The sequence below is a fragment of the Drosophila mojavensis genome, unplaced genomic scaffold (genome assembly GCF_018153725.1).
Source record: "Drosophila mojavensis isolate 15081-1352.22 unplaced genomic scaffold, ASM1815372v1 contig_49, whole genome shotgun sequence".
Taxonomy (NCBI): Eukaryota; Metazoa; Arthropoda; class Insecta; order Diptera; family Drosophilidae; genus Drosophila; species Drosophila mojavensis.
In genome coordinates this window covers 7,822-76,938 of record NW_025318872.1, presented here as the reverse complement: position 1 = coordinate 76,938, position 69,117 = coordinate 7,822, and the positions used below count along the sequence as shown (strand labels likewise).

Below are 69,117 nucleotides of genomic sequence, written 5' to 3'. Positions count from 1 at the left end.
AAGCTGCAACCTGATAACAGCAAATGGGAAATGTTTTAAAAAAAGCAGAGGAAAACGCAAAGGAGAAATAAAGCAGGAACAATATCAGATTGTAAGGAAATCAAAATATTGAAAGCTTTCCATAAAGCTGAACAAAACACTGCATTTTTTACAAAGGTGATAATAAAATACTCAATCAAAAATCGAAATGCCAAATTGCATCTCTTTGTGCAATCGCATTGGACCACGACAAGCTGTCGACGCTTAGTTTCATTCAAAAGAAAGTATAGAGTGCTAAAATTCTGCAACAAAGCCATCCAGCTTTTGTCAGAATTGATTCGTTTGAAGAGCTTTGATTTGAGACTTGCTTGAAGCATTGATTGCAATATGATCATACTGTGGGATCTCTATGCTAATGCCAAGATTATCCATATGACTCAAAATGGTTGTTTATTGTTTCATCTGACCATATTAACAGTTTCAAGTCATATGGACCATTATGGCACTGGCTTTAAGCTCCCACAGTCCAATCTGTTGACTGTAACAGTACAGTAAGGCAAACTGGTCAAGCGCGGTGGCTGCTCACTTTTGGTTTAAGGGAGAATAAACAAAGATTGTGCTAGAACTCTTGGCATAGTACCTGATCACTTTACAACCAAATTTGGGAGAAATAGGTGAACATATGGGTTTTACTACTGAAAAATGCAGAACAATGACTCAAGGAACACGTCTAATTTGGTCAAAAAGTGGATAATATGGCAAGGATTCAAGTTCCTGAAGTGTCCTGAATACTCTTCAGACATGAATATCATTGAAAATATATGGAGTCATGTGAAATCGCAGCTTGCGAATTATGGGTGGCTAAAAGTGGAATGAAAGAGCCGTGGGAGAGGAACAAGGACATTTGGCTAAAATGGTCCTAAAATGGTGCGAGGGTATACAAAATTGATGGAAAATGGCATTAATGAACTAAAAAAATCAAAAGGGCTATGTATTCATTATTAAAAAATTATTAATAAATATATCTGTTGAAAAATGACCAGGATGCAAGAATGTAACATTTGACTTTCTTTACATTTATATTTCTTATAATTATTCCAGCCAACCGAATGATTTCAAATTTTCAGGCAAGACAGCTAAATATCATACTAACAAAATAAAATTAAGATCTTAAACATCCATAGAGTAGAAGCAAAAATACAGACTCTTGAAATTGCAACATTGAATTCGTGTTACAGTTTTGCTCGTCACTGTATGTTATAATTGTTCTCTAAAGCCGTCCATAAAAAAAAAACTGCATAATAAAAGCTGAAATCCATATAACTAATCACTTTAGAGCTATTATAGCCGATTCCACTCCCCCCCACACACAAGAGGCCAAACAACGCTTTTAGAGCGATCTCCATATGAGACGAATTGAACCTGAATGTGCTGAAGAGGCCGTCAGCCAGTGTTTGGCCATTTGAGCAGCTCGGAGTGGCGAGTGTCATGTGTGGTACTCGAGCGCAAAAACCCATCAAATCATAATTGAGCTGCAAAGTGTCCATCAATGGGGTGGCCAGCGCTAAAATCGAGCTGACAGGAAACATAAATCAAAGAATTTTGCAAATTGCAGCGAAATCGGAATTTTCGACTACAATTTTGGTTCAACACATTTTTATTTATTTAGTACATTGTCAAGAGCAAAGAAAATGCGAAAAAAAACTGTAGACAGTTCTTTAAGCTAATAAATGTTATAGCAGTAAATCCATGTACCAAAAAAACCAAAGAGATAGAAAACCACGGGCCGAGCACGTAAGGACAAATTGCGTACAGCAAAAGGAACTGAGGAACTGATGTAAGTGTGTGCAGTAAGAGATAGAGAACGAGAGCAAGAGAGCGAGCAAAGGAAAAAGAATGGAAAGCAAATTGGTATCCTGTCAGTTAATCTGATTCTTTGTGCAGAGAAGTCACACTGTTGCCATTTGGTGCCCACATCTAAATTGAAATTTAATAAGCACACGTCTCCGGGACATCAGAGGGCTGGTGGCTGGCGGTTAGGGGGTGGAGAGAGAGGAGGCACTTACAATGGCAACGTAATATTGCTACGACAAACCAGTTGGGCAGCGTCAATTCGTAATGAGTTTAATGGCCCCCAGAGAATAATGCAATAAACTACACAAAATTGCATTTTAATGGCTGCAAATGTTTTGTAATTGCAATTATGTCACACGGCTTCCCCTTTATATAAAGTTGCACATTGAAAATTATAAAATGTACATGTGTATAATTCATGTTTACCGTTGCGTATTTTAATTTCAAACAATCATTATAATCAGACCGATGTTATTCTATTTTAAAACGATACTCAAAACGTTATTCACATTATTAATGTACAAGTCTTTTTATATTTGGAAAACTATTCAATTGCTAAAAATTGCTTTTAGTTAATTCGTGGATGGGAATAAATACAATGTCATCATGTACATTTATTAAATATGTCTAGTTAAAGTAGTAAAACGATTAAGCAAAATTATCATTTATTATGAAATATATTTAATTTTTATTATATTTATTTTATTTATATAAAATTTGTTTTTTTTTTTTTTTTTTTTTGAAATGTTTAAAATTTAATTATAAGAAATTTATATAAAATATTACATTCATAAAAAAATTTGAAAATGATTTTAAAACCTATTGACCGTTGAATAAAGCATATCCTTAGGGATCGGAGTGGCTATACGTATCTACAGTTATATTTGTGTAATACAATAGGACATGACCAAAACATAAAAACAAAATCTGTTTGCACAGCTTATAGTAAATGCCAATTGCTTACTTCCTGTTATTCACTTCACTTAAATTGTTTTCAAATTATATTTACATATTTGATAGCATAAAAGCATGATAATTGATTTCGACGCCCCGAAACTGTGAAGTGGCTCTAATGTATTCACCTCACGCAGCTGGCGCGTTAACAGATTTGACGTGTTCTTCTAGGCGGAATAAAGGAAAAGCACAAAGTTATCTGAATATGTTGGCGTGAGAGTGGACTTTGTCAACTTAGAGACTTTTATATATTTGTGGAGAATAAATCCTTATGAATAAATAAAGCGCAGCGAAAATGCTTAGCAACTTTTTATTTTGGCAAGAAGCTGTAAAAATGCCACAAAATAGCTGCGGCGGCATGACATGAATATGATTATGATGCCCAAGATGATGATGATGATGATCAAAATTTCCATTTCCACTCACTGGTGTTTAGCCGACCTTTTGGGACTTCCCACGCAAATTGGCCGACGAATTTTTTTGATCGCTGCAAAGTGAATCCAACGGAAGTTCAACGCACCCATGAAGAGAATTTCGTAAACTTCTGTTCTAGAAATGCTAATTTCATAATTACGTTTTATTATAATTCATAACGTTTTTCTCTACGTTCATTGTTTTTGCAGACTCGACTGCGGAACAGGCGCCGCGAAGACAAACAAAAACTTTTACAGACCTCTCAACTTTTTAATGTCCTTGGGCCAAACGTTTAAAGAAAACAACAAAAAGAAAAAAAGAAAAAAAAACATTTTCTGATTGTCTTTTGTTCGCATTGAGAAAATAATTCCTTTTCAGACATTTATTCTTTTTCTTTACATTCAGCCGGATTGCCCCAATTTTGTGGTTGACACAATGGAAGTGTTAATAAAATAACTGTACAATGGCGCAATGTGAACAAAATGCCGCAAGTGAATGAAAGCTGAACAAGGAGAAAAAAAAGTGCTAAAAAGCTTAATTTAAATTGATATGGATATGAACAAAGCTTTATTAAATTCGATAACTCTATGCAAGCGCGTTTTTAAGTTATCGATAACAATTTAAATAACATTCATTTGAATACAGGTAAGGTTTTATTTCTAAATCACACATTAAATCAAATTGAAACTGTTCAAAACACTCTCAATATTACAGTCATATGATGCTGTTATGTCTCTATGTCTCTATGACACTGTTAGTGATAGCTGAATATAAGCACCTTAGTGAAGTTATCGATAGCATCATGTTTCGCATTTATAATATTATATAGATAACTATATGTCAATATCAAATAATAGAATATCATTTTTATATTGAGCTATTCTTTTTTAGATAAATATATAAGCCGCTGTTTAAGTTATCGATAGGCCCGGATAGTTCAAGTTGTAGCAATAACTACTTAGGATTGTTCAGAAATTACATTTTTATTGAAATGCCTTATCCCACAAATCTTATTATGTCACCTAGAATAATGAGCCAAAATAATTCAAAATTATCTTTGCTAGTTAAGCTTGGCTAATTAATCTTACCATTTTATGCATATTTGATGTTTTTTTAGGGACACTTTATAGTGCAGCTATAAAGAAATGCATAATTTTCAGCTAGTCAAACGGCAGGTTGTTGAAAAGAATTCATCAGGATTCAATTACCAGATGCGCTGCCCTCGAATAAAAAGAGTGCAACATTGTGCTTCCTGCAACATGGTGCACACATACGAATTCGAATTTGCACCGGTTACAAGGCTGTCAGGGGGAAGTCGGCTTTACGACCTTTGCGGGGCATCCTTAAGCTGCTCTCTCATTTCTTGACTTTCCATTTAGTGTGACAGTAGACGCCATCTCCCTGCTCTACTTAGTAATCCGGAACTTTGTCATGCTTCAGCTTTTAGCATGTCCCTCCCTGTGGCACGTGACAGTGCGGTTGGGTCAGCTTTTATACGTTTTTTTTTTTTTTTTTTTGGCTCTGTGAAAGCCAAAGCTGCCACAGGAATGTGCTATTTTTTCGGTCAGCACCAAATAGTTGAAGGCAGCTAATGCTCTCTACTTTGTAAGCGTCAATTAAAAGGCTTGTTCTACCTGGGCAGTTTAAAAGAGCTATGTGAGCAGTGAAAAAGCTATGGAGAAAAGCAGTTAAAATATTTTCAATGAAATTCTATAAATAATATTACTGCAAATATTTTTAGTTTTCCTTTTATATTCTATAGAAAATTTCTTTACCTTGTCTAGGTTCGACATATCGAACTTTCAATTTATGTATATCTTGAAGCTGAATGCTTTCTGATCAGACTGAGAAGACGTGCACAAACAATGTCCCCAAGCTAGACTGTATTCCGCCAATGTTTCTATTTGTATTATTCCTTTCATTCTTTAGGTTATTTGCACGCCAAGCATTCCTCCTTTCCTTTTCTTTTTTTTTTCTTTTTTTGCGAAGTTTCTGTGCTTGACAGCTGTTGCCAGATTTATGTGTTGTTATTGCGACAGCAGCAATGCCAAATGGCTAACTCGACTGCTCGAGCAGTTGCACACTTTGCGCCTCGGTGTATTTCATAAAATAGTTTCCATTTTTTTTTTTTTTTTTCACACACAGTCAACTTTCATTGTGCCACCATGAAAATGGAACAGCTGATGAGAATTGTTCAGGCAAATGTAGTTTTTGTTGTCGTAGAACTCAATTGCATTCAGTATTGGGCGAATAGTTTGCTACTTTTGTAGGCGGAAATGATGTCAGAGGAAGTGACGTTAACGGAAATCCCCCGTTGACCTTAGAGAACTGAGCTAATTAGTGATGAGCGGAAACAGAGAAGCTCAAAATGAAATATATTAAATAATAAAACGTGATTAAACTTCTTTATAAATTAAGTGCACAAAGCGACTCAAAGGCTGAAGTATAAAAGTCATATAAATTACAGTTTGCATTTAACAAAAACACAAAAAATAAAAATAAAAATAAACTGAGGGATGAACACACGGCAACCGTTCCAATATAAAATTCTCTTTCAATGTTTTCAGCTGAATAATAATTTTTCCAGTTAATCCTGTCGAGAATAAACTGCCAAGAAAATGCCGTCATCATTAAGTAGTCATAAGAGAGCAAAAAAATAAAAGGATCACCTCAGGCGACGGCCTCGTTACAAAGTAGCGAAAGAAGCTTATTTCATTTCCTCTTTGCTCACACACACACACACAGACACACCTTAATACACACACGTACACAAATTAAAAATGCATTAAAAACAAATTGCTGACTGGCCTATAAACAGTTGCAATGCGATAAATGCCATTAAGTAGTCTGACGAAAAATTACTGCCAAGAATTTAAAGCTCATTGAGATGTGAGCAATAAATAACTAGTTGAAAGGGGTAGCTCAGCTGAAGAGTAGACGAATTATAACTAAGACCATCTTAAGCAGAATATAGTATCGAGTTTACTCGATGAATATTAAGAGCATATTATCATATAATCATGTATATCAGCTCTTAACTGCTTTAAGCCCTTTCTTGAATCGTTGTTTGCCAATTTATAACAGACTTTTCAGCTTCAGTCTCCACGTCAGTTATGCTGACTTGAGCAACTGAAATTCGTTTTAACTCTGTTTCAAATATCTTAAGCTTCATCTCCATTTGCATGCGTCTGTAAGACGTTATCCGAGTGACATGTGAAATTTCAAAGGATTAAAAGCATACGCACACACACACTCACTCATACACACACACTTTTACAAATGACTGCAAATGCAAAAGGGAAAGCAATGCATATATATGCTTTTGCAAAGTGTTTAATAAATTATAGTCGACTACAACAACAACAAATGCAGCATTTTTCGCTTGCAGCATCTATTTGTCCATGTTCTGGTCCCACATGACGTATGAGCGATTCAGAAGCTGAGCAAATGCGTGCCATAGAAAGTTACGGCAAAAAATTGATAGCAATTTATTTTGCTCGAGCGAGAAGATAAAAAACTTGAGCGAAAGTTTCAACTCGTTTCGGTTAACAGTTAAAAGTTAAGGCAATCAAAATTGAATCAGGCAGCTATATCAACTTGCAGCAGCCAGAGTTTCGACCAAAAGAACGTTTAAATTACACAATGCTAATTCATATATTGTACATCAAAATGAATGAAACATTAATTAAATTTCCACAAGAATCGATAAAAATATATAAAATTTAAGCGAGCACTTGAAAGTTTTGCCTTACCGTCCGTTGGAAGTTTCATTGAGACAATTCCCCAACCTTGGTCCCATGGCCAAAATTGCTTGAGTATGATGTGTGTGTGTGTGTGCGTGTTGAATGCTTTTGACCCAAAGCCAAAGTTAGAAAACTCGACAAGAATTTCAAATTGATTACTATAATTTGCTGTGGCAACTTTTGTGGCCCAGACATTTTCGGCATTTAAATAAAGATTTGCAAGCCAAACACGCCCAAAGCGTTAGCTAAAAAAAAAAAGAAAAAAAAAATGTTTTAAATAAAAAAACAGGCCAGCTAAACTTTTCAGCTAAGCATCAGCTAGACTAGAATTATTTAAAATATATATGAGAAAGTTGACTTGAAGTCAGAGGATGCAGTTTTCAAAGCACTGTCTAAGATACAAAATGGAAAATGGAGAATGAAGAATATTCTATGATGTAATTCAAGGAAATCTAATTGCGATTATTGTGATTATAATGATAATGATTATGACTATAACTTTTTTGCTTTTTTGAGGCATTAAAAATGCTCTCGAATTTCTTTGGGAATGTTATGGAAATTAGGGTTTGTGTCTTATATGTGTTGGTAATTCATTACGTAATCACGTAAGCGTCAGTTTATTTACAGTGATGTAAGCTAACGTAAGCTACATATTGCGTAAAGCCATTGTCGTTGTCCGTCAGGTCTACATAATTACTTAAACGTCTGTTTATAACGCCTGTTATAGACTGAACTTGATAAATAATGAAATTTAGGTATTGTAATATGTATGTAATGCATAATTCAAATATATATCCCAGCTTTAATATTGCTTAACATATTTATAAAATATTACGTATACGTAAGTGCGAATGCATCAGTTTTCCTTTCAGGGATCTGGTATAAAATTGAATTAAAGTTAACTTTTAGTTAAGCTCAATGCCAACTAGTTGATACTAAAACACATAAGCTCTAATACAAATATTAGTCTCCCAAAAAATAAAACAAAAATAGATAATTAAACTTCCCAAACTAGAGGGAAACATTAGTCAGGCTAACTAGCAGCAGGCTGGGACGCAGACATGGCTGACAGTTCTACTGCACTGATTTGAATATTATTGCAACATTTTTATAATAACATAAATTATTTGGCGAATTATTCAGTAGCTAATGTTTTTGGAATTTGACAATTTTTGACACCAGAAATGAGTGAAGATAAATCCACAATGTTGAGCTTTTTAAACAAATGCGGATAAACTCTGCATTTCATTAGTAAATTGTATTTAGCAATGGCTTTATTAGGTTTGTTTGCAATTATTATGTTTGTTTGGTTGGGAAGTGTTGGCCAGTGTTTACATTGATGCAAAATAACAAGCTAAATATACATATATATGCAACACTTTAACTATGATGGAACTTATCACTATCAAGGGAGAGAAAAGAAACCTAACAGCAGTTTGACTAGACTACACATACCTAGAGCATAGTCAAAGGAGAGTCATTGCAAAGGGATAGAACATTTATGGCCAGAGCTGGCATTCCTGACAAATGAGCAGCCTCATCAGCGCTGGCAAACATCAAAGGCTGTGTAAGCTGAGCTGAACGGCATTGGCACTGGCCGGAAGGGTCATTATTAGCATCAGCAATAGACCTCGACTGCGATATGCTGGTTGGCTTTCTAATGTTCACTTCAGGCATGGCCAGCATTTCCGGTATTTGAAGTCAGTCAGGCCAGAGAGCAGCTGCCTTCAGCGTGGCTCGCGGTTGGCAAGAGCTGAGCGGAAGCTGCACCAGCAAACCAGTTCAACTAAGCCCAATGATTGGCTTGTTATTCCATTTTTTGCGGATATTTTGCCGTTTGCCTTGACTGAACACATACAAAAAAAATTCAAATTCTGAAACTCCTTTTACCAACTCTATTTAAACAGCTTAAAATTAACATTTCTCTCTCTGTCCCTGTGCCTTTGCATACATTTAATATAATTTATATTCATAGGAAAATTTGTATTGCTTTACATTTTAATTAACCGCAGAGTGGCAAAATAAATGACAAAATATCGGATGCTGTCTGCGTCTCTGACAGCTGCAAATGATTTTTCATGACACAAAATAATGAAAATAAATAAAGTTTGTTCATTTTTTTTTTATGTAATTTAATATTAATATATATTTAATTGGCAATTGTTTGTTTGTAATTATTTCAATTTATTGAAAGCTTTAAACTGTTTATTCCGAGAGCCGAATTAACAGTAATTGCATTGATTAGTTGAAATCATGCGTTTAATTAATGATCATCAAATATATTTTTATTGGCAATCGTAGAGCAGTAATATATTATTGGTAAATTAATGTTTACTGAAATATATGTATATATATACCTTAATATACTTTCAACTGAGAATCAAAAAACTCATTGAAATATTTACACAATTTCGACAACAAACAATTAAAACTAAACATATTACAAATTATTAGTAAATAGATTTTCGATCTCTATAACAATTTAATTAGTCCTCACACATGTCTTACTCTTAAGCAAGTTGAGCACTCTAACACTTGATTAAACATTTTATAGCTTGAGAAAACTCCAGTTTAGTTCTCATAGAAAATTATCAAATTAATTTGTAGTTGTTGGCCATATCCATGTGGAGTACGCAAATGCGATAGAATCAATAGGCCATTGGGAGCAAACACAAAACACAAGCTGAATGTAATTGGACAGGGCTTATGGACTGCATAACGGATTTTCATTTAACCAATTTCTAGATAGACGCACACATGTATGCACTTACGCAAATGCTCATTAGTCGGCAGGTAGTAGTAGTTGCAGCCGAACAAATGAACATGGACCAATTATTAAATTATAATACAGCCCGTTCAAGCAGCAGCAGTGCGCTGGGGCTGAAACATCTCAAAGTTTGGCCGGCCGAATAATTAAGTTAGAGCACAGAGAGGGCAGGGAATGGAATAATATACATAAACACAGACATGTCCTGCAGGCCAAGCACAGGCAATGGAAATCCAACCATTCAACAATCTAAAATCCATGCTTACCCTGGGCCCACTCCTATCGCGCTCCTACAGCTCACAAATGGATTTTTGGCTGGCTTCCGGTAAAAAATCAGCGGCATATCCTGTGTGGCAAGTGCACTAAATGTTGCCCCGTTAACAGTCCCTTGACACGCATGTCGACATGCGAAATAGCGAAACTGTTTCTATTTGAATATTCAACTCCCCATAATCCCCTCCCCCCCTATACGGCTTAAGCCTGTCACGCGCTATAACTGACACTAACATATAATTGGTAAGCATATCCTCGGCAAATTCAATTTATATTACTTTCCACACACTGAAACTGTTAGATAGTGAATACATTTCCGCTATTCTGCTTATCCATTACCTGTCCAAATTGTCAAGGTGTTGAATATGCTATTATAAATAAGGATTTGTTTAGCCGGAGTTGAAAGAGTTCTGACAGCTGAGATGAAAGCAAGTTGAGAGCTTGATTATAATATAGAATAAGAATTTAAATATAAGAGATTTGATATTTAAGAATTATTAATATACTATAATTAGCACATATTTCTGGTTATATTTAAAAAAAAAAAAAAAATTTAGGCTTTGTTTTCTTTAATTTAACAATTTTTTTTTTTTTTTAAGTTTATTTCGAATTTTATTTTGATATATTTATACCCATTTATATATAGTATATTTTATTCCTCGCAAGTACTCTGTCATATTATAAAAAAAACACAAGATCAAAGATTTGATATATATTTTAATTCATATTCGTTTGTCTGGAACATTGTTCAGATCTTGTCACAACTCTTTAATACACATATTCTCTGCGTGCTCGCATGCGTTTCGGCAAATAAAACAAGGTAAATTTTAATTGAACTATCGAGAAGTGTCTGAAACTCATCGATAATTTCGTACTTTCAATTTGTAATGGACGAAGTATACACCTAGTCGCGACTCAATGCCAGCTGCACCAATGGCAGTACCTTAATGGACGATAAATCTGCCAAAATAGCCTCGATGCTATCAAGTGAAGACACCTGCATGATGCTATCCTTGCGAAAGCTCAATATAATTATGGCAAACAGCGGCAGAATCTCTAAGCTATCAAACCCAAGTATCTGCGGGGGAGAACAATCAGATGAACAATCGAATGGACGATGGCTTAGGCAAAGGCTTACCAAGTCCCACAAAACTAGCAATTGATCCGGTGGCAAGTGACCCGAGAAGCCACGCATAAGCCATTTGAATACAACTCGGAGTCTAAGAAGAGAAAATGCTGAAGTTACAAATAGATTTCAGTGCCATATCAGTGCCATACTTACGGCTGTATCTGAAGTTCACGAAAGTGCGACCACAGCTGAGGCTCGTAGGTCTGCAGCAGCTTCTCGAACAGCAGGCACAGGCTGACGATGCCCTGCGGATGCGTATTGATCGTGGTCAGTCGATGGCAGTACCGTATGTAGAAGGCACGAAATGTATAGTACAGGCTCACGGGCGAATCGAACAGATAGCAAAAGGGTGCGGCAAACATGCAGATGCCATGGAACGGCACCACGCCCGACGGCGGACCCTCGTAGGTCTTGCCCTTCACCGGGAATGTTTCATACTCCACACAGTTGGCGATCTCCGTGTCACGCGAGAAGCACAATAGCACCTGATACAGTACGTCCTCGAATACGAAATACTGGTCATCATTGGACGCCGTCAGCTGTATGTCCTTGAAGACGAGCTTGTCGACAATGTGATCGGTGGTCCAAACGCTGTTTCGCAGCTTCTGCCAGTTCTCAATATCCTGTTGGGATGAGCATGAGTTCGTTAAGTTAAGGATTGAGGAGAGAAGAGGGATAAAGAAATCCTTCACCAACGTCTAACTAAAAATTAGTGTGCCTCTATTATATGCGCAACGCCTATTTAAGTGCTTCAAATATCTATAAACTTAATCCTTTAGCTGCCCTCAAAATTAGATTAAGGCTAACTGAAATTTAATAATATACTTATGCCGCCTGCGCATGCGAATAATTGGGCTAATAAATTGTTATGAAAATTAAAATGAACTCACAAAATCGTGCAGCTTGCTGTCGAGCACAGCCGCCCAAAGGGCTCCGCGATAGGGAGCCGGCGTGGCGCCCTTCTTCAGGTACTGCTGGCACATGGGAGCAAGCTTGCTGTCCAGGATGCGCTGGCACTGAACCGCCAGATCGTGCACGCCGTAAGGATCGTTGCGCAACAGATCCGCATAGTGCGTGCGCAGCTCAAACAGATTCTTCACAGGCAGCGCAATATGTGAGAACTCCCATTGGGGAATTTGACTAAAAATAAACAAGAATATAATAAAGTGCAATACATTGATCTACTCTTAATTTTAAGCACTTACTCGTTGTTTTCGTTGGGTCGCGAGGGTCCCTTGAGCGATAGCAAGACCTCCAACAAATCCTTGGGCGCATAGACCGGACGATAGTTGGCCAGATCTATCGAATCACATATTAGCTATAGCTTAACCGATATGTATTATATATATCGCCTACCCATATTGTAGTTGCTCAGCTCATTCCATTTGGCAATGAAATCCTCACGATCTGCGCTAATGCGCGGCTGGCCATGCAGCGGCACTTTCAGTTCTCCACACATGGCGTTTAGACTCTTTCGCACACGGCGATCCCACAGGACGCCAGCACGCTTCAGGTAGCTCAACGGATCGCTCTGTGACGATTTCTAAGTAAAACGAGAAGAAATACTTAAGGTAAAGGTGCTCTAACTCTCTCAGCTCTCTCGCACTCACCGGCGTCAGTCTCGCATCTGGTACTTCGATCTTCTTTAGGCGACTGCGCACCAAATTGAATATCATATTGCGTATTTCTGTCTCCAGGCCCGCCGCCTTGATGGCGTCCTCCAGCGTGTTGCGCATATCGTTCTTATCGACGCTGGGACTGGCAACCAGACGCTGCAGTTCATTGTAGATGGGCTCATAACACTTGGTATTCTTGATGGCAGCAATTAGTTTAGCTGTCATATGGTGTATACTACTATCCTGCAGCTCCTCCATATCTGCTACTCGACGCTCTCGTCCGCTTAGACTCTATGTGTGAATGTGCGCTTGCTGCCGTTCCTATAAAGCCGAAAACATTGGCGCATCGAACAGTCGCTTGATTTCTATCGATCAAACTTCCGTCGCCTGTTTTGATTTCCATTTATGTGTACGTGCACGTGTATATGTATTTATGTATGTGTATTTATACACGAATACACATACCTCAACTTGTAGGCGAAACAAAGCCTTTCAAATGCTTCCTAGTTACGGAATGCAACCACTTGTTTGGCAGCTTCGCTTCCTCGCAACGGACACACCCCGAAGCCTGACGGCCCTCTGCAACCACAGAGCCATTGGCAACGTCAATTGCAAACGTTTAATTAAACTGTTCGAAAACCCAATTTTCGCTGACACCTCAATTATTAATCAACAAATCTTGACAAATTTCTCAAATTACACTTTTTACATTTATTATGTAACTCTACATATTTAATTAATATATTATACTAATTTCAGAATTTTATTGAAACTCAATTTTAATTTAACAAATATTTTTTTTAAGTTTTTTTTTTTTTTTTTTTTTTTTTGATAAAAAAAAAATAAATAAATAAAATAAAAATATGTAATATCATCTAAGAAACAATAAAAATTGTTTTAAATAAAGTTTGATAAATTAATTAAATCATGAAAAAAATTATTATTTTTTATTTTTTTTATTTTTAATTTATTTTATTTTAACTAGCCCAATAGCTAATTTGAGTACAGATTCTTTTTTATTTTTTATTTTTTCTAAAAAATATAATTGAATATTTTTTTTTTTTTTTAAAAAAATTTATATTGTTTGTAGTCTTAATTAAAAGGCCCTAATTTTCTAAATAAAACTAACCTAAAACTTGTTTTACAAACAAGACAAATTTTTATTCATCTTTGAAAAGAACACACAGTAAAGATCGCTATGCGAAACTAAGAGCTAAAATAGTCTGTGCTACGCTGATCCCACACCGAAGAGCGATATCTATTATTTTGATAATTATTGTCTATGTATGTTGTTGGTTGCCATGGTTGCCACGCCCACAGCGTGTAATTGGAATAAGGGCTCAAGTGTTGTTCATAAGTTCCTTTATTCCATTGCCTTGATGTTGGGAATGTTCGCGTATTCCATTTTCATGCTTAAACACGGCTTAGTAAAAACGTAAGTTCATAGACATGGAGTATATATGATTGTAAGAGCATATGCACATATCAGCTTACTCCAATCCTGCTATCCATGTATAATGCAAAAAACTCTCCTTAAAGTTGAAAATCGAGACGATTGGGAGCAATAATTATAATAAGTGCAAAATGAAAAGGAAAATATCACATTTGCATATCTTTGAATGGTGCTAAATATTACATATATACTATCTAAGGTCAAAGCAATCAAAAATAAACTTAGGCACAAAAACTAAATAAATAAAATCAACAAAACTTTATTGATTAAAATCACGTTTTAAGCAATACATTCTTTGGTCATCCTTAGACACAGGAGCGTGCAGCAATCCTCGGCATAACGACAAGAAGCTCCCCCTCTCTTACAGTGTTGTTTCATGTTAGCGGATCGAAAAGACTATAAGATCTGTTAAATTATTATTATTGTTATTTTATATTTGATATGAATTAACTCTACCTTTGTCACATTTTTCATTGGAGGTACTACGATATTTTTCAATGTGTTATATCTCCAGACAAAATGATCAAATTGCGCTTTGTTTCTTTTCTCACTCAGAGCACAGTACAGTCCGAAGACAATTACGAACATAATTATTGAAACTTTCATTTTGAGTTGTAATTTTTCACTGAATAGAAAGCTTGTTCTGTTGAGCTTATATAGGTGGCTAGAGACTTCTGATAAAACATATGTGAGAAAATTAAAGTGTCTTAATGAACGACTTTTTATAGCGCATTTAGTTAATGTCAATGTAAAAAATTTGTTTAAAGCCTAACGACTTTTTATTTAATATATTTAAGATAAAACAGATTTCGCTGAAGAGCAATTGAAATAGGTTTTTTTTTTACCATCTTGAAGCAACGGTACAGCTTTCTATAAAAGGGCCAGAAATTGTTGATCTCTAGTTAGTATAAGAAACAATTTCAATGGACAAACAATGAAATCTTTCAAAATTATTCTATTTGCTGTGCTGGGTCTGATGCTGTTTGTAGACGCAAGGCGCTTCAGGTCGACCACATACAAAATGCTTCCATGGAAACCAATAACAACACCCAAACCCATAGTGATGAATCTTTCAAAGGACTTGTCAAGAGTAAAAGAGAACTGCAAATTGTTTTGTTATTATCTTATCTAACACCGTAATATCTCTCCTAATTACTGATTCGCAGGCTCAACGCATAGAGCTGAGCGATCATTGCAAAGCCAGCGGCATGGAATGCCGAATCGCCGAGGAATGTTGCAATTTAAAGTGCGCGATTGCGAATCATAAGTGTATCGAGTTGTTAAACCCCGATGATATATTGGCTCCGAACATATATGGTATATGAGTATTGTACTTGATATATTTATGAGAATATTTTTATATATTAAGATAAAGCTGAGCTTCATATATAATATAAATCATGTAGAGTAATCAGAAATATAAATAAATATAAAATAAAATGATTCGCTATCTTACGTTCTATATTTAATTCGATTATACGGAGCAGCAAACGATTCAAGTGATCGCCTGGTGTGAGCTGAATAAAAACAAAAAAAATAATTATTCTGATGAGTCTTCTATTTTAGACAATAGTTCTAGTGCAATTGTATATTGAGACATGGGATTAGCAGACAAAGTATAATATGTATCATGATTAGGTAATGTATTTTAATTTTACAAAATCTATAAAAAAAAAAAATAATATACGACAAATATTAAATTAAATTTTATTATTTATAAAATATATTATTAAGATAAAAATGATATAAATATATATTATATAATTACATATATGTATATTTATTTTAATATGGAATTTATATTCTTTTATATGAAATGAAATTCTAAATTCTTTATTAAAATAAATTATATATAATTTAACTAATCATAAAATAAATGTAACTAATAATATAAATATATGTTAGCACAGTTATAAATCATATATAATTTTATACACATTTATTATAATATGGAATTTAGATACATATATTTTTTTATTTAATATAAATATAAATTATATATAATTTAACTAATATTTGTTCAATTAGGGCCAGAAGTGAGTACACCTCTTGTAACGCTTCACACATTGCTGAGTGCAACACTCCTCAGCGTATAGACACCTTTGGTGCACCTTCTTGCAACTGGCCTGCATGCTCTCCTTTTGAGCCTAGAAAAAATTGAGGTTAGCCAATACAGTTAATTAAATATTTAATAGACAATAACTTTACCAGGCTTAGATTGTTAGAGGGTTCCATAATGAGGTGCTGCAATGTCTTAAGCTTATTCGTCGGAGTCTTTACCAACGGCTCAGTGAAGTTTGCATTTTGTAGAAAAATCCAACAGTAGAATATGCCTAGAAATCGATGCATTTCATCAATTGCCAGTTCTCTGATTGAGTGCAATCGACAATTAATGAAAGCTTTTATAGTCGACAGGCAGAGCATGCAATAGCTCTGTGTTTCAAAACACATGTGGGAAGAAGCAGTTGCTTCGCTATCGCTTCATTATGTATTCAAGTGGCTCTACTTTAGTAATAAGATATTTTACTTATATTATGAATGCCAATCTGCAAATTTGACTGCTAAATAATCAGTCAGGACCGAAAGACCGCAAGATTATAAAATAAATGTTAACGATGAGCCATGATATATATTTTATATAATTTATACATCTATCTGCAACCTTCTCTAGTTTTATTGTCTTTTTTCTGTTTTAAATAATAAAAAATTGGGAGTACCTTAATTTGTAATATTATATTTTTATATTTTTATATAATATTTATTTTTTATAAAAGATTTATTTTAAATAATTTCATACTTTAATACTTTTTGTATTATAATTATTATTTTTTCTAAATTCACATAAGGATGATCTTGAAATCTACATCCTGTATAGCCGGGAAGATAAATTTAATGTGATATTTATGAACTTCAGTTTTTTAAATTTAAATATTAAGGCGTATCGTCGACTTGATCAAGAACATATACTTAATGGGGTCTGCCTCCTTCTGCCTGTTATACCCTGAATTCCCATTTTCAATGGGTTCAGCGTATAAAAACCCAACTCTTTCGTGCAGATCCAAAAACCAATATTGTCAGCTAGATATCTTTCCTGTGTTTCTTGTCCCTTTCTCTTATATGTATTACAATCAACTGAGTTATTTCAACAGCATTCATAATTTAATAATTCATAGTTTTCCTATAACTGCCAGCTTTGATATACGCCAATTGGTGTTGATACAGAGAATTAAAAACTCAATAAATTAACTTAAATTATATTTACTATTACTTAGTAGCCACTTTAAGCGTTATCATCATTAGCAGTTGTTTAGTAAGTACAAATGTCCACGTTTTTGCCAAGCGGACAACCAAATTGAATCAGCATCCACTAAGAGGAGAACACACATAAATTTGCAGCAACACTGTGTGTAAATTGTGCATTATTTATTTGTTTGTGGCTGTTGCCAGCTGGCGAATTTATGTGCTGCACTTGTTACTCATACGACACGTTGTACGCTGAACGTTGGCCATGTGCGTAGTGCAAGACAAATCGATTTCACTGCGCTGTGACATTTGGGTTTTCTCCTCTTTTATTCAGCGTTAATTTATTGAGCACTTATTTATGCCCAAGATGGAAGAAAGACCAGAATAACTGGGAATTAAATTAAGTTGAATGGAAAGATATTTGAAACTTAGTTAAATATAATATTAAATTAATTTAAAAAAATTCAAAATAAAATCAAAAATATTAAGATTAAAATCTTTAAAAAATATATTATATATAATATTATTAATATATATTAAGATTACATCTCTTATTTTATTAACTAAATAAAATTCAAATTATCTTGTTCCGTATATATGTTATCTATAATTATATTTCAATATATCTTATATCATATATTATTTATATATGTATGTTTATCATAATATAACAAAATAAATATGATATAAGTCAGAGCTTGTTGCTTGGTGTGGCTGCAGCAAGTTGAATGCAACATGCTTGAATCAGCTGCTAGCCAAGAACTTTTATCATATGTTGATTTAAGATCTATCATTCTGCTAAAGCCAAGCTTCAATATACTCGGAATGCAAGCTTTCAATATTATATATTCGACACTTAAATAATTACATTATGTAGGTTTTCACATTCAATTTTATTTATAAAAAAGGAAGCATAATCATATACTCTTAGTTTCAATACTCCATTTACTTAGTTATATTGAATACATATTTTAATTCACCCAGAAACCCCTAGTTATATATACTGCATGCATACATACATTACGTATATACATACTTGTATGTCCATTAATTTCCAAATTCCAAAAATTGAAAATTATGTTTGTATAAATCTATTTTTTTTTTTTTTTTTTTTCTTCACAATAATCCTCATCAACATTTTTTACCAATCATATTTTCTGATCTTGTTCAACTACTAATTTATCTGCTCAATCGTATATAATGTCAAGTTTCATAGGCTTCTGCAGCTTTAAAAGCAAGAAAAAGTCACATGCAAACAGATTTTCTCAATTCTCTAATCCTTTGAACATATCTCGTATAATGATTAAACACAGCTACGTTTAAGAACAGACTCCAATGGAAATCTTTTGCCCTGTATTTTCCACAGAGTCCCCAGCAAAGGAACGAGACTTGTTGCCTATGCCCACATAGTTGCAAAGTTACAAGGATATGTAATTAAGGGCCTGACAAGCAGCTTCATTAACAATTCTCTCTCTATCTGCAGCAGCAACAAATGCCTTCATATCCTTTTTGGCTAGTGTAGGGAATCTAAAGGAGTTGTGCCATTCGAACACATGCCCGAGCTGGTCAGCACGTTTGAGTTACAGTTACAGCTGCAGGTAAGCCTATAGCCACGTCCTAGCTGGCTAACATGTCCTGTGCATGTCCTGTGGCCAGCCATGCAGAAGCCAGTCATGCAAGCTAAGCATGCCACAAGAATCCTTAGACTTCGTGGATTGAATTAAACTCACCAAGCATTTTAAATATGCAGATCAAAGTATCCTGTGTGCCGCAGTGGCAACTCGTGTGTGTCCTCTGTCCAGGCGAACCAGACAACTGCTCACAAATAAGTAATGCGAATCGAATCAGTTAAGCGTGTGTTAAACGAGGCTTAGCATTTCAATTGGAAACTATTTACATTATCTATTCATTTTAAATCATTGCAAATTATTTACAATTGCAATTTATTTGCATTATCTTCATTTGTTTTGACAACTTAACTATTTGGTATACTAAAGAAAAGATTTAAAATTTTGTATATATACTCTTAAGGCAGACAACTAGATATATATATTTCAAATAATCAAATTCTATTTTAATTTAGTTATTAATTCAACCATATTCTTTATTTATGGCATTGTTCTTCTTCTACAATTTCTCTGGAACTTATTGACTTTCAAGAGTTTTAAATCTTAAGCTTAACTCTCAACTTTATCCATTTCACTTTTTAGTTAACAAAATTATGGCCACTTCCTTGCCTTGTACGTAGTTTGCCTATAAAATTTCAGTCGATTTAATTTCATTTAATTTACATATTTCTATAGCTGACACTCACACACACTTTGTCCTCACATTGTTGTTTGTCTCTCAAAGGATGTAGCAAGGGTGTGTGTGACGTGGCATGGAATGTTTTAAAGGCTGAAGAAACTGTCTATCCGCATGAAAGAATTGTGTTGATTTTCAGCAATAAATACCCTTCACGAATGGGCTCTAGTAGGTAGCATAAATAGGCAGTTGGCGAATATTAATTATAATATATAATTGCTGCTAGGTTTAGTCGAAGTTTTGAATTCAATATTTAAAATTTTCTAAAGTAATTTAATAATTAACTTCAACACTCTTCAAAATAAGCTTATTATCAAATTATCGACTATTATCGATATTTAAAATTGGGATGAGTTATCGAAAAAATGTCATAGACTATTACTACGTAAGGTATACCTTTAAAATATGACGTTCATAGGAAAGTTCATTGACAGACGGACAGATCAAGAAGACTAAAGCGAGGAGGTACGTCTCCTTCTGCCTGTTTTTTATTATTTTTGTATGATTGTGTAACTTTTTAAAAGTTATTATATATTATAATATGTAAAGTCACTGAAATATATGATTTTTTTTATAAAATTTCAAAGTGGAAAATTTTTTGTTTTTATCTATTTTTATAAATATTATATATTTTTATTACAATTTCCACTATAATTTTTTATTTATTTATTTTATTGTTTTTTTTTTTATATTTTATATATTTTTTTTTTTAATTTTATTTATTTTTTTTTTTTTATATGATATTTACTGATATAGCAATTTCATGCATTTAATTGCCTTGTTCAACTAAATTAAATCGAAACGATATTGAAATTTACGATAGTTTGCCAAGTTTGCTTTTTAACAACAGCTCATGGTTAAAACATTTTATTGCATTTGTTATAAATTCAAATTTTCTGTTCGTCTGCTACAATAAAAAGTGGTCGATGTCTGTATTCAATGTAGATTTTTTATTCGATTTTAGTTTTTATTTGTGGTGTTTTTTTTTTTTCTTGTTCTTTCTATTCTCTCTCTTCCAAAATAAATGCACAAAATTCCCAGCACATATTGATAATATATATCTGATAGTGCAATATAAGTCGACTGAACCTCTTTATGGAGATATACCCTTTAACTAAATCTAAGCTATAGCAAAAAACATGACATACATTTCTTAAACATATACATTTCAATCCCAACGAACTTTAAAGAACAAATCTAAACACTCAATTTCTCACTTTAAGACATGCAACGCCGAACAACCTGTAATTGATTGTGGCTTATCGCAGGATACTAAATACAAATCTTAACTCGACAGAGAGTCAAATGTGACATCATGAAAATTCGTTGCGAGGACTTAGCACAAATTACAGACATAAAAGTCGCACCCAAAGATTATCGTAAACTTTTACAGCAACCCAAAAAATGAGAAGAAGAAAAAAGGAAGCAACAAGAAAAGGCACAAACAGAGCACAAATGAAACGAAATAAAGATTATTTTCGATTTGTGGTTAACACACAGAGAGTAAGAGAGCGCGATAGAGAGAGAGAGAGAGAGAGAGACGCACATGTGCCCAAGTACCCTGGGCTATGCATTCATGTATTTACCATTGATTAGAGTTAAGCAAATTGCAAGTGACATGTCAACAATGGGATTGCATGGGAGCACATGAACATTTATGGGGCGGTTCTCTGCGATGAGCAGGCACAGAAAAAGAAGGCTGCATTATGTATGTACATACATATGCATATATATATATTAACGAAAGAGTCATCATTAACAGGAACAATGCCTAACATCCTCTCGGTTCGGTTAGCCTCAACGATTGCCAGTTGGCATTACAAGCACTTCCGGTTTCAAGGCAAGGAATCACAAGCCTTCTCAAATGCCTTTCAGCTGTTGAGCAACAAGAACAACATGAAAGTTGTAAAAGCAACAAATTGCAATTGCAACTAGTTATGAAACATGTATGCCTAGCGGATATATAAGCACTGAGTGTTTAATATTTAGACATTTACTCAATATTATCAATCACTCAATAATCAGACTCGAATTTTGCCACTCGCTAAAGAAAAAATTAAATATTAAAATAACGCTAAGTTTGGTGTTTTTTCGGTTTCTATATAATTTTGGTTAATTATGTTAAATATACTGTTGATATATGTATGTATGTTGATATATGTATGTATACCTCATCGAAAAGTTAATTATTCAATCTATAATTTAGCATTTACACTTTTTTATTTTTAATTAATATTATATGTTTTATAGGAGTTTGAAGCTCAAAAATAAAAAACCGAATAATAATGCTACTCACTGTACGTATCGACGTATTTATATCTTATTACTATCTTATTAGTAGCTTTTGATTTGCCTGGTTAATTTAGTACCTGTTATGCTTTCAACCCTCATCTCAGCATCTTGAAATCCCAATTTGCCTGCAAGTGAGAATTACTTAACAAGTTTCTATTTGTTTGCCACGCCTAGCCTAAAGCTAAACAGCAGCACATATACATACATATACATTTTAAAGAGAACTTTTGTAGAGCTACATATATTGTTACGCGCTTCTGGTTGGCGACGTCAAAAGTAAACTACGCTCTCCGTGTGCACAAAGAGCTGATTGCACCATGCACTCTATAGGCATTCTCCTGCTCCAGCTGGAGCTGCGCTGGCTGTGCTGCATCCTTTGGCACTGTTTTTTGTCATGTGCACTTTCCGTGCAAAATATATCAAGCTGCAGATGGAGCTGACAGCTTCAAGAAGAATTAAACTACTTTGCTCGTTTCCAGCTCACAAAACAAACGTTCATCATGCTTGTTCGTAAGATAAAAGGAAGTATATGGGTGTATATCTATTTGTTAGGGACTCTTATACTTGGTAATTATAACGAATGCTACTGTATATACAGATGTGAGAAATCTGTATATAATACTAGAAAGTTCAAAGAATTATAGATTTTAAACTTATATATATACATATGTATATATATATATATATATATATATGTTCATATATATGCATATATATAAAGTTATAAATACAGTAGAGTCCAACGTTCAAGGGACCGTCTTCTTACATGGAAGATTATATAAGTTTGCTCATATAAGTTTATCTGGGCAACAGAATTTTCCTATATATAGTCGGATTCTACTGTAGTTTTTTTGTCGTCTTCTATATATTAATCATAGAATTTGTCAGTTATCTCTGACTTTAATACTTTTAAAGCTAATACAATCAAGTTTCATTTGTTAAATAAAAATTAGTTTGTTAAGAAAGAGTGAAACCAAGCGCTTTTATAAATAGAGTATTTTTACTTAAGTTATTCATTCGGCTATTCGATCTGCTCTACATTTCGCAGTTATACCAATTTAACTCTACAAATTTAACTTTAGTCCACACACATCATGCACACATTCACACATACAAACCTTCACACACGCCCACTCATACACACGCACGCCCCTCGCCGCACTTTTTCTGGCCTCTTGAAGACGCCGCCAACCGCGACGCATTCACAAAAAGTTGCCACACAGAAAAACAAACACTGCAAAAACCGAAGACAGCCAGTGAAAAATGTGAAAATGAAGGCGGAAAGTACCAAAAGAAAAAAGAAGAAAAAGAACAATAAAAGGCAGAAAAAGTGGAATGAAGATGAACAGAGCGAGGAAAACAGAATTCGCACACGCAAAAGGATTCCACACTTCACTCTGGCCTAACCAAAGTAACTTATGCGCTTCGCCAACTTTTCAAGTTTGCTGCATATGAGAGGAGTTATGCGGCTGCCCGACGCTAGATGGCGCCTGTGGGCACATTCAGTGCAAGGACAATGACAGAGCAAAGGAAATTTGCTCTAAAGGGAGGAATGACAGGGAATGGAAAAATGCAAGAAGCCAGCTCAAATCGGAAAAACAAATTTGTGCAAACGGAAAAGCCAAAAATTAGACCACAATAATAAAGAGAATAATAGTGTGCCCAAAGCGAAAACAAAATTAAATGTTAATCATTCAGCAATTGCCGATAGTTTAATTAAATTCCTCTAATTTAAATGCGAAAAGTTAGAATTGAATATTTACTCTAGTTGAGACTGCTCGTTTGAGAGATTCCCTGAACCCTATGAAGCGCTGATATTCCAATAATTATTCGCTGACGAACAGCGCTAGATAAACTCAGCTTGTCGCCCTGATCATATGTACATGCTTTATAATATATATATGTATGTATGTATATACCTAATGGGCTCTGCCACGCCTCCTGCTGGGCCAGACAGGCGACAGCGCGAAGAGCGTCAAGTGCCACAGTTTGTGGCACACTATATGCGGCAAGAGTGGCTCACATTGTTGACCAAACGAGCGCGTTGCAACGTTCTAATGGGCTGCCAGTGGAGCTTGAACATGTCCGCATGTCTGCCTTATTCAAATGCAACAAGTGCAGCAAAAGTTGCTGTCATCTCGTTGCATAAATATGACGTATATTTACTGAAAACAAATTTCTATTAAATTTGACTGTGGACAGAAAGAAGGCGTAACTTTAGCAATTCATGTAATTTTTTAAATTAAATTAAAGTTGAAAAACTAAAATTGTTTAATTTAAATTCAATAATTTTCAATTCAAATTTTTTTTTTTTTTTTTTTTTTTATTTAAGTTTCAGGTAAAGCTCATTCGATTTCGTTTATAACTTTTTTTGTAACAAAATTTCAAATCATTTTGTTGTCCAGTGTAATCTAAACGAACTTCCTGACAGCTATGTTTCCTGATTTTTGCAAATTTCGCAATATGAAACTTAAAATCGTTTCTTTGCTGCCCCATCAATTTTAACAATTCAATCGAATTTGTTGTTTACAAAGAGGCCGAGGCCATCTAGCGTGCTAAAAATAAATAATCGAGCAAAGTGTAGTCTAGCACATATACAAACATACATTTACATATATATATATATATATATATATATATATATATGCGTATTGCATAATGTGCCGGACCAGCAGCCATGGATGAATAAATGTCAAACATTTTGCTACGCATCATTGCCACTTTCCGCCCAATTTTCCGGATATGAGAGTGTTTACGTGCGGTGTACGCACGAGTTCCTTTTTTAATCAAGTGGACAGGCGATTTATGTGTGATGTTTATGTGTGCTCTGCCTACAGCTGGCAACAGATCAACGACAGTTTGCCAAACAATTCAAATTCAATTCAAACATCAAAAATATATACGCAAAAGTTAGAGTACTTAATATAATAATAAATGTGATAAATAAGAGGTTAAGCAAAAAATAAAGCACTTGATTTGATAGATTGGAATAATTCATATCATTCTTGAAACCAAAATAATTAATTGGGCATACAAATTTAGTTTATTAAATAAATAGATGTAAGAGTGAATAAAGTTCAAAACCAAAAATTACAATTATTTGCAATCTTTGAGTAAAGCTTAAGCATGCTAAATTGAACTTTATATTTGAAAACATTTATTTATGTTTGTAGTTAACGTTCGTTTATTAAATATATATATGTATATATTTTCAAAACGCCATATGTTTACATATATAATTGCATATTTCTGGACAATTAGGCATAAATACATACAAACTACAATAAACTGCTTGGCATACAATGCATACAAATATAATACAGACATTTATGTTTGTTTTCGGTATACAACATTTCATTGATATTTTTATTATAAAAACACATCGAAAATATTACACGTACAAAACAACTTTTCGTTTCCTTTTGTTTTCTCTTTTATATATTTGAATATGTTTCATCGCCAATAGTAGACGTACAATTAGATGTATGTATATTTTTGTTTAAATATTTATGTATATATATATATTGATTATAAAAAAAGATATTGTAAATCATATACACATATAAAAATCTACAATAAGGCAATTCGCTTATACGTTTCGGCCAGGGAAATACAATTTATTTTTGCTTTACTTATTTCTGTTTCATCCATGCATCTTGTTTCTTTCGTTTCGTTTGTTTACATGTTTGTTTCATAAATAACGTTTAAAGCTTTTTAAATTAGGATTCTCTTACGAATAAGTACATGGAATGTGCGTTACTAACTATTCTATAGACAATTAGTTCGAATCTAAAACTAAATCATTTCGCTTTTTACATCATTTGTTGATGTTGTTGCATAAAATTCGTTTAAAAATTAGAAAATTAAACGTAATCCACTACATGCAATACTCTGTTTTAAATGCACTTTTTAAAGTTTACATTAGATATAAATGTCCGTTTGTTACATCAAATATGATAATGATTTAATATGCATTGTGTTTTACTTTTGTATAAGACTTAGTTCGACAGCAACATGAAATTTTGGCAAAAAATAAAAAGCATTTTATAGTTCTGCGGCATTCATAATTTTGACAGGAGTGTACACAATTCGACTGTCTATGGCGCCACTTTGCTTCCACCCGCATGCATCATGACCAGAGAGCCAACCATTGCAACCAGCGTGCGATCCAGCCAAGTAACCGGATTTGGATATAGAAAGCCACCCTCATAGAATCCAAGGTGACCACCATGTGCTACCTCTACGTATGCTGACTTTTGACGAGTTGCTGTATAGAAAAAAAAATTATTGCAGTTAGTATACAAATATAAATTATTATTATTATTATAAAAGTAAATAAAATACAAATTTATTTAAAATAAAAAAAAAATGGATTCAAATCTCTCGCAGCCGGTAGGATTCGAACCTACGCTCCCAGAGGGAATCTGATTTCTAGTCAGACGCCTTAACCGCTCGGCCACGGCTGCTTCTGTCTGAAGTATTGCAATGTGACTATTTGTATCACTGTTAAAGCATTTGTGTTGTATTAACATTTTCATCAAATAACGTACTGTTACGGTAACAGAAAACCGGTATAACGTTACGATAAAAGATTATGTCACCTAACATAAATGTTAACTTCTGATTCGACCAATTCAAATATGTTTCTGATGAAAATTAAAAATTAATTGTGAATTTAGTTTCACTTACTAGCATACTCCTTAATTGGATGCAATAAATCAACCGGCACCAGGGGATCATCTTTGGCATTTATATAAATCATTGGTTTCTCAATGTTGTCAAAATAGAAAAGAGAGGAGCTCCACTTGTATAATTCCTGTGTCGATGCAAAATTGTAGACGCGTCGTGTATATGCCTCATCTAGTTCCGGCAATGTTGCAGCCGCTATAATATCTCGTTCGTTGAGATTATGACGTGCCTTCACCTCATCCGACAACAGCACATGACGATGTCGCAAAATGATGCTCTTCACATTCTCAGTCATGATATACAAGTAGAAACGACGGAAGTTTTGCCAGTTCAGCAGCCACTTGGTACCCCTTGAGATAACAACAAAATTCAAATTAGTAAACGATTCAAGACCATGAAGTAGAAAATCGTTTGCTCACTCGACAGCATTGTAGCCCTGGCAAATGGAAATGCCGCCAATGACACTATTGGGTTTTTCCTTTTGCATTTCACCCATGTACTTGGTGACCAGATTGCCGCCCAGGCTGAAGCCAACGGCAACAATGCGGCTATGCTGGTACTTCTGATGCAGATGCTCTACCATGGCAGCGAAATCGTCTGTGTGGCCATAGGTAAAGATGCGTGTAGAGGTCACCTGCACGGTGCGCAGGGCGCCAATGTGATTCATAACGGCACAGCGATAACCGTTGCACTGGGCCAGGTGCACAAAGGTGCGAATATAAACCGATTCGGAACTATTCGCTATTCCCGGACAAATAGCCACTGTAATATCATCTAAAATGGGAGAGATAGAGATTTAATCATTGTCGCCCATAGCAGCTAAATTGAACTGCCTACCTTCCTGCTCCTTTAGTGGCTGATACAGATCATAAGTTAAGGTGGATCCATCCTGGAGCGAGAGATAAACGCGCTCACCCAGAGGCCACGGGCAACGTACACGGCCGACAATGCTATGCAATACGGTCTGAACATGACCGCTGAATCCCCATAGACGTGGTGGAACATAGCTGCAAATTGTATAATAATTGCATGATATAAAAAAATATTTAAGATAAACAGCTGTTAATTCATTTCAAATATAAATATGACTAACTTAACAGCAACAAACTGTTGCACTTTAACAGCAGTAATAATGTTAAGAGCGGCACTACGCAAACAGCTGCGTGTGAGCGCATAAAGTTGACTGCTTGTTCCCCAGCACTCACAAGCATCGGTGGTTCAGTGGTAGAATGCTCGCCTGCCACGCGGGCGGCCCGGGTTCGATTCCCGGCCGATGCAAACCACTTTTTTCAATTATTTTTTAACTTTTTCTATTTTTTTTTTGTATATATGTACATAAGTAACTATCTTGACAGTAGCCGAAAATTAAATGACAAATAGCACATATGTATAAACATAGTTAATGCAATAAAAGACAACAATCATTTAGCAGAAGCACACCAATGCGAAAATGTGTCAAACGGGCGTACAAAGCAGCTGTTAGAATTAATTGAACTCAATTGAGCTGCAAAATCAGCGCCATTGCTGTCAGGCGTTCAAAAAACGTGCACCACTGCTCTGTGTCACTCTCTCCTATTGTCAGTTGTCTGGTTTTAAACGCTTTCCCCTTTTCAATTACTATCAATAAAAAGTTGTTGCGCTTAGGTTTGGGTCAAATTATTGAAGGATATATTCACAAATTTGGAGGTAATTTGCTGTCTGTATGTGAATTCCTAATCTGTAAATTATATACATATTAACAAAGCTTATAGTATAATTACTTGATCAATTGTTATTAAATATTAAAGTATTTTAATGGGGACAGACTGTCTGGGGTATAATAAAACGTTGAACTAACAAAACAGCTGCCAAAATTCCCAGCTAACTCAAGCTTAACATTTTTATACAATTTTTTTCTTTTATTACTAAAATGAGCGATGAGCAAAATATTACGAAGGCAAGCGAATGACAACAGCGAAAACTATACAGATAAATACATACATACACATGTACATGTATGAAGTTGTATATAAATGTAGCTCTATTTATATACATGCATAAATGCATATGTGTATGTGTGTACGCATATGACTCATTCATAAATTTTGCACCCCTTTTTCAAGCAAAAAAAAAAAACAGAATGAGCTTTCAAAACAAAAACAAAAGCTATGTAACCTCGGCGCGTGTGGAAGCAGTATTTGGCGCAGAGAAGAAAAGAAAGATAAAGACTAAGAGAGAGAGGGCGATTGCAAATGCTGTTGCTGAGGATAATGATAAGTGGCTAACCGTTCGCGTTCAATACGCTTACGTAATCTTTGTTGTCAAACAACAGTGGAAGACCGACTGGGCAATGCGCCAAAACCAAATCACAAACAGGTAGCCAAACAATATCGCCAGCCGGCAAAAGAGAGTGGAAAAGTTTTGCCGGTTTCATTGATACCCCATAGATATGTCACTAGATATGGGGTATATAATTATCGTATATATGTCACATATATAACAGGAACATATACATCAATATACTGTCATATGCATCTGTATATGTGCCCATCGAACAAATTAGCACTCAATCGAAGTTTATATGTTGTTTGCTGTTCTATTCTAGAAACTAGCTACAGGGCATTAGCTGGCATATCATTAATTTGTATGCCCCTTTTACCTTGTTGTCTTCACATATCTTTATGTATGAATGTGTGAACATTTATGTGTAGATACACACATATGCATGCGTGTATGGCTGTTTGTGTGTATTCCTATTATTTATTTACTTAGAGGTTAGGGAGAGTATGAAATTAAAACAAACTTATAATAGAGTAAAGCACTGGCTATAGTAGAGGCCCCCGGCTTGGTATTGCTTTTATTCCCGAGCGTCCCACACCCAATAAATTGAAAGTCTATTGAAAGCTACTTACTAGGCGAAGATGTTGCTAGGCGATATTCGCTTCGCTTAAAACTGAACTGCGTAATTATGTTTTACTCTTTGCACCGTTCGCTTATCGCCGTTTGACCAAAGGCAGACAGAATGGAAAAATGAAGAAGACGCAGAGCTGCTTAAAATTCTCTAATCTGAATCGAAAGTCAAAAGAAGGCGCACATATACATACATATGTATGAATGTATGTATGTCTGTATGAATACAGAGAGAACATTTTCCAGGATCGATACTGTTGCGAAAAAAATATTAGTACACTGTTAATAACATTTATGCGTACAATTATATTATTATAATACAATAGATTGTGATTATATCAATTTATTGAATGGTACTTTATAGCGACAATGTTTAAATACCTCATATCTACAATATAATTATTGTGTAGTTTTAGTAAACCTATACACATGTCAAATATGCATTTCATATAGCTTTATTATTATTATAGTTAGCTCAGCACTCACCTATGACTAAAACCACAAAAGGTACTTTTTGTAAAAATTCATATACACAGATACATATGTATATACATATATGAAATATATAAAAACTATTGTTGTTTACTTTGATATAGATATGATAGCCATGTGTCGATAAGTAAGAATTGTTAAAATGAAAAATTTACCTATGGCAATTTAACGGTTCTAAATATATACTATCTCTTTATGCACTTGAATGAAAATTATGCGAACAAGCAAGATTAATCAACCATTTAATTTAATTGACTCATTATTGCATATTTGATAATCACAGAAACAAAACAAACACGAAAATAAAAGTTTGATGTGAATAGAGGCTAATGATTCATTCGCCGGGGCAGCTGCTGTCGATTACTTGAACTTTATGCATGTGACGCGGTAATCTATATGCATATATGTAAAATGCACATTAAGGTTTTGCTTGCAAGTGATTTAAATTGCTGCAATTATGCAGTTACAAATTGCTAGCGGAAAGTGAATGACACCTGCTTATAACTGAACATCAATGCTAATGAGACTAAGTCATTAAACATCATCTCATTCTAATTTAATTGAATATTTCAGAGAATTTAAGAACAATATAGGACTTAACAAACCTATTATTTAATAATATTACTAACTCGAAATATAAATAACAAATCTAAGTAAATTAAAAATTCAAATTCGAAACACAACAGATTCGTAGGTGAATTTCATAAATTACTGAATATTGCGTAAATTAAAGAGAAAAGCAAAAAGAGTATGTCATGGGACAATTAAAGATTGTACTAATTCAATTTTCGCTACTTCATTTTTGCACTACAATCTCGAATTTTGATTTCTAGCAAATTCCACTTGATTGCGCGCTGTTAACTAACATTTTACCGTGGCTGTAGCATAGATGCCACATACATTTAAATCAGCTGAGCTGAAGCGCAAGGCGCGGCGCAAAACACGCAAACACAGCATACACACACGAGTATGTATGCATCTACATGTGTATGTGTAAAATTTGTTTGAGGCAAAACAGAAAAGTAATTGCATGGGGTCTGCACATCGATATTGTGTGAGAATACTTTTTCGCTCACTGTATTATTATTATTTGCTGAAAATCATATGTTGAATATCTATGTATCTATACTTACGGTTCGCGCAGCACCGGCGCAATTTTGTACAAACAATCGAGAAACTGCTCGTCGAGGCACCACACGCTCGGCCTCAAGGGCTGGCTATGGACATTTAGGATGCGGAATAGAATGCACACGATAACGGCGACAAGCGTTAAGAAGGCAGTAGACATCTTTCTTCTTTTTCCTTTTTCTGCTCTTTTTCTTGAGTTTCGTTGCTCCGCACCTGTGGGTGGTCGCTTGCGACGTCAAGGATTTTCTTGTGTCCTTAAACCTTGCAGTTGCAGTTGCAGTTGTTGCTTCTGTGGGTTGTTACGGTTGCTACTCAACTATTTACTGCACACTGACTGTTTCAAATTTCTGGGTTTCCTAACAATAAGTGCGGCATATGAAATACTTTTCAAATTATGATTTTTTCCAATTGTGCTGTAGATAAAATGCTTACTATGTTTCTTTTCGTTTGCAGCTGGTTGGGCGGACTGCAACTGTAAAATATTTGCGATTTACACAAACACACACATAGACAGTGTCACATTCAATGCGGCAATCGCCGCTATTATTATAAATTCGCTATGCTGGATGCAAGAGTTGAAAAAACTGCACTTATAAAATCTTTTATTTATTTACACTTTCAATCGAACACAATACAATTTTCGTTAACGCCAACTATGCACTAATGCTCACACAACAGTCTTCAAACGTCTGGCACTGTTTTTAACCAACTGATGTTTAGGTATACATGTTCTGCTTTACTCAAAATGGCACTACAATATATTTGTCTATTTTTAGTGCGTTTTGTACACTCAGGCTGTATTAAATACGAGAAAAGATATTTTGGTTTTAAAATTGAACAATAATTTCCTTAGCTGTTTTCAAAAATTTTGGTTCACAAGAAAACATTTTGATATGTATTTAACAAAAATGTATTTATTTATACCATTTCAGAAAAAAAAATAATTAGTCGCTGTATTCAAATATAAAATATGATTCGTCTTTACAATTTGCTCTATAGTGTTCTATAGTCCACATTATCCTAATTTAAATACAGAGCTTTAAGACTTCGGTAAAACCGTATGTTTATGTCTGCTGAGAATAATCAATTTTTTTTTTATTAGAGCAATAAATATTTATTTAAAAAGCCGTTAAGGCAAAAAGAGCGATGAAATGCAGCTGCATACAATAATCACATATCGATAATAGTTCGTAGATACTGTCGGCGATACATCGATGCGCATCGATAGCTGCGATTCATCCAACTTAGAACACGTATTTGTGTAGATATGTGCGTGCGCCAAAAGGGGTAATGAAAAACTAGAGTTCAAGTTATGTTGCTTCTTAGCAGCACAATTAGACCATTTGCGGCTTAACATACGTAAGTGGCTAAGCAATATTGTTAGGCTAAATACAAATTCAATGTCTACGTCTCTATTTGAAGGTTATGAGCGGGAACAGCTGCAGCAACAACACGGCAACAACGCAAGCAACAGGAGCACCGTTGCCCGGCACCTCAATAACACGACTTAAGCATAAATATAAACTAACAATTACCATTCCAACCGCACCAAAATGATGATGCAATTCGTATGCCAATTGCTTGGCCATCTCCTGATAATATGCATTGCCGCCTTTGATCTGCTGCAACAGCTTTGGCTGCGATTACACGCCCTAGCCAGCAGGTCATATGACTTCTGGCAATGTGATCAGCGAGCGTTTCTAGACAGCGCACTACGCGGGCTGGAGAAATTGCCGAAACATCTGGTGTTAGTTGTGGGCCCGGATGATTGTTATGTGGATGTGGCAATGCTTAAGCGCATTTTCAGCTACGCTCAGATTGTTGGCATACCCTATTTAAGTGTCTACGATACGCGCACCCAGGGCAATGGCTATGTGGATCTGTCGCTCTTCTGTCAACTGGATGAAAAGAGCAAAAGGTGCTACCAGTGGCCATCATCGTCACAAGCTAAGGAACAAAAAGTCATACAGAATGGCCATAAGATGAACCAAAACGGCACTAGCAATGGCTATGCCAGCAACGGTGCACATGAGAAGCAACTACAGGTAAGTTAGGGTTAAAGCAACTGATAAGGGCGTTATCAATGGTTATTTGAGCTGTTCCTCAATAAGCGTTCATTCATTTTGCTGGAAAGATAACTTCACTTGTATCTAGTATTCCCGTGAAAACGCCTAATCAGTTTTGAAAGTGTATATTTCTTATCTTTTGAATTGTTAAATTGCAGGTGTATCAAATTAGTAGAGCCGATGGCCATGCGCTAATTGCCGATGTCTGCCGTGAGCTGTACGAGAGCCGCAAAAGCGTCCAAGTGCAAGCGATGCTGGAGGAGCGCCAAAAGCTAACCAATGGCATCAATGGCATGTTGAACAAGAGGCTGGGCTACGCCGTACCGGAGCCAGAGCTGGGCATTGTGTTCTCCAGGCAGACGTGCACATACGGCCTGCTGCCGTGGCATGTGCGCTTCACCGAGTTCCATACGCATCGCAGCGGCAGTTACTTCGATGCCAAATCCTTTGCCCAAGTGCTGTACAAGTATGCGCGCTGTGAGCAACGTTGGGGGAAATAATATGTTGCTTCTTATGTTCTGAATAAGTTACTTTATGATAATATTCGATGTACAATAGATTAAGTTGATCGCCTGCAAATTGTAAACTTAAGCAAAAAGTGAAAAGACACACACACACACATCATATATACCTCTATATATATAAATATATATATATATAGATATACATGAATTTTTGTTTGCTATTGTTTGTTATTCATAAACGAAATGTATTTGCAGAGATTTACACATGAAGCATGTTAATTTGAGTTTTGCATAAATATTTTATGTATTTTAATTGTAAGTTCGATTACTTAGAGGCTAGTGTTAGGCTTTTATTGTATATATGTATATGTTGGTGCCTGGACGCATCCTGCAGCTCTACATGCTGGGCTCGGGCTGGGCGTGTCGCTTCGACAACAGATTCACATCGGTCAGATACTTATTCTTCTCGATGTTGTGCGGCCCGGCACTGTTGGGCATGCGCTCGTGTATCAATTGAAAGGAGCTGCGCAAGTCCATCAGGGAGTCGGCCAGACCCTTCTTGATGTTGGCAAACTCACTGGACATGAGGGACAGTTTGCCCAGCAGATAGTTCAGATTGTCGTCCATGTCGATCATATGCTTCTTAGTCTCCTCCACCTTGCTGCTCAGGCCCATCATTGTGCTGAACGTGCTGTTCACATAGCCATCGTGGCCGGCCTGCATCAGGCCGAGCATCTCGCGGCTTTGGCCAATTTCGGAGCTCATGATCTCGATGCGATGCCACACCTGCGACAGAGCCGTGTCCAGCAGTCCGCTGATATTACGATTGGACTCCTCCTGCGTCTCCACCAGCGTGTCGTTCAGCTCGTTGAAGCGCGCCTTCACCAGGCCCGTCAGCTCCGCCACCTGCTGCTCCAGCAGCAGACTCACCTTCTGAACAATCTGCAGCGTGCCGAACTCGACCTTGCGCTGGGTGTCCAGCACCACCTCCGAGTTGGTCATCATGATGTTGTTGAACTTACCCAGAGCATCGAAGCCATCGTTCAGCTTGCTATGGCTGGCATTGATGCCCTTGTAGAGCTGATTGAGCAGCGTCAAGTCGCCCGACAATTGCTTCAGATCACCCTGGATGTTCGCCTCCGTCTGCTGCATGTGCTCCGTGGTCTGACGCAGTGCTGCACATGGAACGGGAATAGATAGAAAAGAAGTTGATGTCTTTCCTTTCCACTCACCTGTTTGCTGACCCAGCAGCGATTCGGTCTTCAGAGCCGTCAAAGCATTGAGCGTCTCATTGTTAAGCTCTTGCATATAGGTGCGATCCTTCTCACTGAGACCCTGGGGAGCAGCTGGCGCCTGTGCTGTGGCATTGCGCAGCTCCGCCACTTGAGTGCTCAGTTGACCCAGACGTTCCAGAAGCTTCAGCTCGAGCTCATCATTCTTGGGCGGAGCCACTGTGGTGACGGCAGCCGCGGCGCTGTGCTGCTGCAGCTTGGCCTCGATCTGGCTCAGCAGCTCAGCGGACTTGGGCATGCGCTCGAAGCCCTGCTGGGTCTGTTGGGCGGCCTGTTTGCTGTTGTCCAGCAGCTGGGTCACGCTCGTCCTGAGCTGCTTAAGCTCGTCGAGCAGCTGCTTATTGATTTGCTGTTGTTCCTTCACAAATGCATCGGGCAGTGCGGAGGCGGGGGCCGGTGCTGGCGGAGCAATTGCCTTGGGTCCACCTGGCGGGTTCTTGAAGCATTCGTCGTTCTCTCGCATCCATTGGAACATGTGCTCCATGGCCCGATTGAGTTTGTCCGTTTCCGTATTATACTTCTCCTCTTGCTGCACAATAATAATAATAACTGTAATAATAACATTGACTAACGCTATCGATAATATGAATCCACTCACTGTGATCAACATGGTCTCTATCTGACTGACCCGCTCGTCCAGTCGCCCGAATATCCCGCTCATCGGCTCCAGGCTCCGCTGACCCTTCTGCAGCGCCTGCATTGCCTTCTTCAAGAGCTCACCCAGTGCACGCTCTCGATGCTCATGTCGCTCCAGTTTGTTGTCCAGCTGATTATACGAATAGATCAGGGATTTTAGGGTTCCACTTAAGTCTTCATTGCTGGAACGTCAATGGGAGAAGAAGAAGATATTGTAATAAATGTGGCAAAACACTCTTCATAATTTCTGATCTTTTTAAGCATTTAAAACTACATATTAAGTAATTTAATTTATTAAATAATAAATTATAATAACATCTAATGTAAATTATTACGCATTTAAACATCTTTTTTCAAGCTTGTGAATAGATATTGAAAAATGTAATGTCGAAATTTTAAAAATCTTTTGTAAATTTTGTGTAAAAATTAGTTTAAAATGTAAAATTGTATTTTTATATATATTTCTGGTCTTCGAAAACAAATAAATAATAATAATAAACTGATATTTTATTTTATTCAGTATGGGTTAAAAATGTTACTTCATTTAAATTTGCTTTGAAAAAAAATTTAGTTTGCTTTAAAAAAAGCGGAAAAATACTTATATGTATAATATACATATACTATTATGAATATATAATTTATATATGTACAATTTAAATATAATACTTTATATATTTTGTAAATAAATACTATGAAATTCAAGTTAAAATTTGAACCTTTTAAATTTTTTGCATTTTCTTCGTTAAGTAATTAAAATTTATTTATGAAAATATATACATAAAAATATACATATATCATTTCGTTTCATGTTTTTTTTTTTTTTTTTTTTGTGTAGATAAGTAATAAAATTATTAATTTAAAAAAGTTTCAATAATTTTTGAATATATAAAATTTATAACAATAATGTAAAAAGAATGTATAAATGTTTATCTTTGCAATCAAATTTAATAAATTCAAAGAGGAAAATCTAACTTGAAACATTGAATGAAATTTTATTTGACAATTATTTTTTGTGTTCAACATTACATTCCGAATGTAAGCTGAGAAGCAGAAAATTCTTGTGTCAATCATGAGGAAGACATGGGCCGTTTTTATGGCAGAGTCATCGACAGCTGTAAATGCTGATGGAACTGGGACGGCGACTGGGCCTGTGCCTGGGCACGTCTGCAATCGCCATAAATGACTTGTAAAGATCGAGATCAATTCTCATAAACATGCATGGCCCACCCTGCCTGCTAATAATCTACAGCTCGGCACTGTCTCAGGGTCAGAAACCCTTTTAGATGCGTTGCATATTGTGTGCATGTATGGATGTGTGTGTGTGTGTGTGTGTGAAATGCATTTATGCTGATAGATATGCAGAGCAGCAAGAGTTCCAAGTGCCAAGCAGCGAGTGCCATGCGCCCCGATAGGCAACATATGTGCCGCAAGTTTCCCTGTCGCTGCCCATTCCCATTACCCTATCCCATCCCATCCCATTCCCATTCCCATTCCCATTCCGCAGGCCATTTGCATGAAGTGTGGGCCAAAAATAAATAAACAAACAGCCGGAACAGACAGACAGTGCCACATCTCCATCTCCCTCTCTCTCTCTCTCTGCCTCTCTCTCTCTCTCTCTCTCTCACTCTGTTTCTTTGAAGGCAATAGTCATTAGTTTTGGGGGGAGCTGAGAGCTCTGTCGAAGGCGTTGCCCTATGCATGCCCAGCATATGGCACCCGGGTCTGGATCTCTGGCATTAGGCATTGGTTGTTGTGTTTACATCCGAGAACTGTGAACGTCCTGGCGCCCCATTTGATATCTACCACATTTCGCAAAGAAACATTTCAATTTCAGTTCTCTACTGCATTATATTTCACGCTTCGTTCCGAAAATCTGAGCCAAAGTGCGTGCGAGTGTTTGACATGTGTCAAACTGATTTCAGTTCAAATAAGATGTCTTTGAATTCAGAAAGAGTAGCTAAAGAGCTCGAAAAATTCAGATACATTCTAAAATGTTGCAATGTCTCATTGTTTTTCGATATATATGTAAGTATTATAAAAGATTTATTTTCATACGCGAAAGGCCTTTCAATATTTTAAAAATGTAACACAAGAAATTAATCAAAAAAGAATAATATTAAGGTCTTAATTTGAGAAATCGTATCAAATGTAATATATATTTACAAAAATGTATAAAAAATGATAAGTATGAAAAAACTTGAAAGCTCGAACTATACATAATATATACATATATCTACAGTACTTAAAGATTGTATTAGAGTAAAATTGTTTGAACAATTACTCAATTTTTAAAAGTATTTTTAATTTGTAACATTTAAGAATTTTTAAAATTTCATCAAGAAGATTTTTAAATATTGAACATAAAATTATTCGATTCAGATTATTTAAAAAATATTGAGTTTATTTCATAAAATTTATCGTTCAGTCACACTACAAATGAACATGTATATAATGAAGAATTATATTCAAAATTAATGTATTAAAAAAAAAAAAAAAAAAAAAAAAAAAAAAAAAACAACCTCTTTCTTTTGTATTAATTAGCAATAGATATTATATTCTAAATATATTTGAAGTATGCAAATTTAAAGTTTTTTTGTCTTGTATTAGAATGTCTGCAAGATAGGATATTATAGATCATATTCATACTGTATACTCAGTATACGTACGTGATCGATTGCTAATTTAAATAACGTTGGATATGCTGTACTTACGTGACGGGTGATGCTTCGGCATGCATCGGCCATAGGCTGAGACCAATTAGAGCTAGAAATACTAAAGCAATTGATGGATGGTTTGCAGTTGCCATTTTCGATCTCCAATTAGCTGCGGCTATGCAAATCCGAATTGGGTTGAAGTGCTTGATCCGTGTAAATTGAAAACAAAAAGAGAATACATATATATATATATATATAGTAAATATGTGTATAATTAAAAATTGAAATAAATTCATAGTTTGTATGGCAATGCATTCGTTTATTGAAAAATTTGTGCAGCTGTAAACATTGGCACATTTATGACAAGGCAAATTGTTTAAACAATGCAGAATGCAGCGCCAATTAGTTCCTCGTTGCTATGTCTATCTTTGCATTGTTTATATTGAGATCTGGAGCTCTGCATATAGAGCGCTATAAAATTAGCCAAGAATAAGACGCATTTCTTTCATACCAAGCATGCACCAGTTTTCCGTTGATTGCATTTTGTGGACGGTAGTAAAATGCAAGCAGGAAATTGGGTCAGATATATGTAAGTGAAATGATTTAATGAGCACGATCTGGACATTGTATAAATGTATAATTACACACATCAATATTTATATACACAAATATATCAATTTGTTTATGTCTTTGGCTTAAAATGAAATAAAACAAAAAATCATATGTCCTTATCGCATTAACGAATTGGGTTAAAGGTTGATAAATTGTGAATGCTAAGATAGAACACTTCAGTATATATATAGTATATATTATATAGAATCGAGTACATGTGCTGCTGGGCAATGTTATTGAATTAAAAATATAATATATTCATGCAATAATATATGTATATATATATATATATAACTCTTATAAATACACACTTGTATCAGTTGGAGAGTAGCGATAGGGTTATTATTATAGCGGAGCTGAGCAGCTCTCCAAGTCTCAAGACCACTGTTTCGGTTGCACTTCACTGGGAAATTTAACTAGAATTTTTACTATTTGCTGGAGCTGACAACGTCCTCACTGCACGAGCAGCGCACACTGAATGAGCAGAAGATGCTGGCGCCTGGCACATAGAGTTCCGTCTGATAATTTCGTTGCTCAGCGCCGATGCTGGTTGGTTGGAGAGGGTGAGCGAGAGTGAGTGATCGTGCTCAGATGTTTCTAATTAAATGTAATTAAAAGAGCGCAGCCTGACAGTGAAGAGCATAAAGTTGCGTTTATAGCTTCCCGCATCCTAAGTCGAACTGCACAGCATGGCATACGTAGGAAGTGCAATTGAATCAAAATTCAATTTGTTTTAATACAAAACTATTCAATGCATATCAATCATGAGGCTGATTAATTTGCTGCGGCGGCAATACTCAAGCCAATAAAATTCAAATAAATATACATTTAATATAATTGTGTGACTGCTCGCATATTCACTGCAATTCTGCAACATTTTGATCAAATCTTGACGACAGTTCAATTGATATTTGAATATCTACTTTGGCGCCATTCTGTAAATGCAAATCATGCTACAAATACAAAGCAGTTTAGTCAATTTTTTATCGATAGTTGTACTGCGAAGTTTGCTCGATGTTTATAGCACAGCGACAGATATCGATAATTTATGAAAATCAGCTGTTGCCGGCATTTGTTTATATTGCCAATCAAACGTATTTATTGCTCTGTCAACGTTGGGAAAAATGCCAACAATAATTGCTTTGGATACATCGCTATCCATGTTGCGTCCTGTGCCAGGGCGCAACGACCACACGTACCAGTCGCTAGCCCTGAAGGGCATCCAACACTTGCTGGACAACCTGACCGCATCGGGAAAACTCGAACACGTAGCTTTGGTCCTGTACACCACAGTTTGTGAACTGAAGGTGGATTTTACGCGCGACTACGATCAAATTCGGCAGGCAATCAAGAAAATCGAGCCCCTGGACAAGGCCTGTCTGTTGACCATGCTAAAGACGTCCGTCAATCTCATGGCCACCTGGGGCACTCAGAATCTACTGCAGCTGGTGGTGTTCACGGACTGCGGCCCGGGCTTTGGCAGCACATCGATTGCCGGCTTCCTGGATGCATATGCGGGCAAAGATGCCGAACCGGAATACGCCTGGCTCAAGGCATTGGCCACCTACAATCTGAACTTCATCTGTCTGGGCGTGCACAGCGACCTCTATTTCACGCGTGGCGTGGCACTGCACCAACAGCTGCTGGACGCCGCCGGCCTAAAGGGTCAGCTGTTCATGACGAAGCCGGTGAAGAACATGGAGACGGGCGACGCCAGCACTGGCTGCAGCCACAAAAGCGAACTGGGCCGCACCGCCCTATTCGAGCTCATCGAGCGAATGTGCGAGTGCAGCTACAAGTTGACGGAGGTGACGCTGAAGTGCGGCCACTACTTCCGCCTGGAGGGTCCCGTGCTGCTCTGGCCACCACCGATGCCGTACGAGCAGAGCGCGCCCTACGGCGGAGATCCCACGATTCGGCACATCGATCAACGCATCGATGTGTGCGGCTTCCTGGCCCTGTCGGATATCGGCTCACCGGCCACCCTGAGCCGGCACTGGGTGCTGCCCAAGGTGGAGCGAGAGAAGCCGACGAGACGCTCAGGTGGATTGGCGTCGGTGGCCAAGCCGCCGAAGCTAACGCTCGACGTAAGCAATCCGCACTATGAGCTGGAGAAACTGGAGCAGGACATACGCGACTTCTATATGAAGGACACCAAGGAGGCCGAGGAGAGCGGCGACGATGCGGACGTCAGTGTGGTACTCAAGCACAGCCAGCCCCAGACGGAGCAGCAAAAGGACAATCTCTGCGTGCTGCTCCATGGCGCTCTCAAACAGGAGAATATGGCCGCCCTGGTGCTGCTGGGCGAGAAGTGGTACGGCTTTATGTACTCCTACACCGACCTGAAGAAGAGGTCCAACTTCATGCTCAACATACTGCCGCCGGGCTCCCATGTGATACCCTGGCTGGGTGACCTTGAGCTGCTGGGTTTTCCCTCGGACCTGGCGCCCGGCGAAACGGCCAGCTTTCCGGTGCGGGCGGAGCGGCGTTCGTATTCGCAAAGCAGCGTCGTTTGGATACGACAGGCTAGCCTCCAATCTGACGTGCAGAAGGTGCTGCGCCATGCCAAGAAAATGCCCGACAAGACCCAGCATTTCTACAAGGAGCTCAATCGCATTCGGCGCGCTGCTCTGGCCCTGGGCTTTGTGGAGCTGCTTGAGGCGTTGGCGCTGCTGCTGGAAAAGGAGACCACACAGCTGACACTGAATGGCGTTAGCACCGAGTGCACCTTGCAACTGCAGCATGCGGCCACAGAGCTACGCAAGACATCGAATCGCGACATCAAATCCACAATTGTCCCATTGCAGAAGGCAACGGCTGCTGATACCACAACGGCTCCAGCGCCAGCTCAAGGCGGTTATTTGTACTAGAATCTATGCTAATTCTTTTAATATTAATAAACATATTAAAAATATAATTTCTTTTATGAATCCTTACTTTTGCTTTGCTCTGTTAACAGATGTAACGGCTCTTTATAAATCGTGGCAATTCAATGCTTTTTATCGACCTATCGATTTGCTTGTTTGCTATGTTAATTGAAATAACGACTGTTTGGCAGATCCTTATCACCAACAAGAGTCTATATATCTTATATATGTATATTATTAGTGTCTGTATGGTTTATTTCTATGCGTAACCTGTTAACAGTTGAGTAAACAGTGAGTTAGTTGATTTAAAACGTCTACTCTGCTGTTTGACATTTCACAGCACTGTGACCTATTCACTAATCGTTATCGATTATTGTTGTTTATTATTCTTCATTTGCATCCACAATGGGCGGTCCTGAATTACCCACAGATCCCGGAGAGGATCATACTTTTCAAGCGCCCCCAATTGAGCATCCACACATTGGCGAACAGAGCGATGACAGCGCGGATTCGGACGCGTATGATGGCTATCAGCCGCTTGCAACCGACGCTGACGAAGCGGGCGCAATGCCCAACGATGCCGCAGTCAGGGAGTCAGGTGCAGCAGCCGAGACACCTGATGAGGACATCGACTTGATGACAGCGGAGGTGACACACGGTGATCCGAATATGCCAGCCATTGAAAGTGCCGATGCAGAAATCGAGCGGCAAGTCTGGAACGAGCCACGGCCGCAGGAGCTGCAAATGGAGCTAGACAAAGCACGCACAGAGCAGGTAATGGATGGCATTGAATGGGAACTATGAGAAATTCAACCGTGATTTCCCACAGATACTCAAGGCCATGGCCAAGATAACGTTGCCCAACATAACAGTGCCTGACTGGGCCAAAGGTGTGCCTGAGGAGCGCTGGAAGCACGAATTGCTGGAGCGGATTCAAACGCGCAGAGCAGCGCCTGGAACGGAAACCGGTGCTGGGCAGCTGCCCAAGACATCAGCTGATTAATACATTCCCCCACACACACATATACATAAATATTTATTGAATTTGACTCCCGAATATATAAAAATTTTAAAATAAATGCACGCCAGGATCCAGAGATCTTAGAATACGGCGAGAAGCGCCTGTCCCACCATGTTGACCTTGGCAAAGTTCTCGTCCTGTGGTGTGTTCGTCAGCTCGCGCAACTTGTCCATCACATGATCGACGGAGACCACCAGGGCGATGACCTCCTGGCCGCAGGGCGTTGTGGTGAGATTGCCAATGGCCTGCATGGCGCGATACCAGGCCTCCAGATCCTTGGCCCACTTAAGCAGCTCCAGCAGGCCCGAGGTGACCACATGACATACCTCCGACTGGGCGACACTGAGCGTCTGCGAAATGGTCAGATTCAGGTAGAACGTCGCAATCGCAATTTGCAAATTGGGGCTGCCCGCGCGTATGCCGCTAACGAGCTCCACGATGTGCGGCAGCTGCGTCTCCAGCTGCTGTCGACCACTGCGATGGGTCAAAGCGTTGGCCAGGCAGCGACAGACCATCAGCTGATTGGCCGCTGCACCGCTCAGTTGCGGAATGACGCTGCTCAAAAAGTTGTGACTATTGTGGAGCAGACTGAAAATTGCTTCGTGGCGCACGGCCAAACGCACCACGTCCAGCACTGGAAAGAGCATGCCAGGGGGCCACTTGAGCAGCAGCAGCAGCGCCTCGAGTGCTGTGGGATCCACCTCGGGGGATTTATCTGTCAATCGTATGACCGCGAGCAACAGCTCATCGCCCACCTTGCCCTCGGCACTGGTCAGCTTATTGTTGAACTCTCTGTAAAAAAGGGATGGGCAACGGATTAGCATATGCTGGAGGAGATAGAGGAGCACATACTCTCCCTTACTTCATTTTCTCCAGCACCTTGTTGGCGTCACATGTGTCGAAGGTGCGATAGGTGCTCACGGGGAAGTGTTTGTCGCTGGCGCTCACGAAATTGACATCGATGTTGGATGGCCTCTGGCTGCTGCTAGTGGAGTAGCTGGAAGAGCCGGTGAAGGGATCCATATTGCCACTGCCGCCGACATTGCTGCTGCTCGAGCCGGGCACATACCGTGAGCCGCCCGTGAAAGGATCCTGATATCCGCTGTGAATGTAATAAGAACAATCGATATTTATCGACATATTGAAGTAGATATTAAATGAGTTATTTACGCCGTGCTCTGGGTCGCGACGACGGGCGCACTTTCGGAATTCTTGACTATGAAATTGGCCACCTGATCGAGATAGGCCTGGGGTAGATTATTGCGATGGATGAACTGTTGAGCCGCCTGCCAGGGATCCTCGCCGCGATTGTAAGGCAACTTGATGGGCGGCTCCGTGTCGGAGATATCCACGTTGAACACATAATCGTACTCCTTGCCCTCGTGCAGCTTCTTGCCGGAGGTTTCCTGAGTGCCGCCCGTGGCACCGGTCACATCGCCCACCAGAGACCATTTGCCCAGCTCCCAGGAGTAGCACTTGACCGAGCCATCCACATGACGCACCATTTTCGTTTGGCCCTCCCGCGTACCATTGGACAGCAAAGCCTCCGGCCCGGGCAGGCTGAAAAAGGGAAACTCAAATAAGTATACAAGTATTTTGGACATAGTCCTAGGTGCACTTACTCCGTCTTCTTGACACCGCCAATGTCCTCGCTGAGCTGTGCCTTGTGCGTGCTCACCGCCATCTCGAAGCTGGCACGAACACTTTCGGTCGCCTGGCGCGCGGGATCCTGGCTGAAGACACGCACAACGCCATCGCTGCAGCCGGTCACAATGTCCCCATTGCGCAGACAGGCCACGGACCACACCGAAATAGCCGGATGCAGGATGGGCGCGCCCAGCTGGTCGCCGGTAATCACATTCCACATGCGCAGCGTGCTGTCCTCGCCGCAGGAGACGACAATGTGCTCCCCCAGCGCCTGGTTGCGAGCCATCGCATAGATGTAGTTGGTGTGGCCGTTCAGCTCCCGCACACATTCGCCGTCCTCGTTCCAGAAACGGAGCACGGCATCGTTGCCGCACGAGAGTAGCGAATTGGCGGGCAGTGGGATGAGGCCACGCACGCAGTCCGTGTGGCCTTTGAGCAGGCGCAGCTTCTCGCCTCGAGCATTCCAGTAGTAGATGCACTTGTCGGCGCCGCCGGTGATATACTTCTGCTGGGCAGACTCTGTGGCCACGGCCCAGACGGCCGCCTCGTGACCCTGGAGCGTCACAAATGTGACATCGCCCGTTTCGCTGATGAGCCAGACGCGCGCCGTTTTGTCCCAACTGCCGCTGATGATGCTCCGCGCCTGGAGGCCGCCGGCCAGGGCGCACACAGTCGATTCGTGGCCCTTCAGGGTGATCAGCGGCACGAAGGCATCGTGCTGATAGACACAAATGGTGGCATCGTTGCTGGCCGTGCAGATCCACTGCTCGGACTCCAGGTAACAGATGTAGGATATGAAATTCTTGTGGTCCTGCAGGGTGACGCTCTCGATGTACTCGTTGCTGCGATTGCAAGATATTTAAGAATCCAACTAGAAGATTTTTAATTGCATTATCTTTGTCTAGCTACGAACCCGCTGATCGGCTTCCAGAGTTTTGTACTTTTGTCCCGCGAGCCGGACACGATAATCTGACCAGCGCCCTCTGCATTGCCACCGGCAGCAACGGCGCGCACATCCAAGCTGTGGCCCAGCAGCTCGCAGCTAATCTTGTAATGATCCAAAGTGGGCTCCATTTTTGCACTGCTACTGACTTTGCTCTTTTTTTGTCGGCGTTTTTTGCTAATAATATTTGGTGTAGAGGTGGGAGTAACTGTCTATCGATAACATTTAACATTGAGTGATTTGTGCTTTGTATGCAGTGCAGATACAACGGGATATTTGTAAGAATATATGATATGGCATTTTGTTTAAATTAATTGACATGCTAAACCATGCCTTGCTTACAGTTTGTCACTTTAATAGATTTTTTGTTAATATTTTCCTCATTACCATCACTAATACACATTTGAATTTTAAAAAAATTATAATTAGCAGCTATAGACAAATTACATAGAAATTTGAAATATTTAATAGAATTATTTTTAATTAATTTTTTTCTCTCTCAATTAATTTACGGTTAAATAATATGAATACTATTTATAAAATTTCCCTGCTATGCCTATTACAATTTTAAGTGTTAACATTTTGCTCGATAAGTTCTGCTAAGCAGCATACTATTCCTTTCACACTTATGTATTGGCTCTGTTTACGTTAGCATGCCGTAGTTTTACATAAAACATTGTAGAAGAACTTGAAAAACAAACAAAACCGACTATATAATATACAAATATATAAGTGGTATTTCATAGTAATGCAGGCAGCCAGCGCAACTGTCAAGCGCTTCGGCGTGCTGCCCCGTTTATTCCCAGGTCGTCGGCAATTTGCAGCAACAGCTTCCCAATGTGAACCAACAGATCCTCCACAGTCGCCGCCGCCGTCGGCCAGGCTCTCCATGAAGATGAGCGGCTGGCAGCTGCACAATTATGGCGGCATCGAGGAGCTGCAGCTGTCCGACAAGTTGAAGTTGCCTCAAATTCGCAGTTCTGACGAGTGCCTGGTGCGAGTCCGCACCACAGCAGTGAATCCCATTGATCTGGCCATGCTCGGCGGATACGGATCGACACTGCTCAATCAGTTTCGCTGCCAGGCCAACGATGACATCGAATTCCCCTTGACGCTTGGCCGCGAATTCTGCGGCGAGCTGGTGCAGAAAGGCATGGGTGTACGCCATGAACAGCTGCAGCTGGGGACACGGGTATGGGGCGTGGTGCCCATACCAAATAGCAATGGAGCACACGCTGAATACGTTGTGGTGCCGGCATCCTGTGTAAGCATCCCGCTTCATTTATAAGTATAACTGAAAGTAAGCCCCGTCAATCGCTTTTAGCTCGCACCTGCTCCAAAACTCCTGGACGATAGCGAGGCGAGCAGCGTGCTCTATGCTGGCCTGACGGCCTGGTCGGGCATGTATATCACCGGCGGACTGGGTGGTCCTTGCGGTGCCACTACCTCGGCTGGCGGCGGAGCAAACAAACGCGTCTTGGTGCTTGGTGGCAGCGGAAGTGTCGGCTCCCTGGCCATACAAATGCTGAAGTCGCAAGGCGCCCAAGTGCTGGCCACATGCAGTGAGAATGCTGTGGAAATGGTGCGTCAACTGGGCGCCGACTGCGTGGTGGACTACACTAAGCCGGACGCCATGGAGCAGCTCTGTACCTATGCGCCCTACGATATAGTCCTGGACTGCGCCGGTCAGGGCGGACAGGCCGCAGCCGAGTCGCAGTACGACTTTCGACAGTACATCACATTCAGCTCCCCGCTGCTGGCCAACATTGACAAGAAGGGTCTGTGCCTGGGCGCACTGCAGAACGTATCGGATCTGGTGCAGACCAACATGAAGACAGCCACGCAGCGCGGAGGAGTGGTCAAGTGGGGCTACTTTTATCCGGCGGCGCATGGCATTGAGTTTCTCAGTGGACTGGTAGAACGGGGCAAGGTGAGCTATTATTTATTTTCTATTTATTCATTAATATAATTTAAAATTCGATTATTTGTTTACAGCTAATACCGCAAATCGATAGCACTTTTGATTTCAAGGATATGCCGAAGGCTTTCGAGCGACTCAAGTGCGGTCATATGCGTGGTAAAATTGTGGTCAAACTACAGTCTGAGTGATGGGTGATAATTAATTTGTTAAACAAGTAAAATAAAGCTATGAAATTCTTTAAAATGTTGCTAGTTTGCATAATTGAATTAACATTACTCAACAGTTTCGCAGCGGTTACTATAAAGCTATCGATAGTCTCTATGCACTCGATTTCCTCAGTTTAGTTTATCGGCCGGCCTGCAGAGCCCAATTGGTTAGCTCGCTTGCAAATTGCACATTTACGTATTTAATAAACAGAAAATGAATTGGAAAATGTAAATATGAGGCGAGAATTGCAAAATTAAAAAATATTCAAACAAAATGGCATCATAGGTAAAAAAGCTAAGCAACGTGAAGATATTTACTTATATCGACTTCAAATGCTTTGATTTTGTTAATGCTTTTATACTAGTGCCGGTTAACTGTGATAAGTGCTTAATGATAGCTAGTCGAGTTGACAATTTGTTCAAAACAACAAGAAACACAACTTTTTAATTGTTCTTCATCATTTATAAATTATAAATAAACAAGTACATATGCACCGCCGGCAAAAACAGAGAGCGCATTTTTTGAGAGCAGCAAGTGAGAGCGAATTGGCTAGAGTAGTCAGCTGCTTGGAAGTGATTTGTTTGGTACCATTCAAATAAACGTACTTTGACATGATGTTAGCTTAAAATAAATTTGGCAATTCTGTTTCTATGTTTTACTAAAATTTCGCATATTTTACACTATTATTCTATATTCAAGTGACACAAAGAAATTCAAATTATATATTGTACCAAGGTGTTGGCAAGGCGCACACTCGCACGCCCACCAAAGGTACGAAACTTTGGCAATGAAACAGCAACACATGGGCCTCTTCGACTACTCGAACTGGCGAAAGCCGAAGGTACGCACTGCCAAAGAGAAAGAGCGTGGAGAGAGTGAGCGCACGAGAGAAACAATAACAAATATGGTCCAAAACATGCTCATCAACATGCGCGATGCGGGGAAACATGTACCGCAACATTATTAGCCTTTGTGTTTGTTGGAAATGTGTGAGCATGTTGCTAAATATATTTTGTTTGCTTCGAAGGGAGATGAAGATTTTCGGGAAACGTGCTTCTCTCGGCTGCGTAGCAACATGTTGCCCAACATGTAGCTTGTATAGCATGTGTAGCTGCACTCAGTGCCGTTTTACTTTAGAAATGAAACGAAACTCCGGCTGAGTTGTTGTTACGTCGTCGAGAGAGTCGCGTGTTCATGTGTCGCGTTCGCGTTCGCGTTCTGATATGTCCGTTGTTGCCACGGGCTTTGTTTGGTCGCAATGCATCAGCAGCAGCAGCAGCAGTTCTGACTGACTGACTGACAACAGATAAACAAATCGGCAAGCCGCGAAGTGTGTCTGAAAGTGCGTGTCGTTCATTTAAACGGTAAATGGTAGTCCCGTTAATCAATTGCTTTACTTAAAGCATCGTGTTGTTCCGTTGCTTTTTGTGTGCATGTGGCTCTCTGTGTGTGTATGTATTCGTGTGGATGTTTGGGTGCCTGTGTTGCTAAACAATAATAATAAAGTAATCAATTGGCACATGAGCTTCCATAAATTGTGTTTAATTCGAATTACGCTAATATACAAAATATGCATATTAAAGAAAAAGCAGGAATTAAAGCAGAAAGCGCAGAGAATAAAAGCGGCACAAACAAATAATAGAAACATTTTTTGGATATCTTTTTCAGATATTTTTCATTGATTTTTCTACTGGCGCGCCACACACACCGCCACATATTATGAGAGCGAGCGAGAGAGGTGGAGAGAGATAGATTGAAGAATAGAGCAGGGGATAGGAAGAAAGAGCAAGAGAACGTTTTCATGCCGCCTAGTGTTTTGTGCACATTTTGGCATTGGAACACATTGTGGCAGTGTGCCTGTGTGTGTGCGGATTATCCTTTTTTATATATTTTGTTTATTTTCAAGTGCCTGTTTCCATTTTGTTGCGTACATTTTGTGCTGCCCATTCGTTTCGCTGCATTTCATTCTCGCCGCGTTTCAATACAATAAGCATGTGTGAGAGTGCTGGCAGCTGCCCTATGTAAATTTCTCTCTCGTCGGCGTTCGCTCTTGGTCTTGCTCTTGCTCGTCGATTAACCCCCCTTGGTGGCAGAGTTTCATGTTTTCTACTCTGCTTTGCTCGCCTATTCGCATCGTAGCTGGCGCCGCTGTTGACGCTGGCGCCGCGCTCTCTCGCTCTCAGTCTTTCGTCTCTCTTTCTCTCTTTCTGTGCCCATCGTTCGCCTGGCGCTGGCTGCAGTCGTTGTCCTTTGGCCGTGCGTTGCGCGTTGCCAACCAATTTGCCGTGTGTGTTGTCATTGTCATAATAAAAAAATTCCTGCTGTGGCTGCGGTCTCCGCAATTGTTTATGCGTCATTTCGTCAGCAAAATATGAAACATGTCATTGTCATCTTTCCAGTGTCCTGCCGCCGTTACGGCTAATTACGTTAACAGGAGCAAACAACAACAATAAAAAAGGAAAAAATAAATGAAAACAAAAATCTGCAAAGAAAAAAAAACCTAATAAATCGTCATGAGGCTATTGTATTGACAAAACATAAGTGTTGCATACTTTTCGCGTCGCGTGTTACTTATTTAATTATTCGGTTCGTCGTCTATCCCGTACGCCTCCTAACCGTTAATAAATCTCTGATATTCACCTCTATTTCTATCATCTACGTGTGTGTGTGTGCTTGTGTATATTTTATACTGCTCTGTACATATGTACAATATTTGTCGTCATTATCATCATCATCATCATAGTTGTTGTTGTTGTTATTTACTCGGCATTCGTATAAAGTAAAAATATAAATAATTTGTGTTCTTCGGTGTTGTCTCGTGTAAGTGTCTATAATTTGTTAAACTACGACAAGCGATCGGCGAAAAGCAAAACCAAAGGCAATCATAATAACATTTATCGATATCCAATTACGATATGGCAAATGTTCCATTGTGTGCGCATCGATTTGAATGTCAACTGCCTAAGCAATCGTCTCCCCAACAACTCCAACAACGACAAGTACAACAACAACACCAACAGCAAGCAACCGTTCAACAACAAGAAGAAGAGAAGGCTAGAAACGCCTAGCAGCTGAAAATTCTTCAATTTCAATTCCCATTATAACTAACTAAATTCGGGAATTTTACAACAAAAATTGATGAACTCTTGAAAAGGTAAGTCGAAACTGTTTTCATAAACTTGAATAAATCTTTTGTTAAGGTAGTGCAGATTAATATAATATATTTTTGAAAATATACTAAAATAATATAATCATAATACATAATAAATTATAGTAATCAATAAAAAAAAAATTTACTGATTTAAATGATATTAAAATTACGTGCTATTTATAATATAACAGGGTACTCTTCTTTATAATTTCTTACTTTAAAATTTAGTATATATAGATTTTTGTACTTCTCTTTTAACTCTATCATATACAATATTTTTCATAAATTTTTGTCAGCAAATGTATTATTTCTGCTCAGAGATCTTGAGCCTTAAATAAAATTAATAACACTTATATATCGCCTCTTACTTTTCTTCAATTGTTATATTAATATATATATTATTTAGGAAACTTGATGAGATTCGTCTTTTATGATTTCCTTCATAACAAATAGCCCAATTAAATTATCATAACAATAAAAGTCGATGTATATACATGTATGTATGTATATGGGTGTGAAATGAGATTCAACTGAAATGACGGTCAGATGATACGACGTTTTCCATTAAAAGATTAAAAAACAACAAAAATGTTGACAGGCAGCGCATGTCGAACGAGTCTCCCGCTTCTTCGGCGATATCTAAAATGCATTTGCATAGCGGGGCGATCAACTGTGAAATCGGTTAAATAATTTAGACATAAAACCAATCAAAATCACATGCATAATAGATAAAAGATAAGCGAGGCGCTGGTCGCTCGGCAATCAAATGATTGGAATCGTGAAAAAAAAAAAACAAGAACTCTTGTTTTTGCCTGCACCAAACGCTTGAGATACAGATGCATATGCAGATACAGATACAGATACAAATACAGATACGCACTTGGCCTGCGACGGCTTCGAGTTGTATCTGCATCTCTTAATGACATCGCTGGCGGCGTTTGCTTTTGTTACCCACTGTGGCCGCAATGTGCGGGCAGCATGTTGTTGCCTTGTTTACACTTCAAATGGAAAACGCACTGTTCAATACCAGATGCGTGTGCGTGAGTGTGTGTGTGTGCGTGAGTGTGTGTGTGGCAAGCAAAAGATACGAAACGCTGCTGCTTGTTGTTCTCGTTGTCGATGTCTGCAAAATGCATTTGGCTATTTTGGTTAACTACTCTGGCTCTGCCCAGAACGAACAGACGTCCACTCCTAATGAGGCAAAATGCCGTCGTGCGTATCGTGTGACACTAGGCAAATATCGAGACGACTTTCAGAGCCATTACCCAACTCTGGCGTTGCCCTCCCCCTCTCTCGCTCCCTTTATCTTTATCTCTATTTGTATCGCCATCTGGTATCAGCGAGTGTATTTTTTTTCTTTCCATTTTTGTTTTCGGTAAGGACTCAACGTGCCGCAAATAAAGATTGCCTCTTACCCATGCTCTTTATGTTGTTGTACAACGCATTAGCGTTTGACGAAAAGAAAATCAGAAAAAAAAGGAAGAGCAAGTGAGGAAGAGAGAGAGAGAAAGCTAGGCAGGGCATAATATACATCATCAGGAGGACGTCAGCAGCAGAAAACATCACGTCCAGCGTCACATTTGAAATTCCAATATCCTGCATATCTGGCTACGTAGTGGACACACACGCCGCACAATACAGACAGAATACACACACATTCACACACACACACGCTCTTTGTCCAATTAATGAGGCTTTGTTGATAAAATGCACTTAAGTCTGTTTACAGATGATTAGGAACAATTCATGCAACATGAATTCAACTGAATATACATAGCTCTATACATAAGCTGTTCTATGTGCATCTCAAATTGCCTATTCATTTAAGATGGGTCTATGTGTTGGTTTTTGGTCTCTTCAAAAATCACTTTAAGTAAGACTTTTGACACTTAACAGACGATCTCGAGTGGCAGCAAATGTTAAGTGAGCAATGTTAGCTGAAATGTTAAGAATTTAACCAGTTCTTAATTTTTTACTATTTTGATATCAAACTTAAAATATCTTGTTGAAAATATTTTCTGTTCAAACTTTGTTACGAATGTTAAGAAAATTATACCAGATGTTAAGCATTTTTTTCTCTCTTTAATATTTACTTTTTTTAGAATCAAGAAACATAATGGATGATCTTGCGTTGCAAGAAATCGTATACTGGAAATGTTAGCTAAAATGTAAGGACAAGGGTTAACTGTTATGTTAATAGCAAAGTCTGTTAACGTCGAACTGTAATTCTCTTTCTTGGAAATCTCATGAAGAAAATGAAGCATGAGAAACTCTTTATCTTCTGCTTATGGTTCAAGTTCTGGGACTGATCAGGCTTGCTACTGAGTCAGTGAGTCAAGTCAGTCGCTACTTAATGTTGTGATTAACTCATATTAGTTATGCTGGTTTTTCTTTTTATTATTATCTGAATGAATTGCTGTCAGATAATTGCCTCATGTATGACTAGCGCGGGGCAATCCAATGTGCATTGTGCTCTGCCTTTATCTGGCAAGACTTTTGGCATAAACATGGTAACTGTAAAAGCAACGACTGTTGTCTCCTGCAGGGCACCGACTTGCCTCTACTTCTCCTCGAAGCGCGTCTGGGCCTGGCTATGGCCAAGTGCGAGTATCTAAGCTATGTATCTAAGTATAACCAAAGAAGCCCGTATGTTTTGTATTATGTTACACTAATATTTAAGCTGCCTTAAGTAGATACAGCGAAACGCGTTTAAGATATACAAATAGACGAGAGACCGAAAGAGCAGCAAAGAATGAAAAGCGAGGAAAAGCGCTGCACCAACAACAACAACCAACAACAACAAGAACAACAGCGAAAGCAACTGAATGAAAAGTTACATTAAACTTGTGCCTTAGCCTCCTCCTGTGTGTGTTTGTGAGTGTGTGTGTGTGTGTGCGTGTGTGCGGGTGCCCAGTAGGAGGCAAAAGTCGTGAAAGAAGTTATCACTACTCAAGATATATATATATATGTATGCAGTGTATATATATATGCATATAGATACATATACACACACACACACACAAACACACACACATGCCTCTTTAGACTGGCTTTGGCTCGGAACTCGAGCGGGTCTTAGTTTTTATGTGCTATTTGTATAAGTTGTCGGGCGATGCTCTGTTTTTCTATTGATACGCATATCGTTTGCCATTTGCTTGCCACTCCCCCACACCCCCATCGGAGTCGACACAATTTACTTCAATTCAATTTCTACGATTTCATCTTGGCAAAAAGTCGTTGGGCAAACGTTTGTTAGCCACTTGGCCAGCCTAGACAGCCGAAGGAGGTAAAGTTGAACGAAAAGTTGAAAATATCTCAGAGAGGAGAGTTAGAAAGAGTGGGCTAAACTAAGAGATACCCTGTATTATTAAAACTCTATTCACTTTGCTTGAATTTTGCCTTTGTAGTAGAATTATAAATTTTCACACTTGAATATGTACATACTTTAGAGTACGTTTAATACATAATACATACCTACTTTTATGCAGGGCACTTGGAGTGGCTGAAGACACAGTCAACCTGCATCCATGAGATACAGTTGGCTTTAGACCATTTCCATGCATGCTTATGCCTTATAAATTTCAATAAATTCATGAATTATTTTGCATGCTATTAGTAGCTATATCGTTTCAGGCCTGCCTAGCAATCGATACTTCATGTTATTGTTGTTGTTGTTGCTCTTGTTATAATCCCCACTAATACGCAGTACAGTTATGTGGAACTACAATTTATAGGCAGCAGCAACAGCAGCAGCAGCAGCAGCAAAGAAAAAGAATCGATTGGATTTAGTCCGTCTGTCGCTCTCGTGGGCGTTTTTAATCAAGATACACGAGCCTCGACTCCTCGACTCGTCGTTCTAAAATATTATTGTTATTTGCTTATGCAGCTCCACGGCTCTGCAGTTAGTTGTCTGTGCTTGCAGTCTCCGCACAGATAGCACTAGTTCAGCTGAATTTATGTGCCTTATGTGTATCTTTTTTTCTGCCTCTTATTTCAATTACCGAAATGGGTGTGCCCGTTGTTGTAGAGCCAAGATACGCTGCTTCTGCCAAGGTGCAGCATATCAAATTGGCTTGCAATTTTAAAATTAATTCCATTTGGTGCTGGTTGTCTCTCGGTGATATTTAAGAGTTAATTATGTGGGTATTCTATGAACAATTGCTACTATTTTGATATTTTGATTCATTATCAATTCAGGTTCAATGAGTTTTCTTTAATTTAATAATCAATAAAAATATTTTCTTTCCAAGCTTCACATTTTCTAAATTTTTTATTATTTTTAAGCACAAATATTAATTTCTCAGCAACTATTAACTATTGTTTATATACATCTAAATCAAACCAAAAGCCAGATATTGATCAACAATTGCGAGCATTTACCTGAACAACTTCTGTGTATGTGTGTGTCTAAGTGGGAGGTGACGGCGCCTTCATTAGTTTAATTATAATCATTTTTACATGTCGGCGCAACGCAAATGCCAAAAATAAATAACAAAAGCCAATGGCAAAATGGACAATGGGCAGGCGATACTGAAATATGTATATAATAAATAAATATATATACACACATATACTTTTATGTGTGTGTGTGTATCGCTGTTGACCAAATTAAGTTGCAAGTGGCTGACTGACCAAAAATGATTGATTTAATGAGGCTATCATTGACACTCTGAACGACCCCACCCAGACAGCCAGCCAGCCAGCCAGCCAGGCAGCCCAGTCGACCAGCCGTGTTGGCCAGTCCAGCCAGCCAGATTAGGCAGCGAATCGTATTAAAAGGCAAGACCTTGAGTTGGGGACATTTTCGTATGGTAGCGCGTGCCTGGAGTGCCAAAAGAAGAGAAGTTTGGAGAGTGTAGAAAACAGAACTGAAATGTAATTAGATAACAAAAAGTGATATATGTTTAAATATATCAATATATTAGTAATTTATAAGGTATGTAATTATTAGATATTTATGCTAATAATCATAGTAGACTAAAAATGTTTCTCCTTTTCCTTCTCCTCCTCCTGCTCATTAGGTCATTGAAAGTATTTGTACTTAACTCAAAATAATTACAAATTTTAGCTGTTGTTTAGTTCGTATTTCATTAAGTATTTACGATAAATATATACTATATTATAGCATACTGCAAGTGACCTTTGAGCAAGCATATCATAAACATAGGGGGCACACGAACTTTTCTGATTGCCCGCACAATTCCCAATTTGTAGTATTTGCTGGCAGCTTTTGGAGAACTTTTCCATCCAGTTTATTATGCCATAAACAATTAGGCGAAAAAGTTGCCTGTCCTTGCGTGGCGAGAAACCATTAAATAACACGCAAGTGGCAAGTGGCAAGTGGCAAGTGGCAACTGGCCAAGGCTTAAAGAACTGACAGCTCTTCGGGACCCGTGCAATATAAGCCCGCATTGATTCGAACCAAAGTACAAAACAAATTGTGAATGTCTGTTCAAATGGAACAACAAACACTTTAGTATCGTTTATTATATCACATGTGTGTGTGTGTGTCTCTCTGTGTGTGTGTAAGGTATGTAAGTGGAGGCTAACATATTTTCAATGGGCGAGTGTGCTGCCTTATATATGTATAAAAAACTTCGATAACTGTTATATGTATGTATAAAACTTACTTAATACCTAAATATTAGCTGGATTCAAAGGGAGTATCTAAATTGTGAACCATTTTTAATATTGTAATTTTTATTCATTTATTTATTTAATTACTATTCATTATTATTTTGACTCTCTTTGCATTTATAATCTGCAAATTGTAGAAAATTACATTATTAAAAAATTTCTTGCATCTTTTTGTTGTTTATGGAATTTGTATAAATAAACTGCTATGTCGTTCCGCATACAATACAAAAGAATTATAATAATTTCGTGCACTCGAATATGTACTACAAAAAATTCTTTTGTTTAACCATTAAAATGCAGCATTTTCTTCGACCTATTTGCATGGGTTTAATTCGAATAATTCGAAAATACATTTTACACGCTTGATGCGATTATATCGTAAAAATTGTGAACCATTTGAAAGTCCGGTTACTATGATAAATATGCAACGCAAAATGCGCGTGTGTGTGTGTATGTGTGCATAATTTGTAAAAAACATAATTTATAATATGAATCAATGACAGAAAAAAAAGAGAATGATATATAGTTATAGCGCTGCATGTAGGTAAAATAATAATCGAACGCAAGAAAAAGTGAAAAGAGGAGAGAACTTTGCGATGGCTGAATACTCGTTCGCGATCCAAATGACAAATAACTAAGTTTTGTAGATCCCCAGAGCAAGTCTACAATGTGTAAACTAGCATAGCTACAAATCCTTGGATTTGTCACGCCTTAGAGAGGAATTTGTAGAATATATAAAGAATATATAACTTTGTCTTATTTGACTGGTCCGATAATTCGATTTACACAGACAATTAAATTATCGAGAACGATTTTTTTTCAAGGGAATTAAATTTTTTACGATTTATCGCAATTTTTTGTTTTAGAGGGGTTCAAATGATCGAGACTCGACTGTATATTCAAAATGTTGTAAAGAGCCGCACGACTGAATGCACATGGCACAAAACCAATATACTTCTCATTCACACTCAGAGCGAGTATAAAAAGATGAAAAATATTTGAGCAAACATTGAATTTTTAATTGGTGGAATTTTGTTTTTGCCATTGCAATGTATACATATATTTATACATATATACATACAAATATATTTCATTCGTTTTTTCCGCGCTGCTATTCAAATTATTAACTGCTTTTCATTTGCGCGGATTTTCGTTTTTATTCTCATCTGTTTCTTTTGCTTTAGTTAAATTCGTAGCATGCAAAATTTATACGTGCACGAAATATTTTATGAAATCTAAATTGTTCGTGTTGAATCATTTGCCCTAAATGCACAAGCACACTTAAAAAAAAAAAAAAATGAAAAGGAAATTCATTTTATTATTTAATATCTATGCATATATATTTTTTATTTTCATTCACAAGTAAATTTCGTGTGTTTGAAATTAGTATAAAATCCACATTTTGAGGCTCAATGAAATGCTTTAATTGCTTAATTTTTTTATGGGATAATTTTGTGAAAAGCGTAAGACCAAAATAATTTTAGCTCGGTATTTGGTGGCAATTTCAATATATAATTTAGTTTTTAGGTAAATAATGCTCATAAAAAAAACGATTAAAAGTACTTTGAAACAGGCCGAATAAAAGACTTTTATCAAAACTAAAAAATAACTAAATATAAACTCGGATTTAATGGCTTTATACTCTACATTATAGGCAACAATTTGATTCAAAAAACAAGCCACAAAACCCAAAATTAAATTAAACAATTATATTTTATTTCAGTTTATGCTTTCAGTTTGAGCTTTGTGCACATATAAAATAAATTGTTAATCAATCCAACCAATTAAAAAGAAATATATTTATATATATGTATATATATAGATCCATGTACAGCATATGCAACGCAATCAAATTTCATTAGGGTGTACAAATAAAATTCAATCAAATTACAAATGCATGGCTAAATTGCAATTTCAACTTACTGTGGTTTCACTGTGGCAGTGCGATTATATAACAGATACACACACACATATGCATAGGCACAGCTGATGCCTGAGGCATATGTTGTTGTTCTTGTTGTTGTTGTTGTTGCTGATGATTTTCTGGCCGCTTTTATGTAATTTATCATTTTAATTTACCGCCTAGTTTGTGTATTTCGTGTTTAATTAGCAATTCACTGTGTATAAATATTTAATTTTGTTGCTTTTAATTCTCAGTTATCTTGGGGTATTTTTTTTTTTATTTTTTATTTTTTAAATTTATTTTATTGCGGTTGCCGACGTTGTTGTTGTTGCTGTTGTAAGTACTACATAAATAAATACATTTGTTTCATAGGTTTTACAAAAGCATTTTTGTTAATCTCGCTTTTTTATTATTTTGACGCTTGTTGTTGTTGTTGTTGTTGTTGCAGTTCGTTGCGCAATTAACTGCACTGGCGGCTTTGTGGACCCAAACAATATGCAGCTTCCTGTGAGTGCTTAAAAAGTTTAATTATAATTTAATTAATATTTTAATTACACAGTTAGAGCGCACATGATTTCAGCGATTTTAGATTAAGTGGACATTTTAATTGGATTTCACAACTTTTTTTTAGGTTCTACATTTTTTGTTTTTAATTTACTTTAATTCCTTTTCTTTTTTTTGTTTTGTTGCTGATGCCGTTGTTAAAAAACGAAATATTTGTATAAGCAACAAATTTGTGGCCAGTATTTAAAGAGATAATTTTAATGTATATGTTTTTTTAAGTTTCAATGAAAATAAAAAATAAATGTGATTTTTTTTTTTTTTTGCTTGTTTAATGTGTTAAATTAGGTTATAAAGCTTTTGAGTTTAGAAATAATAATTTTTTTTGCAAAAAATATTGATTTACTTTATATTCAAATTATAATCGCAATAATGAAAAATAAATAATTATTTTAAGCACTTCTGCTGTTTCGAGAACCCCTTCAAAATAAATCAGACTTCAACGTCTGCTTGGTTACTTCTCGAATTCATTAAAATCGCTGAAGGGCATTTGTCTGAAAGAGATCAGCGGCAAATGGCAAATGGTTGAATTGAACTGATGTAGTGCCCTTCAGAGTGAAACGAGTTGTGTTTTGCATTTGTCAGCGAAGCATCATTAACATGGCACAAGTCTCAAAAGGGTGCAACCCCAAACCGAAAAAAGAAGAAGAAGAAACAGAAGAAGAAGAGAAGTAGTATTATGTGCATAGTGTTCCTTGAACAACCCCCGAATTTGTGCAGAACGTACATATTTCATAAAGTGCACTCATCGATGAGGCGCGGAATTGAGGAACTGCGACAGCTGCCAGAAATGGATCAGCGAACGTTGGCCTGGTCAAAAATTGCGTAGCATGCGGCAATGCCAATGCGCATTTAACCCATATGCATGCCCCGGGCTATGTTGTGGCACCCATCAATTTGTCGTAGTAGTAGTAGCAGCAGTAGTACGAGTAATTGTCTCGTAATTGAGTTCAAGTCTAAGCACAAATGTCAATGCTGAGATGAAAAATATATCGTAGTAGCAGCACGGAATTGAAATGCAAATTGGAAATGTAAATTATTTTGGTTGAAAGGCGGCGCACCAGCATGGCCAAATTTCAGTTTTTCATTTACTCAGCTGAATGTGGCTGGGGTGGAGCTAATGGAGCTGCATTTTGTACAAAATTAACACTTAAATGTTTCCAGATGTTGTTTTCCCGTCTCCGAATTTCCGCCTAATGGGCAATAGATCAATATGTGTGTGTGTGTGGCACATGCGGCCAAATTGTGCGCCTGCTGCAGCCAGACAGCAAAACTAATAAAAATAAATTGTTTTGCCAATTTTCTTAGACACACTTGTCAACTTATCATATTCGTTGCGGTTGTGCCCGAGATAAGGTGGCTGGATAAGCTGGCATGAGTGTGAGTGAATGAAATCCACAGCTGTTTGACTGGCCAAAACTTGGGCTCTTAGGTAAAGGAAAGTTTATATATTTATTAAATATTTGTAGAATTAAAGCTGGGAAACAGTTTGTAGTTTGTGGAATTCAACTAAACAATTTAATTTAACTTATTATTATCATCATATTTAAAAGCAGTTCACATACTAGATTTGCCAAATAATGAGTCGATTAAGTTATTAATATGTAAATATGTAAATTATGGATTGATCTCATTGGAGTTCAAACCATCCGGTTATTTTTAGTTATTGTTAATACATTTGCTCATTGTTAAGTATTAGAGAGATTGCAGAAAATAAAAATAAAATAATAATAAATACTATGTATATATATATATTTTTATACCCTGAACCCATTGAAAATGGGAAATCAGGGTATAATGGTTTTGTGAAAAAGTATGTAACGGGCAGAAGGAGGCGTGGCAGACCCCACAAAGTATATATATTCTTGATCAGCGCGATGAGCTGAGTCGATATAGCCCTGTCCGTCTGTCCGTCCGTCCGTCCGTCCGTCCGTCCGTCCGTCCGTATGAGTGCGTCGATCTCAGAAGTTATAAGAGCTAGAGAGCTGAAATTTGACATGCATACTCGTGTGTACCATACGCAGTACGAGTTTGCTTTATTTTTTCGATAAATCGTCCGATAACTTTTTTATCGAGAATAATCGAAAAATTGATTTTGTTTTTTTAGCCTAATTTGAACACTTTTAGACCTGGAGTCTTCAAATTTGCGTTGTATATAAAGACAATCGATACAAATATTTTGTCATTTACAGATTTTGGATACCACGCCCCTTTCCCCCCAATTTACAAAAAACGCATTTCAAGTACTAGAGACTTGTGCTTTGGAATGTACACACATATTCACCATATGATTACGTTCTAAAAGTTTCATTAAGATCGTATGTCTACAAAAGAAATTATTCAACAAAGAAATTCTCATAATATTGCCCACACTGCAGCGCAGCCCAAGCGCAGTCGCTGCTTACTGCGCAGTTAGCAGAGCACGGGCTTATGCGTGCGTGTGGATGCATGTGCATAAAAGAAGTGCAGAATGATTAGAATATCAGCTTAGAGGGTTCAGGGTATCTCCTAGTCGAGCAGTCTCGACTGGAGCCTTCTTACTTGTTTTTCATTAATATGGTATGTTTGATTGTAATTTATTATTACGATTAATATATTTCCTAAATATTATATACGAATATACATATATGTGCACTAATATATAGTAACGATTGTAGTTTATTGTATATACGAATAAGTTTAATCAAATTTTCAACATGTGCTGCCTTCAATCATTCGTTATTAATCACACTCAAAGTCTCATTGATCTTAATCTCAGCTTAAATGCATATGAAATATGAAATCTGTAATCCTCAGTCATTTCGCTCATTCCCTTCACTTACTTATCGCTTTTAATTCGTCCTCTTATCACTTATAAATTCATGCGCTTCCTGACAAACTGTGGGAAAGATTAAAGTTTATTTATTTTCCATTTTTGTTGCGGCTTGTGGCTGTTTCCTTTCTTTTTTCCTCGAGTGCCCTAATCTTTTGATTTTTTTTTATCATTTTTGTTTTGGGTTTTCTGGTTTCGCTTAAAAAAAAAATAAATATGAAACAAAAATTCCTGGAATGACTTTAAGAAGACTTTATAATATTTGCTTAAGTTAAGTGAAATGGAGTATCACAAATATATAAAAATTAATTTGAATTATGGGCAGCCTGTCTATTTTATCATTTTCTCAGACTCAGCTTATATGTATATCTGCCCTCGTTTTTTCTTTTCCAAGTCTTTTCAAAGCTTAAAGCTACGTCAGGCACTTGACTCGCCCACACTCTGGCAGAGACTTCTTTCTTGTTTGTCTCATTTTGGCCAGACTTTGAAATGCATTTGGCCCGCATTAAATAACTCAAAATGGAATATACAAAGTCCGAAAATTCTGTGTGGAGGAGTTGTGAAAAGTTTTCTTTTAAAAAGTTACGTACGATTGGATGACACTTCTGTTTTGGGGCCCTGGCACGATGGCGACGACGTAGCTCGATGCTTTTCCAGATGTTGCAACGTCAAAAGTGCAATGCCGGACAGAAACTTATTTAGTCTATTTTCCACATTTCCACAGAGCACTTGACTTGTACGAGATAGCCAAGTCTTTGGTCCCGGCACACGGCACCCGCCTCCCGCCACCCGCCACCCGTCAACCGGCGCTGGATCCATGCGTCTTCGTTTTGTCTCATTTCGCTGCGGATGGCACAGCGGCTACTCTTGACAAGTTTGAAATTTCAATTAAATTCATTTGAACTGCGGCCAGAGTCTGCACCGTAATGAGCTGTAGACAAGCAACCATTTGTTGTTGTTGTTGTTGTTGTTGTCGTTGTTGCTGTGGGGCAAACTGAGTTGACAACTCCATTGGGGTAGAGACACATGGTCAGCCGCAATGAACTCTAGTGTCCAGTGGCTGAGCTCGTGGGCGGTGCGAAATTTGTGAGCGGAAAATGTCTTCATCAATCAAAGAGTGGAGCAGCGACTGACGCAGTCACTCAACTCAATTCAATTCCATCTACAGCAAGGCAGTCAGTCGCCTCTGGCATTCCCCGCCCTAAATGTTTTGTTGCTAAATTTCAATTACAGCTGTAACTACTAAGTACATTCAAGTCCAGTCAACTTTTCAGCGTAAACTCTTCACTCACACACACACGCACATAGAACGAACAGAACCAACTCTAGCCAGCTTCAACTGCAAGCCCAAGCCCCAGTCCAAGTCCAAGTCCAAGTCTTTGATTCGGTACATCATCAGTCAGCCTGGTTCTGGTTCAGCTGTCAACGAGACGAGCTGGGATGGCCAAAGTTTTTTTGGCCAACAAATTTTCCATCAGCTGCAAGTTGGCAGTCCACAAATTGTTTAGCTTTTTGGCAACAACATATATATATATATGCGCAGTTTGTTGCCTAATTGCTCATGTGCGGTCATTTAATAAGAAATACGATTTGGACCCACAGCAATTTCAGACCAAGTTAACAAATGCATGTGAAGCTGTTTAAGCTGAGGAGTTTGTCGAGAAGATTCATACGACTTTAGTTGAAATTTGTTTTTCAATTATTATAGATATGTAGAACTTAGAATATACAGTCGAGTTTCGAAGATTTGTACCCGGCTATATCAAAAATTGCGATAAATCGAAAAAATTCTATCCCCTTGAAAAATATTCTCGATAATTTGAGTTTTTGTGTAAATCGAAAACAAACTGATTTCCTTGCCATTTCGAATTATCGGGACTCGACTGTATGTGTCTCGATATATTCCAATATATATCTATAAATCTGCTTAGAATCGTGCTAAATATAATCGAGTACTTATGTTTAATTGCATAATGCTGTTTAGGCTTGTGCTTTTTGGGTTAATTAACAATTCCACTTGCGAGTCAATTGCAATGCGAGCCCAAGGAAACACTTAAAATCGTGCCACATCCACTGCCATGGGTATGTGTGGCTCCCGTGCTGGTTACAAATGTCGACCCGTTCGCCAAACTGCTTGCCAATTTCAAGTCTCTGCTGTCATTGTGGTCGAGTGATGTGCCCTCAGCTCCCTTTGGTGCTGCACCGCATGGCGTCTTCCAGTCCGTAAATTGTCAAATGTGTGCATGTGTGTGCTTGTTCATCTAACCTCCTTTGTCTCTCCCTCCCTCTCTCATTCTCTCTCTCTCTCTCTCTCTCTCGCTCTATCTGCCGACTGGCCGCATTTCCGTTCCCCAGCGACATTTGCCTGTCAGTTTGGTTTGGTTTGGCTAGGCTTTGGTTTGGTTTGCTTGGCTCGGCCTCGCTGGCTGGTGCTTAATTATTACAGCATAAATTATCGGTAGCTCGGCCAGCGCCAGTTGCATCTTGAGATGCGTCGGCGGTTGGTCTCGACCTCACCCTCTCCTCCTCCCTTCCTCGCGCTCTCTGTCTCTGCATCATTCACATGATTCACTTAACGACTGGTCGGCTCTCGATTTGCATACTAAGAGGCTTTTGTTGCCGGCCCAAGCACACGCGCGGTCAGCGTTCTATACGGACGGCCGCCGCTGATAAGCTGCATTCACCCTGCCCAGCACCGCTCCCCTCCGCCTTGCTTCCGCCCTGCCCTGGCATTTGAGACCGGTTTGCAGGCCTTGTTCCATTGTTCGATTCGATTTGGAAATGCTGCGCTTGCAACCGAGTTCCATTTGGCATTGACGTTGTCATCTACTCCACAGATAACGCACATTATACTCTGCTTTGTTTGCACGCATTTAACTGGATTGTTTATTGAAATCTTCTTTAATATATATTCTATATGTGTAGATATATCTATTTTATTATTTTCAATATGGTATATCTGCAATGCGCTGCCATTAGACTCGATGTTTAGGCAGACGGCACTTAGTTTCGTTTTATTCCATTTTTTATACCCTGTAAATGTTTGAATGGCTTGTATAGGGCATGCAACCTTGATATAGGAGAGGGAGTTTTTTGAAGCTAAGATTACTTAGTGAATATATTTGAAATATATTTAGTGGATTTTTTAGAAATTAAAATTTATTAATTTTTTATTATTATTTATTAAAAATCAATAACAAATTATTTATATATGTATATATTTTGTTGTTTTTTTTTTTCTTTTCTTTCCTTTTTTCAGCATTAAATTAAACGATTTCAAATCCACCCACACCTCCCTTATACACCTACTCAAGGGTATCATTTGGTCGGCGATTCACATTTGTCATCCGCCTACATTTTTTTGGGTAACTCAGTTTTTTATTGAACTCTTTGGCAGTGGCACGTGATTTATTGATCTGCTCGCACTTGGTTGCCGCGCTGCCTGGACTGGGAATCAATTTTTTATCGCTAATGGCAGGGAGTTGAGTTAGGTTCGGTTACGAATGCTTCAGACAGTGCCACGATTCTCAGTTCCAGTCAACTCAGTCAGCCATCTCAGCCAGCATTGATGAGTGTGTTAGCGACTGCTAGAAACATTTACCATTTACCATTTACCACGCTATCTTCTGATGGATTTGCCGTGGGAATTAGTAATTTCGTATGCAAGTTGTGTCTGTGGCGGTGCTTTGTGTGTGTCTGTGTGTGTGTATGTGTGGATGGATTTGGTTACCCTGAGATCCTAAGTAAATATGATGGGTAATTTCTTTTTAAAGGTTTTCCGTGAGCCATTAGGCAAATTGCAATACGAGTAGGCTTTAAAGTATTCTAAATCAAATTAAATAGCTGCCGTCGCATTGAATTTGTAAACAGACCCCGAGCGAGGGTGCTGGGAGGTGGACATGAATTTTCTATTTATATAAACGCAATAAGAAAACTTTTTGTTTGATCATCATTTATTCAATTTCCTTTACTTTTTGTCTTTGCAGGTAAAGTTCAACCTAATCAGTTATGTGAGAATAATTGAAAATGTGTGTGGGTAAGCATATAATTAGATTAGAAATTATATTGGAATAATTACATCATTTAATGTAGGTCGGAGGTGGAGAAGGTACAAATCAGTCAAACAAATGTAAAATTTTGAGGTACCTTCACTTTATTGATTTAACATTTAGCTCTTAACTGCCCTAAACATGTGAAAGTAAGGCTTAGACTAATTCTTCTTTATGCTTAAGACATGGCTAGCTTTAGATCTAAACGCTCTTCACTTCCAATACACAAGTTCAAGTAGCTCAATTAAATTGAGCAAAAATCCAATAACATTTAATTTAGAATATTTTAATCAATCAAATAAAATATTCTTTGAATAATTTGTCAGTGGCATCAGTTTGATTGAAAGCGCGTGTAGAGAATCTTTGCATGTTTAATAGCACGCAACAATTTTTTTTATTTTTATGTCAGGTAAAATAATTCTTGAAATTTATATATGTATATGAGACACACACACACACACACGCATTCAAAATATTCTGCTGCTTCTGTGATTGGATGCTGTTGGCTTTAAATGTCTACATGGCAGAAGCGAAGCTAGGAAAACCAAAACGCAAGCATTCTAGAAATGACAACAGAAATTTTGCTAACCCTCCCAGCCACGTGCCCCTCTGTTGACATTTCGCCCATCTCTCAGACGTACATACATACATATATACACGCGCTGCCAGATTTTTGCTAAAGAAAAAACTAATCCCCTTGGCACGCGGCGGCGACACTTCCAAGAAGCAAAAATTCGCAGCAAACAAAGTCAAAGAGGAACCCAAAAGTGGGTTGGGACTTCTCGGAGCTCGGAGCTCGCAACTCGAAGCTCGGCACTGACACAAGGACACACAGGACGCACGAATCCCGAACATACTATGGACATTTGGGCGACTGGGCTGGGCGCGGCAGGGTAGGGCAGGGTTGGGTAGTAAAAGCGTACCGTTATACAAACATTACATAAAAATATTAAATTTATGATGCAATAAAAAAAGAGTGTTAAAAGGGAGAGAGCTGCAAGAGAACAGCGAGAGGGGTGAACCGAAAGCAGGAGGCGAGGCAATGTCAGCATGCGTGTTGGAAGGGTACGTGACTTAGACGTGGGTTCAGGCCTGTCCATGGGTTTGTTGCCTCTTGGCTGCGACTCGTTGGCAAAGTGGAAACAAATTAAAGAAAAATGCGCTTCATGAAAATTGGACAAAGCTAAAGAACATTTCCATACATCAGCCGTGACACAAACGACCCGACACAAGTGATCAACTGGACCGACCAACCGGTCCGGCCTATCCCAAAATGATCTCTCATCATGCAAAAAAAGAAAAAGTGGAAAACAATATCAATGGTAACTGTTTTTAGTTAAGCCCTCACGTCAATGTTAATAAAGGGATGGCAGTCACACAATGAGACAAACCAAGGGTTGCTCCTGGGCCGGGGGTTGTCTGTGCGGAGACACAGAGAAAGAGAGCGAGAGAGGGAGAGAGAGGACGAACAGCAGCAGGGTGAAGTGGCAAGCAACTCTCTCACGTACAATTTGTGTCTGTTGTCTGCTCTTAGGCAAAAACTGTCACACGCCGTCGGCTTACTTTGACTTTTGACAGGCCAAAGTTGTGCGAATCCATAGTCTGGGGCTTTTGCGCTTCGAATCAACGTCTGGCTGGCAATTATATATGTGAGCACGTGCCAGCCGAAGCTGAGGGCACATCAATTTGATTGGTTGTGCAAAATTTTCATTATTCTTAATATATAATCAAATTCAGTGTGCTACCAAATTGGAGAAACGAACGCACGAAACAATTGACAGCTCTGTAAGAATTGTAATTTGGTGTTTCACTTAATTTCATTAAGTGGATATTCTTTTATTGTGAAGTTCATATGGGATTAGGCCGCAGACTTAATGAAACTTAATGAAATTTGCTTTTCTAATACTCATTAGTATGTGATAAACTATATAGTACTAAATTTATATATTTGAGTTTCTTAAAATAATGTGTAACAGGCGAAGGGAGGCGTGGTCCAGAAAGAAGAAGAATAATTGGAAAAGCAGCTATAGGCAAAGGTATAGGTTAAGGTAACTCCCAGTGGAGCAGTCCCACCTAGAGGAATCTTGTTCACTTTTCTTCTAATCGAATTATTATAGCTGTGAGTGTGGGTTCATATTTAAAATTAGATTTCACCTTGAAGTCTTGTTGACAAAATTTCTTAGGGCTGAAAACTCCTTTAAAAAAAAAAAAAAAAAAAGAATAAATAATGCACAGCTCTTGCACTTACTAATCAATTAAAAATGTAGGTAATGAAAATTTGTGAAACAGAGGAAACCATTATGCAGTTAAATATTCCTTTGAAATATTCAATATGTGTAATTAATAATATATACTTGCTAAATATATTGGAAAGCAAAATATTTAAACTATTTCAAATTCCATTGAATTTTAATTTAAGAATTTGTGACTTTAATATTTATGCTATTTGTGCTCAGCTTCGTTAATTAAATTACAAATGTCGATATACATGCATAAATTTCCACAGTCCCTTGTTTTAACGCCCATTTCAATATCCTCACACACACACTCGCACACTCACACACGCCCCTCTATATAATTTGCATTATTTGCATGGATTATCCAAGCCCATTCCGAATATTTCCACTGCTATTATGCAATCACAGACATGTGTCCATGCCCCGCCGCCTGGCCCAGTCGCAGTCGCGCGCGGAGGTAAGTAAATAATCGTAAACACGCGACATTGCTAACAACAACAACAACAAAAACAATAGCAACAACAATAACTTTGGCCATTGAAAATCTCGTAAATCAATTTTTATACATTCTAATTATGTGATTAAGTGATTTATGACCTTTCTGTGCCGTTGACTGTGGCTGTGACTTCTGCTGCGCCACCCGGTGGCACACACACACACCTCGTCCTCAGTCCACACCTTCATGTGCCACCGCTCTTCACTTCACTTTTTCTATTTAATTTTTTTTCTATATATATGGATTTTTTTTTTTTTTTTTTTTTTTGCGTGCCACATGTCTCATGCGTCATTTTATGGTCAGCGTGACGCTGCGATTGTCCCACCCGCCTCTCTCTCTCTCTCTTTCGTATATAGCATCTTTTGGCTTCGTTTCGGGATGCATTGACCCAGCTCAAAATAGAAAAATACAAAAATTATGATGCTCCACATTTAGGGAGGTGTATGTATTGCGATCTCGTTTCATTTTGTTTGTTGTTTACGCTCTTCAAAACATTTTTACGGTCGCATTAAAACGCACAAAATGTGTCCGTGACATTTATGATGTGACAACGTAACCTAACTACCCCACACTCAGTCACACACACACACACACACACAACACTTAGGCCACGTCTTGCGAGTGTTGTCCCAGTCAAAGTCACAAAAATTCTCCCTGTCCATGACCCACACAAATTGTTTGCTCTTTGGTTACTTTTATGCGGCTCGTTTAGTTTGTTTGTT

At 37.9% G+C, this 69,117-nt stretch overlaps 10 protein-coding genes, 2 long non-coding RNA genes and 2 other non-coding genes across 17 annotated transcripts; 7 read left to right on the top strand and 7 right to left on the bottom strand.

Moving 5' to 3' along the window:
* Nucleotides 1–10,683: 10,683 nt before the first annotated feature.
* On the bottom strand, nt 10,684–13,148 carry LOC6577775 (TBC1 domain family member 19). The gene is made up of 7 exons (XM_002003678.4): nt 12,724–13,148; nt 12,470–12,656; nt 12,319–12,412; nt 12,004–12,253; nt 11,267–11,736; nt 11,123–11,204; nt 10,684–11,062 (listed from the first exon to the last, which is right to left on the bottom strand). The coding sequence occupies exons 1-7, from the start codon at nt 12,985–12,987 to the stop codon at nt 10,889–10,891; spliced, it is 1,521 nt and encodes a 506-aa protein (XP_002003714.1). The 5' UTR covers nt 12,988–13,148; the 3' UTR covers nt 10,684–10,888.
* Nucleotides 13,149–14,425: 1,277 nt separating this feature from the next.
* LOC116803987 lies at nt 14,426–14,794 on the bottom strand. Of its 2 annotated transcripts, none has more exons than XR_004364033.2 (2): nt 14,639–14,794; nt 14,426–14,587 (listed from the first exon to the last, which is right to left on the bottom strand). It is a non-coding gene; the product is annotated as an uncharacterized LOC116803987 (long non-coding RNA). The 2 variants fall into 2 exon arrangements; XR_004364032.2 differs by having other exon boundaries at nt 14,426–14,578.
* A 304-nt stretch (nt 14,795–15,098) lies between these two features.
* Nucleotides 15,099–15,557, top strand: LOC26527336. Its single transcript, XM_015165814.3, has 2 exons — nt 15,099–15,272; nt 15,349–15,557. Exons 1-2 carry the CDS (start codon nt 15,117–15,119, stop codon nt 15,505–15,507), a joined length of 315 nt encoding a protein of 104 aa, XP_015021300.2. The 5' UTR covers nt 15,099–15,116; the 3' UTR covers nt 15,508–15,557.
* Nucleotides 15,558–16,132: 575 nt separating this feature from the next.
* Nucleotides 16,133–16,547, bottom strand: LOC26527551. The gene is made up of 2 exons (XM_015165813.3): nt 16,391–16,547; nt 16,133–16,329 (listed from the first exon to the last, which is right to left on the bottom strand). The coding sequence occupies exons 1-2, from the start codon at nt 16,529–16,531 to the stop codon at nt 16,207–16,209; spliced, it is 264 nt and encodes an 87-aa protein (XP_015021299.1). The 5' UTR covers nt 16,532–16,547; the 3' UTR covers nt 16,133–16,206.
* A 9,066-nt stretch (nt 16,548–25,613) lies between these two features.
* LOC6577772 (abhydrolase domain-containing protein 2) lies at nt 25,614–31,937 on the bottom strand. 2 transcript variants are annotated; one of them, XM_002003677.4, is made up of 6 exons: nt 31,652–31,937; nt 31,225–31,602; nt 27,548–27,717; nt 27,130–27,484; nt 26,711–27,060; nt 25,614–26,288 (listed from the first exon to the last, which is right to left on the bottom strand). In XM_002003677.4, exons 2-6 carry the CDS (start codon nt 31,377–31,379, stop codon nt 26,119–26,121), a joined length of 1,200 nt encoding a protein of 399 aa, XP_002003713.1. In that variant the 5' UTR covers nt 31,380–31,602; nt 31,652–31,937; the 3' UTR covers nt 25,614–26,118. The 2 variants fall into 2 exon arrangements, with proteins under 2 accessions (XP_002003713.1, XP_032584747.1); XM_032728856.2 differs by having other exon boundaries at nt 31,225–31,575.
* Trnas-aga lies at nt 26,406–26,487 on the bottom strand. Its single transcript has one exon. It is a non-coding gene; the product is annotated as a tRNA-Ser (tRNA).
* On the top strand, nt 27,918–27,988 carry Trnag-gcc. The gene has a single exon. It is a non-coding gene; the product is annotated as a tRNA-Gly (tRNA).
* Nucleotides 31,938–32,448: 511 nt separating the features above from the next.
* Nucleotides 32,449–34,062, top strand: LOC6577771 (dehydrodolichyl diphosphate synthase complex subunit nus1). Its single transcript, XM_002003676.4, has 3 exons — nt 32,449–32,578; nt 32,642–33,264; nt 33,444–34,062. The coding sequence occupies exons 2-3, from the start codon at nt 32,773–32,775 to the stop codon at nt 33,783–33,785; spliced, it is 834 nt and encodes a 277-aa protein (XP_002003712.1). The 5' UTR covers nt 32,449–32,578; nt 32,642–32,772; the 3' UTR covers nt 33,786–34,062.
* On the bottom strand, nt 33,974–39,434 carry LOC6577770. Its single transcript, XM_002003675.4, has 5 exons — nt 39,255–39,434; nt 38,389–38,534; nt 35,640–35,859; nt 34,982–35,570; nt 33,974–34,924 (listed from the first exon to the last, which is right to left on the bottom strand). The coding sequence occupies exons 2-5, from the start codon at nt 38,481–38,483 to the stop codon at nt 34,146–34,148; spliced, it is 1,683 nt and encodes a 560-aa protein (XP_002003711.2). The 5' UTR covers nt 38,484–38,534; nt 39,255–39,434; the 3' UTR covers nt 33,974–34,145.
* A 560-nt stretch (nt 39,435–39,994) lies between these two features.
* LOC6577769 (integrator complex subunit 14) lies at nt 39,995–41,873 on the top strand. The gene has a single exon (XM_002003674.4). The coding sequence runs from the start codon at nt 40,068–40,070 to the stop codon at nt 41,811–41,813; it is 1,746 nt and encodes a 581-aa protein (XP_002003710.1). The 5' UTR covers nt 39,995–40,067; the 3' UTR covers nt 41,814–41,873.
* Nucleotides 41,874–42,171: 298 nt separating this feature from the next.
* Nucleotides 42,172–42,889, top strand: LOC6577768 (male-enhanced antigen 1). The gene is made up of 2 exons (XM_002003673.4): nt 42,172–42,584; nt 42,640–42,889. The coding sequence occupies exons 1-2, from the start codon at nt 42,216–42,218 to the stop codon at nt 42,811–42,813; spliced, it is 543 nt and encodes a 180-aa protein (XP_002003709.1). The 5' UTR covers nt 42,172–42,215; the 3' UTR covers nt 42,814–42,889.
* On the bottom strand, nt 42,830–45,659 carry LOC6577767 (phospholipase A-2-activating protein). Its single transcript, XM_002003672.4, has 5 exons — nt 45,392–45,659; nt 44,454–45,320; nt 44,002–44,391; nt 43,694–43,933; nt 42,830–43,623 (listed from the first exon to the last, which is right to left on the bottom strand). Exons 1-5 carry the CDS (start codon nt 45,550–45,552, stop codon nt 42,912–42,914), a joined length of 2,370 nt encoding a protein of 789 aa, XP_002003708.2. The 5' UTR covers nt 45,553–45,659; the 3' UTR covers nt 42,830–42,911.
* A 378-nt stretch (nt 45,660–46,037) lies between these two features.
* On the top strand, nt 46,038–47,585 carry LOC6577766 (reticulon-4-interacting protein 1 homolog, mitochondrial). The gene is made up of 3 exons (XM_002003671.4): nt 46,038–46,685; nt 46,746–47,351; nt 47,417–47,585. The coding sequence occupies exons 1-3, from the start codon at nt 46,170–46,172 to the stop codon at nt 47,528–47,530; spliced, it is 1,236 nt and encodes a 411-aa protein (XP_002003707.2). The 5' UTR covers nt 46,038–46,169; the 3' UTR covers nt 47,531–47,585.
* Nucleotides 47,586–48,687: 1,102 nt separating this feature from the next.
* On the top strand, nt 48,688–67,384 carry LOC116803939. Of its 2 annotated transcripts, none has more exons than XR_004363970.2 (3): nt 48,688–48,913; nt 49,949–50,703; nt 65,600–67,384. It is a non-coding gene; the product is annotated as an uncharacterized LOC116803939 (long non-coding RNA). The 2 variants fall into 2 exon arrangements; XR_006357314.1 differs by lacking the exon at nt 65,600–67,384 and adding an exon at nt 58,689–58,703.
* The last annotated feature ends 1,733 nt before the right edge of the window (nt 67,385–69,117 follow it).

Bases quoted from the DNA above. Each gene is read 5' to 3' on its own strand.
- LOC6577771 (XM_002003676.4), top strand. From the start codon at position 32,773: ATGATGATGCAATTCGTATGCCAATTGCTTGGCCATCTCCTGATAATA. The intron at 33,265-33,443 runs GTAAGTTAGGGT...GTTAAATTGCAG, and splicing joins CACATGAGAAGCAACTACAG to GTGTATCAAATTAGTAGAGC.
- LOC6577769 (XM_002003674.4), top strand. From the start codon at position 40,068: ATGCCAACAATAATTGCTTTGGATACATCGCTATCCATGTTGCGTCCT.
- LOC6577770 (XM_002003675.4), bottom strand. From the start codon at position 38,483: ATGGCAACTGCAAACCATCCATCAATTGCTTTAGTATTTCTAGCTCTA. The intron at 35,571-35,639 runs GTGAGTGGATTC...ATTATTGTGCAG, and splicing joins TAGAGACCATGTTGATCACA to CAAGAGGAGAAGTATAATAC. The intron at 34,925-34,981 runs GTGAGTGGAAAG...TTCCATGTGCAG, and splicing joins GCTGCTGGGTCAGCAAACAG to CACTGCGTCAGACCACGGAG.
- LOC6577772 (XM_002003677.4), bottom strand. From the start codon at position 31,379: ATGTCTACTGCCTTCTTAACGCTTGTCGCCGTTATCGTGTGCATTCTA. The intron at 27,485-27,547 runs GTAGGCAGTTCA...CTCCCATTTTAG, and splicing joins GCCACTAAAGGAGCAGGAAG to ATGATATTACAGTGGCTATT. The intron at 26,289-26,710 runs GTAAGTGAAACT...TTTTCTATACAG, and splicing joins TCCAATTAAGGAGTATGCTA to CAACTCGTCAAAAGTCAGCA.
- LOC26527336 (XM_015165814.3), top strand. From the start codon at position 15,117: ATGAAATCTTTCAAAATTATTCTATTTGCTGTGCTGGGTCTGATGCTG. The intron at 15,273-15,348 runs GTAAAAGAGAAC...ACTGATTCGCAG, and splicing joins TTTCAAAGGACTTGTCAAGA to GCTCAACGCATAGAGCTGAG.
- LOC6577766 (XM_002003671.4), top strand. From the start codon at position 46,170: ATGCAGGCAGCCAGCGCAACTGTCAAGCGCTTCGGCGTGCTGCCCCGT. The intron at 46,686-46,745 runs GTAAGCATCCCG...AATCGCTTTTAG, and splicing joins TTGTGGTGCCGGCATCCTGT to CTCGCACCTGCTCCAAAACT. The intron at 47,352-47,416 runs GTGAGCTATTAT...ATTTGTTTACAG, and splicing joins GACTGGTAGAACGGGGCAAG to CTAATACCGCAAATCGATAG.
- LOC26527551 (XM_015165813.3), bottom strand. From the start codon at position 16,531: ATGCATCGATTTCTAGGCATATTCTACTGTTGGATTTTTCTACAAAAT. The intron at 16,330-16,390 runs GTAAAGTTATTG...AATTTTTTCTAG, and splicing joins CCTCTAACAATCTAAGCCTG to GCTCAAAAGGAGAGCATGCA.
- LOC6577775 (XM_002003678.4), bottom strand. From the start codon at position 12,987: ATGGAGGAGCTGCAGGATAGTAGTATACACCATATGACAGCTAAACTA. The intron at 12,254-12,318 runs GTAAGTGCTTAA...GTTTATTTTTAG, and splicing joins CGACCCAACGAAAACAACGA to TCAAATTCCCCAATGGGAGT. The intron at 11,063-11,122 runs GTAAGCCTTTGC...TCTCCCCCGCAG, and splicing joins TGCTAGTTTTGTGGGACTTG to ATACTTGGGTTTGATAGCTT.
- LOC6577767 (XM_002003672.4), bottom strand. From the start codon at position 45,552: ATGGAGCCCACTTTGGATCATTACAAGATTAGCTGCGAGCTGCTGGGC. The intron at 45,321-45,391 runs GTTCGTAGCTAG...TTGCAATCGCAG, and splicing joins CTCTGGAAGCCGATCAGCGG to CAACGAGTACATCGAGAGCG. The intron at 43,624-43,693 runs GTAAGGGAGAGT...CCTTTTTTACAG, and splicing joins AAGGTGCTGGAGAAAATGAA to AGAGTTCAACAATAAGCTGA.
- LOC6577768 (XM_002003673.4), top strand. From the start codon at position 42,216: ATGGGCGGTCCTGAATTACCCACAGATCCCGGAGAGGATCATACTTTT. The intron at 42,585-42,639 runs GTAATGGATGGC...GATTTCCCACAG, and splicing joins ACAAAGCACGCACAGAGCAG to ATACTCAAGGCCATGGCCAA.